This window comes from Rhinoraja longicauda, chromosome 15 (assembly GCF_053455715.1).
Source record: "Rhinoraja longicauda isolate Sanriku21f chromosome 15, sRhiLon1.1, whole genome shotgun sequence".
NCBI lineage: Eukaryota > Metazoa > Chordata > Chondrichthyes > Rajiformes > Arhynchobatidae > Rhinoraja > Rhinoraja longicauda.
In genome coordinates this window covers 21,776,795-21,848,883 of record NC_135967.1, presented here as the reverse complement: position 1 = coordinate 21,848,883, position 72,089 = coordinate 21,776,795, and positions in this window count along the sequence as shown.

Genomic DNA, 72,089 nt, shown 5'->3' with positions numbered 1-72,089 from the left:
ATCATTGTGGGTATATACCCACACCAACAGCAGTTCAAGAAGGCAGCTCACTATCCCCTTCATTGGGACAAATAAGGATGTGCAATTAAATGATAGCTCAGCCTCTGAACCCCACATGCTTTGAATGAACTACCGGGTGGCGCCAGCCATGGCTGCCTCACCAACAGTCTGTCTGTCCCTTCCTTTTTTGTATTAATAGTATGTGTTAAATGTATGTTTTTAGTGTTCTTTAGCTTGCATTAGGTGAGGGGATGGGGGAAGGGGGGTTGGGGGAAACTTTTTCTAATCTCTTAACTCGACGTAGATGCGATTTTCTTTCCATATTGTGTTTCCGACCGCACTGCGGCCTAACATCGAGGAGTTGGCAGCCTTTGCTGGAGACCGACTTTTGAAAGTTCCACCGTGGGGAGCCTACGGGACTTTAACATCGCGGAGCCTGCGATCCCTTTGCAAGGGATCGACCTCAGAGCTCCAACCGTGGGTGCTTGCGGACTTAACAGAGAGCGACTTCGGGAACTCCAAGCCACGGGAGCTTTGGCCGCCTCGACACAGGAGTTTCGATCGCCCCAACGCAGGAGCTTCGATCGCCCCAATGCGGGGTCTCCGACAGCCAGCTGTGAGAGCTTCGATCTCCCGACCGCGGGGGAATAAAAAGGAAGTAGATTGGACTTTTTTGCCTTCCATCACAGTGAGGAATGTGGAGAATCTGCTGTGGTGGATGTTTATGTTAACTTTTATTTAGTTGTGTGTCTTGTTGCTTTTTTTTTCATATGGCTGTATGGTGATTCGCATATCACTGTACCTTAATTGGTACATGTGACAATAAAAGACCTTTGAAACCATTGAAAACTTTTTTTTTAAACTGCTGAGTTGTAATATTACTGTTTTGTTTTTTTCTATTTTCTCTTTTCATTCCAGCATCTGAATTTTTTTATTTTCTTCTTTTAAACATCTTCACTGCATCTATGCACCTATCTCCCCTGAACCCCTCACCACAGTGTAGATGTAAGAACATTGTAAGTACAATCAAATAATCGTTCATCACCTCCACTCCAGAACCAAGTTCACTTCTACTTTATTCATTGAGCTGCAGAAGTCAGATGATTGTTGTGTAGTTGCAAATTTGGAACACCGCCACTGTTGACTCGCGCTGAAGTAAATCAGAGAATGGGCCTTATATAATGCATTATTAAGAAGGGGTCCTTTACCAACCTGTCCCGACTGCACAACACCATCTGCCAATTATAATGATGCATGATGAGATTTTGGAAAACATGAATCACTTCCCACAGTGAGCTACCTCTTAGAAAAAGCTGTAATTTGTGACAAAATACACTGTGATTGCCAGATATCAGCAAAGCCTTTGGCCAACTGAGGACAAAGGATTTCAACCACAAATTTGGCATAAACATCATGATTACTGATCACAGCAAAGCTGGCCACCTATTTATTTTTGAGACCTGGAGTACTTTCAAACACGGAAGAGATGCTGTGTCCACTAAAACCTCCAAATTATATTCAGCCATCTCTGATGGGTGAGTCACATTGTTCACATGCATGAGTCCAGATGGCCAAAGCAGTCTCAGTAGGCTCTGTCGTTGCAAGAGAGTTCCAGATCAGAGAAAAAAGTCTTCAAGGACAGCCTGAAGAAAGGTCTCGACCCAAAACGTCACCTATTCCTTTTCTCCAGAGATGCTGCCTGATCCGCTGAGTTACTCCAGAATTTTGTGTCTATCAAGGACATCAAAGCCTTATTGAGAAAATGAAAGTTTTATTGGCTCAGGCAAGTCCAGATAGGGAAGGAGATTTCAGGAAAGCGCTGCTGACCACACATCTCTTTGACAGAAGCATCTGGAGAACAAGGAAAAAATTGGGAGGAAAGTAGAACCTCACATATGACATACTTGCTGACACTAACAAACACATCCTACCTTACCCAGGGCAGGGTCTTTGAATACAACTTTCTCAACTACTTCAGAACCCAGAGACGTGGAGTGGAAGAAAGTCATCCTTCGCCCCATAGGACTGCGCAATAAGTGAATACTCTGGCATTTAACTAAAAGCTCCAATGGATACAGTGAAGATACTGCATGACTACTGATGTCACATTTTTAATGCTGTTAAGAATGGACCAATTATCTGTGGGCATAATTTCAATGAAAAATTATCACAAGGTTTACTTTTTTAATGCATAATTTGTACACAAAAACACTCACCAAGAGGCCTAATTTCTAGCTAATTAAAAACTCTTTACTCGTATCCAGCTGTGTAACCTCAAGGCCGAAACATTTATTTATTTACTTATTTGAAGTTTCAGTTCTGTCAGTTGGTAGCTCCAATCAACTCCAATTAAATGTTCCACAGGCAGAAGGGAATGGGATAGCAGCTTCATCAGAAAGACAAAAGCAATGGCCACACTCAATGTATTTCCCCAACCTCTTCAAACGTTCAACCAATGCACAAGAGCAGGGCAGATTTATGGAGCAGCAGGTAGCTTATGTATAAATCAAAAGCAGTTCATGACAAAAGTTTCTGAAAAGATAGTAACTTTGATCTAACATCCATTTTCACCCTTTTCTGAAAAAGATAGAATAAGTTGTGAGTTCAACATGCAAAAACTTTTCAAAATCTTGGCCAGTTTTAGGGGTTTTTCAAAGAGCGTTTCACATTTATAATCTCAGATGCTGGCGTGGTAGCTCCTCAGTTGACTACAACAGTGCCATCCCCATCCATCAGACTCATTAATGAGTCATTGTATAAATATGGGGTGTATCTGCATTGATATAGACCCTTTAACAAGGACCCACAACATGTGGCGCATGATCAAAAATAAATCAGAAGTGCAAAAGGGGGCACAAGCTGGAAAGGGTACAGAGAAGATTTACAAGGATGTTGCCAGGACTCGAGGGCCTGGGCTATAGGGAGAGGTTGAGCAGGTTAGTACATTATTCCTTAGAAGATAGGAGGATGAGGGGTGATCTTATAGAGGTGGAGATGATGATGAGGGGAGTTGGTAGGTTTGATACATATATTTTACCCAGAGTAGGGGAATCAATAACCAGTGGACATAGGTTTAAGGTGAGGGGAAAGATTCAATAGGAACCGAAGAGCAACATTTTCACACAGTCTGGTGTGTATATGGAACATGCTGTCAGTTGACGCAGTTACTATCACAATATTTAAAAGACATTTGGAAAGGTATGTGGATAGGCAAGGTTTAGAAGGACCAAACCCAACCAGGTAGGACTAGTGTAGATGGGGCATTTTGATCGATGTGGGCAAGCTGGGCCGAAGGGCATGTTTCTATTCTACAGTATATAACCCGATGACTCTAAAAAGGTTGCTCAAAGATATTGATTCAGTGGAAAGATAAACAGGTTTATTAAGGGAATCCCACAACTGTTTTTTGGACAAATAAAAGACGTGCAAAGAGGCAAAATATCAGAACAAAATCAACAATTTTGGAGAATGGAAGGGAGGAAGGTGTAAAAATGGCCAGGGTTGAGGACATGGAGAGATTTAAAATATCCAGAAATAATCAAGGCTGGAGCTATAAAGGTATAGATAGATGATGGCTTCCATCAGTAGATAAGATGAGGGAAATAGGGTAACCAACCGTATGCAGGTGGACAAGGGGACAATTTTGTTCATTAATTAGTTAGTGAGACCAAATATGACAAGAGAGTTATGAACTGTTTGGTCCGACCTCTGCTCATGCCAGGGTGGTGAATTGAGATATTGGTTATTGTGCACTGCAGAGTTTGTGGTGTGGACAGAAGTCTCTTGTCGACCTTAGTCACTTGAAACTTTTGTTGGAAAAAAGTATTTAAGTAAGAATCTGTACTGGAAAGTATAATAATACCAATAGATTCTGTCAACCATTAGAGGCAAATAAAGTTCATATTCATATATTCATATCGATAAAGTTCATGCTGAAAGTTTCATGATCTGTTCAAGCTTGTGAACTTACAGAATTTCTGGATTATCAAATACTACAAAGTGAACCAAAACAACCTAAAAATGTTTTTATTTAAGCATATCTTTAACTTGTATATTGAATGGCTATAATGCAAATTATATTTTATTTCATCCACTTGCAGTATTTCCAATTATACTTGAAGGTTGTTTCCTATAACTCTTATAATTCTTCATCATAATTCAGAAATGATTCAGTGATAATCTGACAAACTAAAATTCACATACTCCTGGCAAAGATAGGCATGTAAATTAGAATGGTCATTCCCATATTTGAATTCTTATCCCCCAATGAATTTGTAAGGCAATACCATTTTTCAGTGAATCAAATACTAAATCTGTATATTCTCACATCCTGAATTTGAATGAGATCAATTATAAAAGCAACTCTCCAATTTCAAAAGATCATTAGTTACTAATAAAAAGGCTTTAGAGATAAATATCAACAATTTGAATTCATTCCACCTTAAAATAAATTGGACAAAGCTTTACATGTTTAGGACTAATGTGGCAAAAAATTGGCAATCAAAAATAAATGGACCAATAAAACGGCACAGATTCATTGTAATTTTATATTTTGTCATCTAAAAAATGTATAGCTCTGCCTCGCATATCAATGAATATGACTGAAACAAAATGATTATAACAAGCATTTTTTTAGATATTTTGTAATTCAGGACAACAAAAATTATTTTGGGGCAACATAAGCACCAAAAGAGCTGAGAAGGTGACAAGGGTGGGTCTCGACCCGAAACGTCACCCATTCCTTCTCTCCCGAGATGCTACCTGACCTGCTGAGTTACTCCAGCATTTTGTGAATAAATTGAGAAGGTGACAATGTGACTTGGCTTTGTAAGTACCCAGCAGACGTTAACTGATTTATGGACCTTTTGCTGATAATGATGGTTCTTGAGTAACTGAATAGGAAGTGAAGGACTTAGCAAGTTAAGTCAACATTTGAAATATTTTCAAAAAATTACAATACAATAATTGATAGGGAGGGAGTGAAGCCATTTCTGAAAATTAAAGATCATAAATAACATTCTGTCTACTTGGATATTGCAGTTAACACATATTGTATTCATCGCTTGTGAAGAACATTGGCACATTAATCCACCTCCTTTGTTCACTTGTAGACAGTATAATATAAAAATTGCAAGAGCCAATTTTTCATACACAAACTCCTACAAACAGTGTGATCATGACCAATGTTGACGAAGTGATAAAGTTTGGTGAGGACAGCAAGATAACTTTAGTGCTCTTTGTAAATAACACCTTGAGATCTTTTACCTGATCCTAATACCTCTATTTGTCATATTTGCTTTTAACATGTGTCTCTCCATGCTGACGCCTTTGAGATGATTTACTTCTCCATGAATTGTGGCGTTGCCTCAATCATTGTTGACAGTTCTTGTCACGTCATACCAGTTTCCTCCATCTCTGCTCTCACCCTCTTCCCCTCTCCAGCTCCTCATCATTTTGATGGACTGTTTCTCTCAGGACTCTCAGTCATTCTATCAAATGTACTGCATGTGGTATACACAATATGATATGCACTGTAAAGCAAAAACTGTGAAGATTAGGCGGCACTTTGTGAAACTCCTGTGTTCGGTCTGCAATGGCATTCCTTGGCTCCCAGTAACCTGCCACTTTAATTCTTCCACTCTGACCTGTCTGTCTGTGAAACAATGCCGACCATCTACACTAGTCCCACCCGCCTGGGTTTGGACCATATCTCTCTAAACCTATCATGTATCTGTCCAAATATTTTTTAAACATTGTGATAGTACCTGCCTCAACTACCTCCTCCAGCAACCCGTTCCATGTGCCTAACACCCGCTGGGTAAAAAAGTTGCCCCTAAGGTTTCTATTAAATCATTAAATTGGATGATTTAAAGCGATTTTGGCTGTGATACAATTTTAACCATGCATTAGGGTCAAGGAAAAAGCATTTGCGTTGCGGCCCTGTTTCCACCAATCTTTCCAACACTACGCACAAGAAACACAAGAAGCACAAGAAGCCGTAAGACACCATTGTATGCAGATGCCGAGAAGTGTGTTCAGCTCTGGCTGAACAATTTCTAATCTTGTGATGTGGACTAGATTGGAAGAAGCTTCATTCAGTTGTGAGACAAGATGACGCAGCAGAACATTGGCATCACACTGTCTGGCTCTAATTCATATTACATCACACATTTTCATGGATTCCTTAAGTTTTATCTATTCAGTGAAAAGCAGAGAAATAGAAACAAATTTTAAACTCAGACTATGATCTGTCTGGACAAGTATCACAGCCAGCCCTCTACTTTCATTATCTTGCTCAGTTGTTAATGACTTTTACAGCCTTAGGCTCATCTCGGTCTGGTTCCACACTGATAAGTAGAACAACTATGGGACAAGTCACATTAATTAACTGGCAATGCCACTCTGACCCATGAAGATGGAATGACAAGGGTTTTTATTGTTAACCTTAAAAATTATTAAGGATTGAAATTTGAAATTAGCATTTGGCAAAATGCACCATGGCTATGTTTGTTCTGGTCTGTGGCAGCTCAGCAAACCTGGAGAGGGAAAGAATCAGCAGACTGTGCTGGGACTCATTAGTTACTGTCAGACACATTCCTCCTCATTCCTGCCTTGTCCTTAGCTACATCACCCCCAGACATTTTTGTTATAATTTTGACTATTTGTGTATGCAGTGCCTATTGAAATATTTTGCCCTGTTAAGTATGCAGTATAAACTAGGGCAGTACAGTGACGCAGTGGTAGAATTGCTACCTTACAGTGCCGAACCTGGGTTCGATCCTCACTACAATTGCTGTCTGTACGGAGTTTATATGTTCTCCCTGTGACCGCGTGGTGCTTCTAGGTGCTTCGATTTCCCCCTACATTCCAAAGATGTACAGCTTTGTAGGTTAATTCACTTCTATAAATTACCCCTAGTGTGTAGAATATGAAACTAGGATAACTCGTGTAAGGATGAGCGTTGGTCAGCACGGATTTGGTGGGCTGAAGGGCCTGTTTCCATGCAGTATCACTAGAGCCAGGATGTTTAGGCACTAAAAATCTCTGAAATAGGCAGGCAAATAGGCATAATAAAATTACAACAAAGGCACGATTGTCAATTTATTGTCAAAAAAAGGCATGTATTTCCACCACCAAAATATGATTAAAAATGATAATATAAAGGTATCCTACATTAAATGACCAAAGTTGTCTGGTTGCACATAATTACTAGCCTTTTGTTCAAATTATCTGGTGTTAAACTATGCCGTCTGTCAGACAGAATATGCTTCAGTTGTGAAAAACGTCTTTCTACCCAGCTGAAGTCACCGGTGCATACCCAAAACAAGCTGCAGACTCTATATCAATGTTGATATCTTGTGCATAACAACTACCTTTGAGAACTTTAGCTATGATTTGTATTTCTTCAAGATCTTTGTAACCTAAAATCACTCTCTCACATTTTCCTTCTATATCTTTATCTACATCGCCAGGAATTTTACGAATATCATCAGTTATTTTGTTGAAAACCTGCAAGTTATTCACTAATGTTTCGCCACGTTGCTCAGGAGAAGTGATAGCTTGTGGGAAGCTTGCAAATTTGGAAGCAATCGCGGTGGAGGGACTTTTTCTACATGATTTCACTGACGATCCTGACTGCAGCAGATTCTTCTTCTTCAAAACAGTTGACCATTTATTTTATCTTTTCAAAATTTGCAGCATAGTAAAGGTCAGCAGAGAGCCATATACTCCACTTAGTCAAAGTGGGCTGAGGAGGTAGCGGAATCTTGGGTGCCATTTCCTTGAACAACTGCACACGTGCCGGTGCTTTGACGAAGCTTTCCTTGACATTGGAAACTAGGCGATCGACATTTGGAAACAAGCTACGTATGTGCTCGGCAATTCTATGGAGTCCGTGAGCTAAGCATGTCAAATGTATCATTTTGGGGAATAAAACTTTAAGAGCATGAGCAGTTTTTTTCATGTACGGAGCTGCATCAGTCACAAATAGAAGAACATTCCCGTGTTTTATACCTTCTGGCCAACGTACATCAAGTGAAGATGGAAACAACTGAGCAATAGTTGAGCTGTTTGACTTCTCCAATACTTCCGATGTCGACAAATACTCCTTTGATGGTTAACCTGCCCCCAGTGTAACGATGACCACATCGGCAACATATCTCCCCACAGCATCAGTTGTCTCATCTATTGAGATCCATATTTTGTTGCATACAACTTCATCTCTAATTTTCTGCACAACAATGTTGAAGTTGCTGTCAACATAATTTTTCCATAATGATGACTCGCTCGGTATATGTCTCTCTGTGTATTTCTCTAAAAAACCTCTGAGTCATTTGTTTTCCTATTTCCACAGTGGAATTCCAGCATCAATGAATGCCTTGCACAGATCACTTGAAAACTCAGATTTCCAACTGGAGCCAGCAGTAAATCTAGTGAGGAGACAAGCTGGAGTATTTCCCGCCTTCAGTTTCTCTGCCACTGACTTGTGTTTAGCTGTCTGTACGTGCTGGGAGGCGAAATATTTCTTCTCATAATTCACTGCTTTCTCACAAGCTTTGCAAAACAGCACACAGTTGTCTGTAGAGAATATATCACTCCTGTACACTCTCACCAAATCGTTCAGTTTTTTACAAGGCGTTGACTTGACTTTAGGCATTTTGACGCTTGCAGGGATAGATCCTACAGGAGCGGGGATGCAGACCTCTACAGGAAGGCCAAGTACAAGCTGAGAAGAGGAATCATAGCTGTCAAGGAAAAGTACTCTGAGAAGTTGAGGAGCAAGTTCTCAGCTAATGAATCTTTGGTGTAATGAATTTTTTCAGTGTGGAATGGCTTACAAGAAATCATAAGCTAGAAGAGGAAAACCCCCTGCTCCTTGGACAATCGTCAGCTGACCAACAACCTGACTGAGTTCTACTGCAGGTTCGATAAACAGAAACTTAACCCTGATACACCCCCTCCCCAACCAACATTTCACACCTACTCACAGCCTGACTCCAGTTTGAAAAGACTGGACCCTTCCCCACCCACCTCTCTCCAATCACCACTTAACAGCCACTTACAGCCTGACTGCTAAAGACTGGGGCCTTGTCCATTACCCACAAATGAACGACCAATGGTGGCACCCCGGGCTTCACCCCGGTGGTGGAAATTTTCTTGTAAGTTACGTTAACAAGGCAAAGAAAGGCTGATCCGATCGTGAAAAAGGCATCATCTTGCTGAAATCATCAAAAAAGGCATGAAAAGGCCCTGATGGCACTTATGGCAAAATCCTGGCTCTAAGTATCACTAAACAAAAACTAAACTAACTAATTAGAATTTAGTTATTGTTAATTCAACTGTGTGGGTATTTTGCACAAATTGCTTGAATCAGGCCAACAGTAAATAAAGAACTGAACAGAAAATATTTAGCACTTTAGACACATCTATGGGGAAAGAAGCAGAATTTGGTTTCAGATTGATTACCTTTCATTTTCCACACATATTCTGTGATCTTACCTCTTTAAAAAAATCTGATTTCCGGCATCTGTGGTATTTTGCTTTTCAAATTGTGATAATGCTGTATCTGTCACTCTGGTCAGATGCTTGAATCCTGGTGCAATTCAAAAGTAGAGTTCATTCTTGCTGGGGTTCCCGGCTTTGCACTGGGAAGTCAAATTCCTCAACCAGGTCAGGTCTGGTGTCAGAATGGAGGATGTGATCAATCAAAGGATAGAAGCAATGCCCTGCAGCTGTTGTGATAGTTTGTTGATCACACCTCCTTAAAGTTTCACTCAGGATGTGACAGTATCTGTGGATTCCATGCACAAAACTGACACCAGAAGGGAGATAATTGAACATAACTAGTTCTTCTAGAATGACTTTCAATTGTTTTAATTTCAATGATGTTCTCAGACTGCATATTAGGGTCTCGACCCGAAACGTCACCCATTCCTTCTCTCCTGAGATGCTGCCTGACCTGCTGAGTTACTCCAGCATTTTGTTAATAAAGGGGCTGTTATATATTGTTTTTCTTAAATGTTTTAAATTATATGTTTCAATTAACTTTTTTATTTTTATTGTTCTAAATAATAAGGTGATATACAAACAGACATAGGTTTCAGATTGATAATCTTTTCTTTTCCACGCACACTGCATGATCTATTTGTGCCCTGGGGGATGAACCTTGGTGTTTGCTACCTCAAGTCCAGTCAGTATCCGCACGTTGTCACCACCTCCAGGGTGCCGAGTGCAACATGAAAAACTGCACACTTACAGCAGGGTAGTTGCAGTCTTGTGAGAAAGCAGGCCAGGATATTGCACAGTGAGCTGTGTCCAACGTGGCTTGACCTATTATCTCTTCATCTGCTCTCACAATAGCGATGAAGTTAAAAGTACTCTCTATTGTTATTGAAAGATGATGAGGATGAGGGGTGAACTTATAGAGGTGTACAAAATCATGAGAGGACTAGATCAGGTAGACACACAGAGCCACTTGCCCATAGTAGGGGAATCAAGAACTAGAGGACGTAGGGTTAAGGTGAGGGGGGAAGGATTTAATAGGAACCTGAGGGGTAACTTGTTACACAAAGGGTGGTGGGTGTGTGGAATAGCTGCTGCAGGAGATAGTTGAGGCAGGTACTATTACAACATTTAAGAAACATTTAAATTGGTATATGGATAGGATAGGTTTAGAGGGATATGGGCCAAACACAGGCAGGTGGAACTGGTGTAGATGGGACATGTTGATCGGCTTGGGCAAGTTGAGCCAAAAGAGCCTGTTTCCATGCTGAAAGACTTTATGACCATGACTCTATGATACGAAACATGGCTTCTTTATTAAAAGTAGAAGGTGCTGGAAATAACGCAACAAGCATCTGAGGAATGAAAAGCAGAGTAAATATATCAAGGCTAAAAACCATGAGAAGGACTGGCAAAGAGAGAAAACAAATAGTTTTAAGAAGCATAAGTAGGGTCGTCACTGGTTGTTATTTTTGGAGAAAGCCAAAATGGATCATCCACTTTGCACTTCCGGCAGAGCATGTTACTGAATGTTTCAGGCTTAATTTTGACTCTGATAATACTGAGGATGGAGCAGTTCTCGGATCCTCCGCTTAGCTGCTTGATTGTCACACTCAGATGCAACAGGATTGCGGAACATTGATCCAATCCTTTTGTTCAGTGATTTGTTTCATCTGCTTTTATTATTTTACATGGATATGGACCCGAGTTATAATCATGTCTTTTGCTGATGTATTCTACTTAGTGCAGTTATTGTTGAAATAAACATTGGTGGAAATTTACAGAGCAGTTGGTATCGAAGGAAAGAGAGAGCGAGAGAGATAGATAGATAAGAGAGAGAGAGAGAGAGAGAGAGAGAGAGAGAGAGAGAGAGAGAGAGAGAGAGAGAGAGAGAGAGAGAGAGAGAGAGAGAGGACGAGACAAGTGAAATGCAACTGATGGAAAGTGTTACCATAGCACTAACCTAATTTCCCACTTGGATGTTTACTGCTGGTCATATATGTTTAGAAATTCTGCAAAGGTAGCTTTTCCTTTCAACTCCACTTATCTCTGCTAAGATGTTTTAACCTCTCTCTCTCCAGTTTGTGCTCCATACTTCTCTGGATCTGATGAACTTACATTTTCATTAAATAACTCATTATTTAGCCTGCTGTCTTTATTTTTTTACAATAAACTTAATGCAGGTATGACCACAGCAGCTGAAATATAAGGCAACAGCGCCTCCTTATTGTTTTACCAGGAGTTAACAATCTGCAGATTGCTTGAGCAAGAGGCCATAGAAGGAGATGGATCCTGAAGACGAGAAAACAAAGAGAAAGATTTTCAATAGCATCTAGAATTAAATTGACAATAATTGTTCCAACATTAACGAACAGCATTTTGTAAAATAAGTTGTGTGTTTGATTGCTTTGTTTGCATTTCTCTGCCTGTACATTCCAGTCTCAGAGTGAACACATGAATAATTTTGATTGAAATAGTGTTATCTCTAACAAAAGGGATTTTGTATCAAAAGATTATTGTTCTTCCTGTCAGTAGTACTTGTGTACTCAGGGAATTTAATGCTCGGTTGCCGCATCAAATCCATCCCCAGCACAGAAAGAATATTAGCACGCAGTGACAGAAGGCTAAATTGGACTAGGTAATTCCGTGCTAATTGGCTTCCAATTCTGAACTGAGCAGACATTTTCTGTGTGACTGGCACTACTTGGCAAATCAGGAGGTGTCCAGGCACTTGCATCATGCAAGCAAGTCGGTAGTATACACAGTCAATGACATGAAGCCTGAGGCATCAATGAATTAGACTACAACGGTGCAGCTTTTGCCATGTGTTAAGAATGGATGATAAACCTGCCATTTAGCAAGAGATTTTCCTCTTCTCTCCACCTGTGTCATTTAATGGGGTCCTTAAAGGCACCTTTTATCTGATGATTGAGTGTGTGCACAGGGCACTTCATAGAACTGTATTGAGTAAATCATTGAAGGAGGAAGAATGTCGATGACTTCACCCAGGGAGCAGTGGCTGAGTCTCGCCTCACCCCCCTGTGATTGGTGGTTATTCACTGGCCTTTCCAATACGATAAGTGGATAGGGAAATCACGGTGCTCTGGGGAGAGGAGGCACGGTAATGGATTTCTGTATTAGCATAGAAGCAATACTTTAAAAATAATGAATTGGCTGTAAAATATCATGAAATATTATTTTCAACATGGCGCCTGGGCCAATTCAACATGATGAGCTCACATAGTGCCAAGAGCAAACAGGAGGAGTGCTTCACCTTGGCAAATAACTCACATTCTTGTCTCATGAGTGCAAAGCACTTCTCATCTCTAATTATGGAGTCCAAGCACATGCAGTTAACATCCAATACCCTTACCACCACTGAATCTTTAACTTTCTGTTTTCTGGAGTTGTATGGACATGAAATTGACGGCACTGTACATGATTCCCATGACTGCAGGGCAGTTCAAGGTTTGATGTTCTGCAACATGTGTCTCAACGCATGACAACAAAGAGCATTTCTACCATCTACTAGATGGAAAACATTGGAAATATCAGCATGTGTAGGAAGGAACTGCAGATGCTGGTTTACACTGAAGATAGACGCACAATGCTGGAATAACTCAGCAGGCCAGGCAGCACGTTTAGATGGAAGGAATGGGTTACATTTCGGGTCAAAACCTTTCTTCAGACTAAGAGTCAGGGGAAAGAGAGACACAGAGATATACAAGGGTAAGGTGTGAAAACAAGACATGAAAGGGGCTGAAGTTCAAGGAAAATGTATCGTGTAGAAAGGAACTGCAGATGCTGGTATAAACCAAAGATAGACACAAAAAGCTGGAGTAACTCTGCGGGACAGGCAGCATCTCTAGAGAGAAGGAATGGGTGACATTTTGGGTCGAGACCCTTCTTCAAACCAGAGATGCTGCCTGTCCCGCTGAGTTACGCCAGCTTTTTGGGTCTATCTTCGGTTTATACCAACATCTGCAGTTCCTTCCAATATCTTAAGATCACAGAGGGTGATTGACACTGTTCGTTCCATTGCAGGTAATGACCCCCTCTCACCATTGAAGAAGGGAAGAGACAAAATGGTGGTAGTTGCAGATCCAGTGGTTGCAGAGAACATGCTGATAGACTCAAAAAGCTGGAGTAACTCAACAGGACAGGCAACATCTCTGGAGAGAAGGAATGGGTGACATTTTGGGTCGAGACCCTTCTTCATTTCTGTGGTGCTCGACAGAAATATTTGGGATAAGTAGAAACCCCAGAAGGAAAAAGGCATAACAGTTGGATGATATTAAGTAGTGATAGGCATAAAATGCATGATTACATCAGCTACAGCCTGTAAATCAGAGGTGAATGTGAGATGAGGGAGAAGTGGGACTTCAGAGAAAGGATTACATATGAACATATTATTAATTATCTCTGTGTTACTGCTGACTATAGACTTTGTAGCACTTACTTCAGATATTGGCAAGCACTAGTTCTGCTATCTTGAGCTGAGCTGATGAGCATGTGCTTCATCCCTCATCCCCTTTCCAACCTAATCACTTCCTGTGAGGTTCATGGGACAGTGACCAGTGTAGGTTTATTTGGGATTTAATGATACTTTCACTAATCTTGACCACATGTAAGAGACCGTTAAACTTAATTTAGGACGTCTTTGATGCCTCACTCTTGACATTGATAACTGCAACCTGATCAGCGACCCAGATCGTCTTCTCCTCTTCCAGTTCACTAAGACATCCAAAACCACAGCAGGAAATTACTTGTTGCCTCTTGCACCTGTTCCATAAAGGGAGTTCAACAATCTCCTCAAATTTTCAGATCGATTTCCACCGTCAGATGAAGACAATCAGCACCTTCCCTTTGACAGGTCCAACAGTGGTTTCAACTGATATTATTCAATCAAAAAAGGGAAAATTAATCAGTTTTGAGTCAGCGATTCCTGTAAATCCCTTCAGCGATGGGGAGCTCAGTACCTGTGATGGACTGGGCAGTGTTCACCACTTTTTGCAATCTTCTTCATTCCTGGGCATTCGAACCAGGCCGTGAAGTCAATATGTCTTCTACTGTATACCTGTTGAAGTTCAAGATAGTGTTTGTCGACGTACCAAATCTCCTCAATCTTCTAAGGAAGTAGAGACATTCATGGGCTTTCTTTGTAAATTCATCTATTTTCTCAGTCCAGGAAAGATCTTCAGAGATATGCATTTTTGAAAGCACGTACCTCCAGATTCAGGGACACATTCTTCCCAGCTGTTATCAAAGAACTGAACCATCCCCTGCCTAGCAAGTGTCCGAATCTACAATCAAATCAATGGAAACATTTGAATTATTTTCAATCAGACTTTATCTTGCACTAATAATATACCTTTTATCCTGTAACAAATAAGCTACACAACCAGTGCTTGCTAGATGCTACAATAAAGATAATGAGGAGAATACATGAATTTTATGTTTGACCTGCGCCAGGTTAAACATGCATGCACTAACCAGCATCATAATCCCAGTGCATGTTTTTTTTTTTCATTTCTATCCAATTTCTTTCCTTTGTTGCTTGGAAAGCACCCTAATGAGTTATTGCCATCTGCTATTCCTTATTCTCAGCCAAATGAACAAAAATCTTCATAAATAGGTTCTTAGCTGTTGGGCCCTGTGGTGTTTTGTGCCTTGGAGATAAAGAATGTAATGATTCATATGCATGTTTCAAAACACTGATACCTTCCTTTTATTTCCCTTTTATCCACCACCTAGTGGCTATACAGTGGTCAACTAACCTCTCCACCTGCAGAGTTTAGGGATGTGGGTGCAAATCAGAGCACCCGAAGGAAACTCATGCGGTCACAGGGAGAATGTGAACATTCTCAATATAATTAAAAAGTACACAAATACTGCAACCTTTATTCTGGATAAGGACCAAGAGCTGATTTAGGGAAACAGACTGTATAGTTCTTTATCAGCAGGTACAGGCAAGAGACAATTGGGCTCCATTTTCCTCTCTCCTGCACTGAAAAACACAGTGACACAGCTGATACTGGTTTTTGATTCATGTGGGTCCCCAGGCCTTGGGTGCAACCTGTGTGGAGTTTGCACATTCCTCCTGTGACTATGTGTTTTTATTTCCAGGGGCTCCTGTTTCATAAGGTCATGTCATAAGGAATAGGAGTAGAATTAGGCCATTCGGCCCATCAAGTCTATTCCGCCATTCAAGCATGGCTGATCTATCTCTCCCTCCTAACCCCATTCTCCTGCCTTCTCCCCATAACCTCTGACACCTGTACTAATCAAGTGTAAATACTATAGATGTATCTGGAGGGAATTAATGATAACATGGGGATATTGAGATTGATGTAGGATTTAATGCCTAAAGGTAGTGAATGACTGGTGCAGATTTGATGGGTTAAAGGGCCTTCTCCCCATTGTATTTTCTCTCTGGCTTGAGAACCACATTTCAGCAATGAAGTGGAACAATCAGCCGCTGATGTATAGCACATATAGCAATATCAGCTGAGGATATATTTCAAGGCAGATCTCCTTTCCCAGTAAATATTTTTCTCAAATTTGATTGGGGGGGGGGGGGGGGGGGGAAAGAGACATCTTTCTGCAGTTTGTAAATTTATCTGTCAGCAGTTCACAATAAACATGTAATAAAATTGGTGTGAAATAAATTTGAAACAGATTGTCTCAAAATGCTTCTCACTCACAGAATTCTAAAACACTTCCAGATGGGATAGAAAAACATATATTAGGAATATTTGAAATACAGCTGAATGTTATATTGGAATAATTGAACTATTTGAAGGATTAACTTTAATGAGCCAACATATTAACCTGCAGATGCCAATGAGTGCAGCTCACTGTAACTCAAGCATATCTCTTTGTCTCAGTCATGAAATAAAAATATCTTTTGCTCCTTACTTGGATGGAGCTAAAACTATTTTTAACCTAAGAATCACTGGAAATGTTAAGATATAATAAAATGTATTTGAATATCTATTTTTTGAGGATAATAATTTTTGCCATTTAACATGACTGCTGCGGTATTAGGTCCAAACCTAAATCATTAATTAATTGGGGTGAATCTTCCAGGCTGTGATTCACATTTCTGAAGGGAATCATCCAGATTCAGCTATCTAACAGAATCCATTCATGGGCTTGCCTGGACCTGAAGACAAAGGCTCACTTGGAGATGGATCTAGTGATGGATTCCATTTTAGCTGCAATCCCCCAGCATTACACTGGCTAATTGTTTCTCTGATCCTACACTGACTAGATCAATCAAAAGATCAGTTTTACAATTTATTTTAAGGAGGATTTTCAGTCTACTGAGTGGTAAGCAAAGACTAAGATACATTTAAAAATATTTCACCTCAAATGTTTTCGAAAGTATTTCCAGTATATAATTTTTTTAATTTTTTAAAAATTGTTTAATACTGTTATTTTAATAATGTTGTTAACCCTACCCTCTCTCCCCTACCTGACTCCACCCACCAATCCATCCCTCCTCAACTGAATCCCTTTATCGCACGCTAGCTCATGCCCTAACCTCACTCATCCCCTCCACTTTATACTGGTTTTCTTTATCCCATTCTTCCTGTCCAGAGAAAGGGTCTCAACTCAAGATAGAGTCATAGAGTCATAAAGTGATACAGGGTGGAAACAGGCCCTTCAACCCAACTTGCCCACACCGGCCAACATGTTCCAGCTACTCTAGTCCCACCTGCCTGCGTTTGGTCCATATCTCTCCAACTCTGTCCTATCCATGTACCTGTCTAACTGTTTTTTTAAATGGTGGGATAATCCTAGCTTCAACTACCTCCACTTGTTCCATACACCTACCCACCCGTTGTGTGAAAAGTTTCCCCTCAGATTCCTATTAAATCTTTTCCTCTTCACCTTAAACCTATGTCCTCTGGTCCTTGATTCACCTCCTCTGGGCAAGAGACTGTGCATCTAACCGATCTATTCCTCTTATGATTTTATACTCGGTGAGATGGTGACTGTCCATTTCCCTCCACAGATGCTGAGTTCCTCCTGCAAATTTATTTTGCTCAATTGTGCCCCCTCTGGCTGCTTTTTTTGGGGGAAGAGAGTTCCAGATTACCAATTGCTTTCCATTTCGAATATCTTTCATTATAAAGTTATATTTCTGTGAAATCAAGTCAATGTAGTTTTTTTTGTAATTTTAAAAACCTATTTTTATTATAACACTGGACCAGATAATAAATATTTTATTTGAGCTAATATTCCACAGAGGTCTGGTTCATCCAGAAAGAAATCCAAAAATATCCAAATATTACCTTATTTATTTCCCATTATCTGAAATAAAGAATTGCCTGAATGTTGTGCAATGCTTCCAATTTCCTGTTGATTGTCAACATGTTCTCTTTAAGAATTCATACATTTATTCCAATTGAACATTTGTAGCCTTTCTTCCATTCATTCTTATGCAAATAATGCAAATAATGCTGACTTTCAATATTGTTTAATCATAAACTGCCACAGGTTCGTATATATTATGCTATGATGTACATACCCATACACACTTTCATACAGAGGTTATGTTCAGCTTCTGACTGGATGTTACTACAATCAAAAGACCAAAGGGTTACGAATGAGTGTGGATGGAGATACAAAACACACTGGGGTACTATTCATTTGCCTGGTACACAATTCTACAAATGGGAATGCATACAAGGTTAGCTAGTAATTATTAAAGATAACTAATGTCAGACTACTCTTCCCCCATTTCATAGAGTCATAAAGCATGGAAACTGGCCCTTCGGCCCAACACATCCATGTCGACCAAGATCCCCATCGAAGCTAGTCCCATTTGCACATATCTAGACCATCTCCCTGTATACTTTTCCTATCCATGTACCTGTTCAAATGTCTTTTAAATGTTATTGTGTTAACTACTTCAGATGGTAGATTGTTCCATATACCCACTGTCCTCTGTGCAAAAATATTACTTCTCACGTTACTATTACATCTTTCCCCGTTGACCTTAAACCTATGCCCTCCAGTTCTTGATCCCCATACCCTGGGAAAAAGACTCTGTGCATTTACTCTATCTATTCCCTTCTTGAATATACGCATCTTTATATGATCATCCCGCAGCCTCTTATGCTCCAATAATAAAGTACTAATCTGCCCAACCTCCCCTTTCAGCCCAGGCTCTCGGGTCCTTCAAATATCCTCTTAAATATTCCGCATTCTTTCCAGCTTCATCCCATCTATCCTCCAGTAGGGTGACCAAAACTGAACACACAACTCCAATCTAATGTCACCAAGCATTTGTACAACTGTAACATAACATCCAAACTTCTACATTCAATTCATTGACTGATGAAAGCCTGCAGACCAAAAAAAACTACTCCACCACCCTATTTACCTGTGACACCACTTTCAGGATACTATGTACTTGCATTCTTAGATCTCTACGGCACTCCCTCCTACCTTCGTTTGACTTTCCGAAATGCAATACCTCTCATTTACATGAATTAAACTCCATTTGCCATTCCAGGCCCTACTCGCCCAGCTAATTGAGATCTCACTGTAATTCTTGATAACCATCTTCATTGTCTATGATCCCACCTATTTTGTTGTCTGCCACCTTACAAATCATACCTTGTGTTGACCTAGAAGGTAAATAGCAATAGACACAATACCGATCCCGGGACACACCACATCACAGGACTCCAATCTGAAAATCAATCCTCCATCACCACCCTTTGTTTCCTACCATTAAGCCAATTCTGTATCCAGTTAGATCCGTTTCTTGGATCCCATGTGATCTGATGTTCCAGAGTAGCCTATCTTCTAGAATCTTATCAAAGGCCTCGCCAATGTCCATATTAAACAGCATTTCAGGCCCTGCCGACATCAATCATCTTTGTTACTCTTTCAAAAATTGAATCAAATTCATGACACATGATCTCCCATGCACACAAAAATTGCTGACTATCCCTAATCAATCCCTGTCCCTTGTCCCTCAGAATCGTCTCCAGTAACTTTCCTATCACAAGTGTATGGGTTATTCGTCTATACTCACAGATTTTTCTTTGCAGCCCTTCTTAAATAAAGACACCTGATCTAGCCCTGTAGATGTACCTACCTTCATATGATTTAGAACATCCAACACCTTCTCAAATGTATTATGGACTATCCAGAAGATATTGCCATCAACTTTCTCAAGTTCTCTTGTCGTTGTCTTTCCCCACAATATAAACAAAGGAAAATATTTATTCAGGTCTTTGCCCAACTCGTGTGGCTCCACAAATAGATGACAATTTTGGAGTCCGAGAGGCCCTATTCTCCCCCTAGTTACCCTTTTATCCCTTAATATACTTATAAAATCTCTTTGGGTTTGCTTTAATCTTATCTGATAGTGCTCTTTGCGTCCTGTTTTTGTCCTCCTGATTTCCTTCTTAAGTATGCTCCTCAATCCCTTTACTTGTCCAGGGACACATTTGATCCCAGCAGCCCATACTTAACCCATGCTTCCTTCTTTATCATCTTATATCAAAATGCACATTGCAACATATTTATGTCAGTCAATATTAAGAACTTATTTTTAACAAAGGAATATGCTTTATTGTGACAGTTATTAATTCTGCTCCTGATTCAAGAGAAAAAATGATGTAAATAGACCAAGTTTTTCACTGGTTACTCAGAATATTGCACTTCCTTCAACATGTAGAAAACATGTTTGAACAGGAGCATGAATATTTCACAATGAAGGACAATAACTGCATCACCTGAAATCAGCTTTATAATGGCTTGTGCACATTTCAGTTTTTAAAAATCGCAGAGAAATCACTGTCATTTCATTGCATTTTGTGCACAGTTCAAATGAAGTGTGCTTTAATTGTAATTGTAATTGTAATTAATTTATTAGCCGAGTATGTAAACATACAAGGAATTTGATTGTGGTTTAAAGCCGACTTGGGAGCCTAATAACAGTTCAATAATCTTTGTTATCCTCTAAATGATAATGATGGAAAGAAATGTGGAATTAATGTGACATAAACTATGAACAAACTATTCTCTCATGTTTGGGGCTCTTTGAAGAGGGTTTCCCCATTGAAGGAGATGTTGGAAAAAAATAGGAAATTGAAGTCAAAGACACAAATAAATAATTAAATAGCTGAACTGTTTAAATGCAAATTAAGTTTTATTCAGCAGATCATATTTAGCATTTGAGAGTAAGACAATACTGAAAAAGTTGAAGTAGCACTACAGTAATAACAGAAATGCTGAGGATTAATCAGCAATGAAAAGGTGACATTGGAACAATTACCAGATATCACAGTAGGCAGCAGGAGAATAATTCAGCCTGGGAGTGTGGAGGCCACAATGTACAAAAGGTTGTGATAGGCCTGGAGACAAACTTGGCTTTCTACATTCAGAAGAATTGTTGGGCAAATGTCACAGCTATCTGGACTACACTTCTTCCCACCCTGTCTCCTGCAAAAAGTCCATCCCCTACTCCCAATTCCTCCGTCTACGCCGCATCTGTACCCGGGATGAGGTGTTTCACACTAGGGCATCAGAGATGTCCTCATTCTTCAGGAAACGGGCTTCCCCTCTTCCATTATAGATGAGACTCTGACTAGGGTCTCTTCTACATCCCGCAGCTCCGCTCTTGCTCCCCCTCCCCCCATTCGTAACAAGGACAGATTCCCCCTCGTTCTCACCTTTCACCCCACCAGCCAGTGTATCTAACAAATCATCCGCCAACATTTCCGTCACCTACAACGGGACCCCACCACTGGCCACATCTTCCCATCCCCTCCCCTTTCTGCGTTCCGCAGAGACCGTTCCTTCCGTAACTCCCTGGTCCACTCGTCCCTTCCTACCCAAACCACCCCATCCCCGGGCACTTTCCCTTGCAACCGCAAGAGATGCAACACCTGTCCCTTTACCTTCCCCCTCAACTACATCCAAGGACCCAAACAGTCTTTCCAGGTGAGACAGAGGTTCACCTGCACCTCCTCCAACCTCATCTATTGCATCCGCTGCTCTAGATGTCAACTTCTTACATCGGCGAAACCAAACGCAGGCTCAGCGATCGCTTCGCTCAACACCTTCGCTCAGTCCGCCTTAACCAACCTGATCTCCCGGTGGCTGAGCACTTCAATTCCCCCTCCCACTCCCAGTCTGACCTTTCTGTCATGGGCCTCCTCCAGTGCCATAGTGAGGCCCACCGGAAATTGGAGGAACAGCACCTCATATTTCGCCTGGGCAGCTTGCAGCCCAGCGGTACGAACATTGATTTCTCCAACTTTAGATAGTTCCTCTGTCCCTCTCTTCCCCTCCCCTTCCCAGATCTCCCACTGTCTTCCTGCCTCCACCTATATCCTTCCTTTGTCCCGCCCCCTTGACATCAGTCTGAAGAAGGGTCTCGACCCGAAACGTCACCCATTCCTTCTCTCCTGAGATGCTGCCTGACCTGCTGAGTTACTCCAGCATTTTGTGAATAAATACCTTTGACTTGTACCAGTACCTGCAGTTATTTTCTTATACTCTCTGCTATAATGTTCAGTGATGGTTACAATGCTTAAATACTAATACTGTCATTGCATCCTGGAATACAGAAGATAGAACTGGGTAATCCATCATTTCACTCATTTCCCCAGACTTTGACAGCCACTGGCAGAACAAAGGCAGTAATAAGACTGTTATATTTTTGGGTTGTGAGGAATAGGGTATCACTGATTATACACCGATCAGCCAAAACATTAAGACCTGATGAGCCAAAACATTATGACCACCTGCTTAATATGCTGTTGGTCCTGTGTGCGGCCCTATACTCACCAGGGTGCGATGCACTGTGTATTGTGACACATTCCTCCCTTGACCACCATTAAAATTTTCTGTGACTTGTACCACGGTAGACCTTCTGTTGGTTCGGACCAGACGGGATAGCCTTAGTTGCCCTCGCGCATCGATGAGTCTTGGACGTCCAACACCCTGACGCCGGTTTGGGATTTGTCCCTCCTCAAACCACTGTCCGTAGGTACTCACCACTGCTGACCGGGAGCACCCCACAAGCCTTGCCGTTTCAGAGATGCTCTGACCCAGTCGTCTGGCCATATCAATCTGGCCCTTGTGAAAGTCGCTCAGGTCTTTACTCCTGCCCATTTCTCCTGCATCCAACACATCAACTTCAATAACTGGCTGTTCACTTGCTGCCTAATATATCACACCCCTTGACAGGTGCCATTGTAACAAGATAATCAATGTTATTCACTTCACCTATCAGTTGTCATAATGTTTTGGCTGATCGGTGTAGATTTGTGCTCATTTAAGTAGCCAGAATTAAGGTGTCCCTTATAATAGGCAATTACCATAAAAAGTCATCAAGGTTATTAGCTCTATCCGTCTATTAATGGGATGAATGTACTCACGGTTCCAAAGGGATATATGACAGTTTATTTTCCTAAAAAATGTGATTGAATTCTTTGAAGGAACTCGGTTCATTTAATCTATGGAAAAGATTGCTATGCCTAACCATGATTTTCAAACGCAATTCCTATTCCTGACCAGAATAAAAGAATTGAACCAGGACAGTAGCTGAAGAGTTGTTACGGACATCAAATCATTTGGTAAAAAATATTGTCACCAGCAGATGTTTAGCTTGAGAATGTATGTGGAGGAACTTCAATCAACTTCATGTACATGATTGTTTCTTGTTTATCATTTCAATTAATGGCTCTGATCACTTCCCATTCAATATTGAAAACATTACTCCAGCATTTTGTGTCTATCTTCATATATATCTTATACTGTAGAATCTACTCCAGTAACTTTCCTACCCACTTAAGCTTATTGGTCTATAGTTCCCAGGTTTTTCTTTGCAGCCCTTCTTAAATAGTGGAACAATGTTAGCCACCCTCCTGTCCGACACCTCATCCGTATCTAAATTCATATTTCTCAGCCAGGCCTTCTGCAATTTTGTTTCTCCTGCAGTCCACAGTATCCTTGGATGTACCTGATCAGGCTTGGGAGATGTATCTACTTTATACATTATATCCATCAACTCCTTGACTGTAATATGGACTGTCCACAAAACACGTCCATTAACTTTCTCAAGTTCCTTAGCCTGCATGTCTTTCTCCCTGGTAAAAATAGAGGAGAAACCTTCATTGAGGACCATGTCCATCTCCTGTGGCTCTACACATAGATGACCATTAGTTTCTGAGGGGTCCTGTCCTCTATCAAGTTATCACCTTTCTCTTAATATATAAAATCTCTTTGGATTCTCCCAATGTATTGGAATATATGTGGGGAATGGCCTTGAGCCTTGTTCACATAAAATTCAACTAATGTTAAAATGTCAATGTAGGTCCACGATACCTGCTAGGCACAGAAGAAGACCAAGGAGAGAAAATGTATCTAGTTGGAAGTCATGTTTTTATTCCAAATGGTATTACTGAAGGTTAAGATTTTACGTTATTTATATATATATATATAAAACATTAGCTTTAATCTTTACAGCTCAGCTCTAATCATGTCTGCGGGCAATCAAAGAACATCATAAACATCGGGTATAACTGCAGGAGATGATACAGATAACAAAGGTAGGGTCATTTTCTAAGCAACTGATCAGAAATAGTATCGGGCCCACAACTGAGTAGAAACGTGCCACATTCAATTAAGTGTCCAGCTATGAGGGAAGGAAAAAGCAGGCCGCTCTGCAGCATTTATCCAGTTAACATGGATAATAATGAGCTGGAGATTAACTGGGATTTACCAAAACCCCTGGTGTTAACGGAGAAAATAATCACACATGGGTCTCAACAACTGGAAAGTGGTGATAAGTAAATCGATAATTTTATCTGATATTGATTCCATCATGAACGTTTCTTTGCCATCCCAACATGTTTCTTTTTGTGACATGTTGAGAAAACATCTTCCTCCTCCAAGTAGAAAATCCATTTGCAAGCTAGCAAGCTGCAAACTGCAGGAAGTTGCTTTTTTTAAATCCATCCTTGTGAAAAAAGTATTTTGAACAATAAAATAAAAACATTCATAACAATAAAATTAAGAGATATTCATAACATATATGGTATGTTTGTGACAGATGAACTGGAAAAAAATTGGCTCCCTCTTTCATTACAGATGCATGGATGATACTTTTTAATCACATGTGACATGCCACAGTGAGATACTTTGTTTTGCATACCCAAGGTAAGAAAAGAGTCACTATGTAGACGGTGCCGACAAAGTTACAAAGTATTTACAAAGGTCCCCCTCGGTGGCCCCCCCACACCATGTCCCCCTTTGTTCTTGGTGCACCCTCCCCAGGCCATGTCCCCCTTTGTTCTTGGTGCCCCCCCCCCCCACACCATGTCCCCCTTTGTTCTTGGTGCACCCCCCCCCCGGCCATGTCCCCCTTTGTTCTTGGTGCCCCCCCCCGGCCATGTCCCCCTTTGTTCTTGGTGCCCCCCACCCAGGCCATGCCCCCCTTTGTTCTCAGCGGCATGTCCTCGACTGCCGACGCCCATGACCTGGCGATAATGTAATATTGTCTCACTGACATCCATCACCACTCAATGTATACCAATCCTTTTTCCAGATTTATTATCAAGATAATAAGGCTAAGTTCATTAAGGGTCAAGCAGATAATGTGAAACTGGATATGCACCAATCAACCAAAACATTATGACCTGATGAACCAAAACGTTATGACCACCTGCCTAGTATGCTGTTGGTCCTCCGTGTGCAGCCCTATATGCAGCAGGGTGCGATGCACTGTGCATTGTGACACATTAACCCGTGACCACCATTAAAATTTTCTGTGACTTGTGCCACAGTAGACCTTCTCTCAGTTCGGACCAGACGGGGTAGTCTTCGTTGCCCTCACGCATTGATGAGCCTTGGGCGCCCAACACCCCGTCACCGGTTTGTGGTTTGTCCCTCCACTGTTGGTAGGTACTCATATTTGTCAGCATATCCGTCCAAAAGTCTTTTAAATACCACTATCATATATACCTCCACTACTACCACTGGCATGTGTTCCAGGCACACACCAGCCTCAGGGCAACAAAAATGTGCCCTGCACATTGATATTATTAAAATTCTCATCTTGTATGTATGTTCCCACAATAAAGCCGAAACGGCACACGATAACGCAACAATTTTAGGGGCACCATACTCACCATTCACCTGCTGTGTGCAGTATCAAGTTTTGTTCAAATTGTTGCGCTATTTTAAATGTAATTAATTTCATAAACTTTATACTGTGAATGGGCCCAGCCACCGCGCCTGCGCAGTTGGGACCCGTTGATCTAATACTTACGTGTTCATCTTGCATCACAACAGTAATATGGCCACCAGATCCGTGCGTGTGCAGTTGGGGAAGGGTTGCCGGGGAGGACCAGCACCCATCCCGGCGTACCCCATGCCTGACCTTCCTCCTGTGGTGCAGCGCAGCGTCAGAGAGAAGGTCAAAGAAGATGGCCACCGGATCCGCACGTGCGCAGTTGGAGGAGGGTTGCCGGGCTTGGCGGCGGTGCGCCTGTGCAGCAGCGCCTGGAGAACCGGCGCCCATCTCAGCATGCCCCGTGCCTGACCTTTCTCCCGTGCTGCAGCACGGCGGCAGAGAGGAGGTCAAAGGAGATGGCCATCGGCAGGACGAACATGGGGCAGTACCTTGCGGCCGCTCTCCTGCTGCTGGCCACCGCGTTGGCCGCCCGGGGCCGGGGTGAGTGGCTCCATTTTCCCTTTCCTCTCCCCCCTCGCCCGCCCCCAGCACCGGGGAGACTCCCCAGCCACCACAGACTCGGATATACCCTGGGATCTTGCTGTGTGCTTTTGGAATGGGGGAGGTGAGGGTGCTTGACCAATGCAGGAGAGGTTTGGAGACAATTATGGTTGTGGTTCAAATGCAAGGGTTATTTGAGTGTGATCTGAGTGGGACCTTGCTGTGCATTGCAGGGGAGGGTGATGTGGAGGGTCTGACTGATTCTGGAGTTCAACAGAGAAACTGACAAGTTACTATAGAACCTTTGGTAACAACGGGACCCAACGGGTCCACTGGTCGTCTAGTCTCCTTTAAAATTAGCCCCTTTCACCTTAAACGGTGATGAAACAAAATACAGAGCGGAGGTGCAGAACCTGGCGGACTGGTGCTCTGATAACAACCTGTCCCTAAATACCACCAAGACCAAGGAGCTGATCATCAACTTCCGTAGGTCACATAACGGGGAATACGCCCCGATCTCTTTCAACGGGGACAGTGTGGAGAGAGTGTCCAGCTTCAAGTTTCTGGGCACTCACATTTCGGAGGACCTAACATGGTCCAATAACACTGCTGCGTTGGTCAAGAAGGCACAGCAACGACTGTTCTACCTAAGAACACTGAAAAAGTCTGGTCTACCCCAACAGCTGCTGACGACATTCTACCGCTGCACCATAGAGAGCATCCTAACGCATGGCATCCCTGTGTGGTACCTCAGCTGCACAGAGGCAGAAAGGAAAGCTCTTCAGCGGGTAGTCCATAGAGCTCAGATGACCATCGGAACACAGCTACCAGACTTGGAGGGCATCTACAACACACGATGCCTCAGAAAAGCCACCAGCATCCACAAATACTCTTCACACCCCTGCAACAGTCTGTTCGAACTCCTTCCGTCGGGCAGATGATACAAGGCCTTCTACGCCCGCACCTCCAGACTCAGGAACAGCTTCATCCCCAGGGCCATAGCTGCTATGAACCGGTCCTGCTGAGCCGGATGGTCACATCGCACAGTGATCCGGCACAGATCTACTTGCACTTTATTCTGTCTTAAAACTGTTACAATTTGTTTCGTTGGGTTGCTGTTGTTTAAATTAACTAAATTATTGCATCGTAAGGGAGGCGCATTCCCAATCTCGTTGTACCCCTGTACAATGACAATAAAGATATATTGTATTGTATTGTATTGTATTGTAAAACTGTGCTTCTAGTATTTGATTTTTCTATCCTGTGAAAAAAAGGTTCCAACTGTTTACCCTATCTATGCCTCATAGTTTTATATACTTCTATCAGGTCTCCCCTCAACTGCCAGCATGCCAGGGAAAACAATCCAAATGTATTCAACCTATCCCTGTAAGTAATACCCCCTTATCCAGGCATCATTCTGTTAAACTTCCTCTACACCCTTTCCAAAGCCTTCTCATCCTTCCTGCAATGAGGCAATCAGACAGCATGCAATTTTCCAAATGTGGCCTACCCAAAGTACTATAAAACTACACCATGACCTCCTGACTCTTATACTCAACTAGACCAAGGTGTGTTGGGCCCAAACCTCTCCTGCATTGGTGCAGCACCCCTCTCCCTCCCCCACCCCCTTCCTTCCCCCTCCCCCCTTCCTTCCCCCTCCCCTCTTCCCCTCCCCCACTCCATCCCCCTCAACCCCTCTTATCCTCCCCCTCCGCCTCCCCCCTCACCTCTCCCCTCCCCTCCCTCCACCCCCATCCCCTCCCCCTCCCCCTCCCCTCCACCCCCACTCCACCCCCCTCAACCCCCCCTTACCCTCCCTCCTTCCTACTCCCTCCCTCCCTCAGAGATAGATTTAAACTTTAAAATGTCAATAACTTTAAAAATATAACACCGATTGCAATGAAACCTCTTCCGTTAGCACCAAAGGGACAACGGTGAGTAAGGTGGGCCTAAAATTGTTGGCCATCATGTACCGTTTTGGCTGTAGTTCAGGAACAAATAAACAAACAAGAGTTTTAGTATATAGATGTCCAAACCTTGCCTTCTTTACCACTCTATCCACTTGTATTGTCAGTTTCGGGGTTATAGACTTGAACAACACAATTCCTCTGCACATCAATGTTGTTAAGGGTTTGCAATTGCCAGTCATTGTATATTTTCTGCTTACGGTTGACCTCCCAAATTGTAACACCTCACACTTGTTTGGATCAAACTCCATCTGCCCTTTCTCCACCCATTTCTGCAGCTTTTAGACTGTCCTGTAACTTTTTACATTGTTTCAATAACAACACTTCAAAAAATATCTCATTAGTTACAAAACATTTAGGGTCATTCTAAAAGTGTAAGGCCATTATCAGATTCTTCGAGAAAATTGTAAAAGTTTCATAGAGCTTAGTTTAGTTTAGTTTAGAGATACAGCGTGGAAGCAGGCCCTTCGGTGCACTGGGTCCGCGCTGACCAGCGATAGACAATAGACAATAGACAATAGGTGCAGGAGGAGGCCATTCGGCCCTTCGAGCCAGCACCACCATTCAATGTGATCATGGCTGATCATTCTCAATCAGTACCCTGTTCCTGCCTTCTCCCCATATCCCCTGACTCCGCTATCCTTAAGAGCTCTATCTAGCTCTCTCTTTAATGCATTCAGAGAATTGGCCTCCACTGCCTTCTGAGGCAGAGAATTCCACAGATTCACAACTCTCTGACTGAAAAAGTTTTTCCTCATCTCAGTACATAAAACCATAAATGGAACATCCAAATGGAAGGTGCACAAAATCAGTAATGCAATTCCAGTATATTATGAGGACATGATGACCTAAAAAGCAGTTTTAAAGAGCTACTGACTCAAGCACTCAGAATAGATTTTTAGGTTAACATCTATACACTAACAGTCTTGTTTGTTCGCTTGTTCCTGAACTACAGCCGAAACGGTACACAATATCATGCCAATTTTAGACCCACCTTACTCACCGTCACTCCGTGGTCCTCTGGCAGAAGTTTCATTGAAATCGGTGTTATATTTTTAAAGTTATTCACATTTTAAAGTTTAAAAAACCACGCATGCTTCGTTGATCTGGTACTTACGTAAGATGGCCACCGCATCCACATGTGCGCAGAACAACCGCGTCCGCTCCTGCGCAGTTGGGGCCCGTTGAGCAGGGCTCGGCCGCATGTCTCTTGGGGGCGGGAGAGCCAGGCCTGGAGCCGGGGGAAGCAGCCGGAGCCTGGACATGACCGGGTAACCCCTGCATTTTAACACCATCCTACACACTAGGGACAATTTTTACATTTACCAAGCCAATTTACCTACATACCTATACGTCTTTGGAGTGTGGGAGGAAACCGAAGATCTCGGAGAAAACCCACACGGCCATGGGGAGAACGTACAAACTCCGTACAGACAGCACCCATAGTCAAGATAGAACCGGGTCTCTGGCGCTGCAAGTGCAGTAAGGCAGCAACTCTACCACTGCGCCACCGTGCCGCCCTAAAGAGCTATGTTTTTTTAAAAGCTATGTTTTAAAATCAGACATGCTTACAGTCCTTGCAGCTTAAATGGTTATAAATAAAAAGCTTTTCTGCCAATGTTGGCTTTGGGCCAGCCATAGTGTTATCATCTCTAAGGCAAATGATTGGTATTTTAAGTCTCAATTCAGAACACAAAACTGATCTGAGTGGCTGAGTGTCTGAGAACTACTGCTGGAGGTTTGGTCTTTCAGATACAGCGCTAAATTAAGATTCTTTATGGTATCTGAGGGGACCATTAAAGAAGCTATTTAAAAAAGACCAGGGAAGTTCCCCAGGGATTCTGCATAACCTTTCCCTGACATAAGATAAAATCCAGTGTAATTGATTAATTTGTGATTGTGGGACAATGGTGTCATACATTCGTGCTCTGATTTCTCATATTAGAAAGGCACTATTGTTGTCTGTGAAATACTTTGGGATCTGGTGGTACAATAAATGGTGCAGTACAATTGCTAGTGACTTTTTTCATTTTCATTCAATTGTTTTGGAAGTTTTAAAATGAGAAATACATAAAACCATAAAGGGAACATCCAAGTGGAAGGTGCACAAAATCAGTAATGCAATTCCATTATATTATGAGGACATGATGACCTAAAAAGCAGTTTTAAAGAGCTACTTACTGGATAAGCTCAAGCACTCAGAATAGATTTTTAGGTTAACATCTAAATACTAACACTCCTGTTTGTTCGCTTGTTCCTGAACTACAGCCGAAACGGTACACGATAGCATGCCAATTTTAGACCCACCTTACTCACTGTCATTCCATGGTCCTCTGGCAGAAGTTTCATTGAAATCGGTGTTATATATTTAAAGTTATTCACATTTTAAAGTTTAAAAAACCACGCATGCTCAGTTGGGGCTTCGTTGATATGGTACATACGTAAGACGGCCACCGCATCCACGCGTGCGCAGAACAACCACGTCTGTGCCTGTGCAGTTGGGGCCCGTTGAGCAGAGCTCGGCCGCCTGTCTCTTGGGGGCGGGAGAGCCAGGCCTGGACATGAGAGGCAGAGGGTGCTGCACCAATGCCGGAGACGCAACCCTTGGGGGGTGAGGGGGAAAGGGGGAGAAGGGGGAGGGAGGGAGGGAGGAACGAAGAGAGGGGGCGAGGGGAGGAGGGAGTGGGGGGGGAGAGGGGAGGAGAGGGTGCTGCACCAATGCAGGAGAGGGTGCTGCACCAATGCAGGAGTGGTTTGGGCCCAACGGGTCCACTTGGTCTAGTTTAAACAAAAGATCAGAGATGTCTGGATTTCCCAAAGACTGACTTGTTGATCTGGTTACTTCCCATATCTCAAAAAGGTGCAGATTGGTAGGTTAATTGGCCAATATAAATTATTTCAAGTGTGCAGGTGAGTGGTAGAATCTGGGAGAATAATGTATATTAGAGTGAATCGGTGCTGGATGGTTGATGTGCAATCACTGGGCCTAAGGGCCTGTTTCCGTGCTGTATGACTGTGACTGCAAGAGCATACCAAACATGCACAGTTGGGTAGCCTCATTTTTGAAGTGCGTGCTGCCCTTGTTTTCCCTAAGTATCAACTACATTCTGTCTTGTGTTGTTTTTAATTTGAGTTTGATGTTGGCCAGGGATTTCAGTTAACACAATAAAACATTTTCACCATTTCCATCAAGTTTTCATAGGAAGGTGCGAATAAACAAACTGGATTTTACAAATTGTGTCAATATTTGACACATAATAAACATAAAATGTGAGTGCATACAACAAAATCTAGTCAATTAATTTTTGGAATGCACTTCAATTAAAAGAGGCATTTGTAGCAGTCGGAATAAGGGAAATGGTGTTGATGAACACACTTTACTTGACTGCATCTGTTATTAATGTTCAGTGCTTGAGCAATCAAAGTAGTTCCTAAGTGTGGGAAAAAAGCTGATTTTATTTTAATTATTTTACCCCTACCTTCTTTTTCTTATTGATCCACTGTATGCAGAGTGCATTCAATTGTTCCTTCATTATCTTTTTTTAAATCAGACACTGCATCACAGACTTCAAATCCTGCATGAAATTACCTAAAACACCATGTAGTCTTCGAATGCTGAAATATTCCATTTGAAGTTTATCTCCCAAGTTACATAATTAACAGAGAATACTGGGCTCTGAATAGTTTAGATGTATACTCAGAGCATCCCTCCAATATTCAATCCCCAGCTAAATCAATTCATCTCACTTCAACAACATTGCATAACACGTAGACTGATGCATTCAATTTTTTTTAATTGGCATCAGGGTACAGACTACTCAATACCTGAAGAAGGGTCTCAACCCGAAACATCACCCGATCCTTCTCTCCGGAGATGCTGCCTGTCCCGCTTTTTGTGTCTTTCTTCAGTTTAAACCAGCATCTGCAGTTCCTTCTTACACAAATTGTTTAAATACCTTTCGTGTTTAAATCATGTATTCAGCATTGTAAACAAAAGCAAAGATATTGATCTCATGTGTCCTTGAATCTAGCTTCTTTAATTCTCAAAAGTTAGTCACAGTGCTAACCCATTTTCTTTCCCTATTAGTTTGATGCACATTGTTATAAAACTGACAGGGCAAAAAGAAACAGAAATGAGTAGATATTCCCCTTTGGCACAAAGGATATGTACGAATGGAATATTTAAACTCTTGTTATGATTTACAATGAAAAAGTGTCAGGAAAGCTACTTTTGTTTGATCAAGCAGATTAATATTTAATCAATGGATTTATAATCTACAGTTTTACAGATCTTGCCAATGTGGGTTTCATCTGGTGTGCCCCATGTTCCCTCCCATATTCCAAAGATGTGCTGGTGGATATGTGATTACCTACTCTTTGTTTAAATTAATACTGACTAGCTAATTAATTTATTGCATCGTATGGGAGGCGCATTCCCAATCTCATTGTACCCCTGTACAATGATAATAAAGATATATTGTATTGTATTGTATTGTATTACTCTGAGGGCTTGTAGGTGGGAGGTAAATCAGGGTGGAAATAATTGGCGTGGACAATAGGGAAACAATTTAGGGAAATGGACTTGCTTTGCACATAGTGTCAGTATATATGGTCAATAAACTCCTTTTATGTTATTAAAATTGCAAGAACAGAGGAAAATATGAGAAATCTAAATCTGAGTTTACTGAAAAAAAGCTTGGGTATAAAATTTTGCCCTTCAGGGAGAAGCTATAAGTGACTTTGTCTCCCTGGTCTTATTGTAGTGCCATTTTTGATCATTGAGTCACTACCTGCCAGTTCTTTCTCTAAGATATGTACATGAAGTGGCAATATCTGACAACCAATATCCCTCGTAATATGAATGATGAATTGAATAATGGATGGTGTTCATCTTTACTCTCAGCTTGCTGAGCTGCTATCTACCTAAGTTGGATATTTTGGCTGCCTGTAAGAGGAAAGTCATGAGGCTGGTGTTATGATAACACGTAAATGTTGAGTGAGAGATGCATGATTAAATCACCCACATATGGAAATCAAGAATGATTGTGAGATAAGGGAATAATGAGATAGGTGTGAGAAGATAGTATTGGTATGAATTAGTATTGGTATTTGTTTATTATTGTCACATGTACCAAGAAACAGCAAAAAAGAATATTGTTTTGTGCGCTACCCAGGTAAATCATACTGTACAATTAACCATGCACAAGTACAACAGGTAGTGTGAACTAGATTTAATCAGTCATTGTCTCTTTAGTACCATGAATTTTCATTTTGTGAACAAGTTCAATGTGTGATCTTTTACCAAATATAATTCAGGACATACACTAGGCAACACCGTTAAAAAATCGGTCATATAATTGTATTTAATTGTATTTATGTATTTATTTGTTTTTGCATTTATTGCATATATGTTTGTACGCACCGTCAGGATTGGCTATTTTTTAATTTCGTTGTACTCGTTGCAATGACAATAAATGAATATTATTATTATTATTATTATTATTATTATTATAAGAGTTAATGACAAACAGCATAATTCTCGGAGCCTCCTAAGTAGGTCACACTGTGAAATATCAAACCACATTGATTAATTTGGCTAGTTTGTGTATAAGGTTGCCCACTAGTGGGACCATTTTTTTAACTCTTGCAAAAGAAGGCTAAAACATGATTTCTGCTGGCCCTAATTTGGGCACTTTGTCTTTTGACTGGTTTGGTAAATTTTATGTAAAACAAAGAAATTTAGTGGATGTTCTACCTGAGTATTTTTAGTCGACCAAAAGAGACGAGCTTTCCATCCATTTCATGTCACCTTCATGGAAGCATGTCTCTTCTGCAGCCAAACCATCTCCCTTTTGAAGGCTTCACATTATTGAAATAGATTTTGTCTACCAGTTGTGAATCCTCATTCACCTGCACCTGGGTCCTGGTCTGAACCTTATAGCTGTTGCGTGCCATTCCAATCAGAACCACCTAAAATCACACCTTGAAACTTCTGCACGTGTTGTTAAAATCAGAAAGCTGGACTTTCTACCAGCTTTCAAACTTAGCTTCTATTAATTCACTCAACCCCACATTATTTTCTAATAGAAGTTTAAAAAAATATTTTGCTGATATTTACTGTGTTTAGTTATTTATGTACTTATAACTAAAAAAATCTTATTTGAAACTTTAATCATTTTTAAGTGTTTTGGTTACTTACCACAACATTAGTTTAGTTTAGTTTATTATTGTAACATGTACCAAGGTTCAATGAAAAGCTTTTTTTGTTGTTGTGTACTGTCAGTGAAAAGATTTGACATGATTACCATCAAGCCACTCACGGTGTACAGATACAGGATAAAGGGAATTATGTTTAGCGTAAAAAAAGTCCAGTAACGTCCGATTAAAGATAGTCTGAGAGTCACCAAAACATTTCCAAATGTTATTAAGATCATTTAAATAAAACAGTTACATTTCTCCCATCTGGAAAATGTCCTGCTCTGTTTACAACTTGTTAAAGGCTATGGAAATTCATTGTCGGTAGACAAGACTGTGCCACCCTAGATCCAGTCAGCACTTTGACCATTTTTCTAGCCTCTACAATGTAGAGCAAGCTGAGCCCTCTGCATCTAGTGCAAATAACTGTAAGAATGTAGGGGTGGGAGAAAGAAGGGAATTACGGAGACACAAGACTATGCATCTTAGTCTCAGGCAGGAGGATTAGTACTTTTAATTTATCCCACTTCCTATTATTTATTTGTCATGCTTGACTTAACTTTGTGAAGCCTGGTGATATTTTGTTTATTATTTCTCTCAGGCTCCCAAACTGAAACAAGCTGCCATTTGCAATAAGTTTCGTATTTAATTACATATAATGCCAGATAGGTCATAAATTTATGTATTTTAATAAAGAATGCAATACTTATGCCACTGTAATATGTGCTATGTTGCATGTACATAATTTTTAAAGCACATTTTTCATTTGTGACCTGTGTAAGCTTCTGAGTGGTGTGTAGAAAGACTGTTTCTGATTACCAGGCAACAGTGAGAGCCTGAGCTTTGATCTTGAAGACATTTCTTGAACCTTTATGCCTGTCAGTTCATTTTAATGATGTACCAATTGTATCTGTTTATGTACATCACTGAATGGTATAATTAAAATTCAGCTTGAATTGATATGAACAAGTACACTTCTGAACCAGAGTTATGGTCATCTGTAAATATTTTAGCACTCTTTCACTTACCAATCTGGGTTAAAATCTGCAGGGTGTGTATGCTGTTAGTTGTATGGTACAGACTCACTTCAATCTGAACCCAATTGTCATCATGCTGAGAGAACACCATTCCTGATAACACTGATTTAAAAAATATATATTATCAGTGGAACTCAAGCAAATATTCTTAATCCAATATTAAAATGTTGCACAGAGGCAGGATTTTTTTTAGCTTTTAGCTATCAGGGTGAAAAGGAATTTGACAATCATTAAATTGTTATTTGTTTATTACAGTGACCATTTGGCATCAATATGAAAAGACTTGATAACTGACCTCCTCTACAGCGAACCAAGGTTTCTGCAGAAATTGCACAATTTCTGAGGGTTAAAGCAATTGTTCCATATTCCTCCATTTTCTTCAATAAGTTCAAAGGACAATAACATGACTAACTCTTTCAATCCTTAAACAGATTGCGTCTGTTCACAGGAAAGAATAAATATACCATTTCAACACAGATTCTTGATGAATCTGTGACTCAGAGCTTTCCTGATAAAGCCAATGAAAATGTGTCATGAAATCATGAAATGAGGGGGTCTCTATTCGCAAAATTATCCCTGCGCCATATTAATTTAGCTCCAGTCAAGATACTGCAGCACTCGGATACTTAGTTATAAACACTAATATTATAAATTGCAAAATAGAATGAAAGTGAATAGTAACTTTCTCAGAGGCCCAAATATTTTGAACACTGCTGAATTTCTGACATTCATTATGAAAACAGAGCCACACTGCCAATGTTGTCACCATATGGGATTCTATTGCACTTTTCCTAATGATATTTTTGCACGTTGGATGGCATACCACCTGCACTATCCTCACTGCTTTGTAATCTGTTGTTCTCAGAAGCTAAGCAAGTGAGTGCTAATACTGGCACAAGAAAATGACACATCAATAATGGCAGTGTTACTTTGACCAAAAGTACAAACAGCAAACAAAACATGCCACAATATGAATACTGATCAGAAAACTGGCACTGGGTCAGTTTGGACATAGGGTACTACATTGTACTATTGCAGAGGCATGGGGTATTAAGGGCAGCACAGTAGTGCAGCTGGTACAGCTGCTACCTAACAGCGCCAGAGACCCAGGATCGATCCTGACCTTGGGTAATGTCTGAGCAGAGTTTGCACGTTCTCACTGGACAGCATGAGTTTCCTTCGGATGCTCCAGTTTCCTCCCACATCCCAAAGACATGCTGGTTTGTAGGTTAATTTGTCTTTGTAAATTGCCTCTCGGGTGTAGGAACTGGAAGAGAAAGTCGGATAACATAGAACTAGTGTGAATGAGTGATGGTCACCATGGACTCGATGGGCCGTGCTGTATCTCTAAACTAATGACTGATAACAGGCTTCATGCTATTTGATGAGATGACAAAATGGTGAACTGGTTTACACAAGATTGTTGATTTTCACGAGATGCAGGAGAAAAAATGTACCATGATGATGTCATAGACTACAAATTATCAAAATAAATTAATTGTAAATAATGAATATTTTGTGCTAACTTATTGAATGTTGTGTTGACAATGGATGAAAACTATCAGCAGAAAACCATCTAAAGAATATGACTAATTAGTAAAAGAATAACAAAATAAAAGAAATCAACAGAATCTTTAAAAGATGTTGACTACCATCTCCTCAAATGTCCACATATTTGCATTCTGGAACAATAAAACAAAATCTGTATCTTGCCACCAAGTGACTAATGTAATTACAAGCATCCTCCTACAAAATAGGATGGATTCATTCTGTTTGAGATAAATCCAGCCCAAGTATTGTTACACAGACATCGCGGTCGATACAGGAAGTATTCAGAGAAGGTATGAGCTAGAGCAGATGGTTAGAGTAGGCGCTGCAATGATAAACAGTACAATATGTGCATGTTTTCAGCAGAAGTGTATTCTATGTCCTTCATTCACTAAAACAGCAACATACCATATGTTCCTGTCAATTTATATAGGATGAAATCTATCACTAATGTTGGCTTGATTTCAACAATATACAGAAAAATAAAACATTATGCATGAGTTGTTCAATACATAAATCATTTTAACCAGAAAAAAAATGTTTTTGCAGCTTCTCTCAAAATTAGAGAAATCATTATTTATGAATAAAACATTAAAATTTTCTGCCTTCATTTTCCAGTGAATGTCATTTCATAGAAAACAGTAAACCATTTACAATGCAGTAAAATAACATATTTCAGAAGATGATGTCTCTGCGGATAGCTCAAAGAAATACTACTGGCTAAAAGATCAATTCAGTCTGATAATCAACTCAGCATCATACCAATTAAGAGATGTTTTTATTGTTTGCTTAGGGAAAAAGTAACTAATGATGTTTAATTCATGAAAAAGTAAGAAATATTAGAGTAACTTCAGTTTGATGGCCTACTTTCAGTATGGAGTAAATCAGACACTAAACCACCTCTAACCATTTCATGTCATCCCACACTCCCATCATATGGCTGCTCTATCATTAAAACATTTTCTCTAAAGTTAAATGGATATGGAAGCTCCTATTACATCTGACACAATCACATTGCTATTGTCAAGATCAGAGTAATTTGAAAATCTATTCATCATCTTTGATTAAAAAACATATTTGAGTGGTACATTATGAAATTGAAAGATATTAACATTTGATGATGGAAGGGAAATTATCTAATAAATGTATAATTTATCAACAGAAGTAATACTGTGTTTTTCTCTTCCAGGGGGAGATCAGATCAGAAAGGTTTGCTGAAGCTGGGATGCATCCTTCAACATTGCCTTAGTTTTTAATAGTGATGTTTCCTTCCTTGTTTCAAAGATAACAACTCGATAAGAAATCTAAAAACATGGGAATTTTGTTGTCATTGCTTGTTTCTGTCATTGCTCATCTGGAATGAAAGAATAGTGCATTAGCAACCATATCCATTGATCCACAGTAGTGTGAAATGCACTTGATAAAGAGTCTCAAATCACAGTGAAAATAAATCCAATTTAGAAATGCTCAACAAGAGATTATCTAATTCATTCAATTAAATAGTCTTTAACTCCGCAATTCCTGCAAGAACACATAAGGCCAAAAAAAGTCTGTGGACAGATTTAAAATAATTTTGTAAGATTATGCCACCAAAATATAGCACTTAATCTCAGAAAAAGGAATCAAATAAATAAAAGGCAGGTACACATATTTGCTTGGGAATTTTCAGAATACAAAATGAACATCCTTATAAAGGATGTAAAGTGGTCCTTATAAAAGTGTTATAAAGGGTAGTTTGAATTCCAAGGTTTCTCCTCTATTTTTAATAGGTCTTTTTTTGGTTGGATCCATTATCCCACTGTATTTTACTTTTAATGCATTTTGTGACTGATAATGTTAGACTAAAATTAAGGCATTACATTTACAAAGTTGTGGTGGCTGCATAAATCAGTATTGTTGAAATATTTTAGCAAACACTTTTATATTATTACTTATATTTTTAAATAATTATTTTCCGCCACATGGAACTGTTGGCATTCATCTTCATGACTGTGAGAATGTTTGTGTGTTGCTGATAGGACGAAGGCATTCCCAGCATTTGTTCTGCGAACTTTGTTGACTGCATGCATGCCAAGTTAGAACCAGTACAGGGTGAACTCATTGTTCATGTATGGAGAAGAGCAGCGGTAAAGAAGAAGGGTAGATATCAGTCGTTTTGCAATTTTTTGATTTATTTGATACAATATAATCACATTTAATTTAATAGATTAAAAAAAAATTATAATGTAGCTTTTGTTTTAAAGATTATCTTAATTTTTTTGTACGTTTTGGATGTTTGTGAAGTCAGGTATCTTTGTCCACTGAGACATCCAGTAAAATTATGACATGGCTTCAGCATCTCTTGAATTATTTGCATGTAAAGCTTCCTATTTGCGATTAGCGGACACGTTGCAGCCCATAGCTTTGCAGAAGAGATCCTTACACAGGAATTTGTTCAAGTTAAAATTGTGCAAGTCATTGGCAAGTGTGGGTAATGAGTCAGAGCATGGAAGACTTATACCATGATTTTGTGCATTGTTTGTTTTGTGCTTCTACACTTCAATCTGGTGCAGAAATCCTCCAATATTTTCGCCACCTCCAACGAGATCCCACTATTGGCCACATCTTCCCATCTCCACCCCTTTCTGCTTTCCGCAGGGACGTTCCCTCCGAAACTCCCTGGTCAACTCGTCCCTTCCCATCCAAACCAGCCCCTCCCCAGGTACTTCCCCTGCAACTGCAGGAGATGCAACACCTGTCTCTTTACCTGCCCCCTCGACTCCATCCAAGGACCCAAACATTCTTTCCAGGTGAGGCAGCACCTCCTCCAACCTCACCTACTGTTCCGGTTATCAACGTCTCTACATCGGCAAGACCAAATGCAGGCTCGGCGAGCGTTTCGTTGAACACATTCGCTCAGGCCGTCTTAACCTATTTGATCTCCCGGTGGATCAGCAGTTCAACTCCCCCTTCCCTTCCCCAATTTGACCTTTCTGTCCTGGGCTCCTCCATTTTCAGAGTGAGGCCCAGCACAAATTGGAGGAACAGCACCTCATATTTTGCTTGGGCAGTTTACACCCCAGCGGTATGAACATTGACTTTTTTTTTTGATTTAGAGATACAGCGCAGAAACAGGCCCTTCGGCCCACCAGGTCTGCGCCGCCCAGCGATCCCCGCATACTAACACTATCCTACAACGACTAGGGACAATTAAAAAAAAATTTTTTTTAACATTTGCCCAGCCAATTAACCTACATACCTGTACGTCTTTGGAGTGTGGGAGGAAACTGAAGATCTCGGAGAAAACCCACGCAGGTCACGGGGAGAACGTACAAACTCCATACAGATGGCGCCCGTAGTCAGGATCGAACCTGAGTCTCCGGCGCTACATTCGCTGTAAGGCAGCAACTCTACCGCTGCACCACCGTGCCGCACACTAACTTCAGGTAGTCCCTGTTTCCCTCTCTATCCCCTCCCCTTCCCAGTTCTCACACTCGTCTTCCTGTCTCTTAACACATCTTATCTTTGTCCCTCCCTCTCCCCTGACATCAGTCTGAAGAAGGGTCTCGACCCGAAATGTCACCCATTCCTTCTCTCCCGAGATGCTGCCTGACTCGTTGAGTTACTCCAGAATTTTGTGTCTATCTTTGGCAGAAACGCTAAGGACTGATCTGATCATTTTAATGAGACTGCATGTCACTCAACTATGACAAACAGAGGGGTAGTCTGTACCTGATTCTAGCAAGTCCTTGCTGCCACACGAGTTCAACATTTTAAGTGAGAGTTTACATAGGAGCCACATAATACCTGTGATAACCTTTACATCACCAGTCCTGCTTAACATTTAGTATTTACTATTTAGAGATATATTCTTTGGCCCACCAAGTCCACGCCAACCATGCTAGTTTACAGTATGTTATCCCACTTTTGCATCCATCCATTATACATTCGGGGCAATTTACAGCAGCCAATTAACTTACAAACTCAAATATCTTTGGGATGTGGGAGGAAACAAGAGCAGTTAGGAAGTGCAAGCTCTGCATGGACAGCACCCGAGGTCAGGATCGAACCCGGGTCTCTGGCTATGTGAGGCAGTAGCTCTACCAGCTATGCCTCATTCAACAGCATTTCCCCATTTACTCTGAAAGAAATATCCTGAGGAACAATGTTCATCTGCAAAGAACCTGCCCTTAGCACTAAATTACTGCTGGTATAACCGTGTGTCAAAGATTGTGAATGTTGGAAGGAAGGTGACAACTCCTGAATTCACAAACTTATCCTTTCAACTAAGAGTGTGAAGACTACAGTTGCAGTTCCTTGCAGCTTCATCTAAAATATTGAAGAACACTTTTCACTTACTTCCCTGAGTGTATTCCTGAACAATGAATAATTCTGCTTGACTCTAATGTGCAACTCTCAAAATATTGAACATTCATCTTAGCCAAATGTACTTCTAGTCCCATGATCTACCCTGACCTATTCCCACACGTCAACAATCATGCAGTGTGTTTCTTTACAACACATAGAAGCTTTCTCCTCATCACACGGAAACCACTGATACCGAGAAAGGCAAAGGAAGCTATTACTTGGATACTTTATAAAGAACAAGTTGTACTCTATCACACCACATTCTCAATTGGATTGTTCATTTACTGCCTTCTGACTGCATTTCCAGACGTTCTTTATTACAAGACTGCAATGGGTCAGTAATGGTGTTCTGCGTCATACAATTGGGAATGTGCAACCAGTGACATCCAACATGCACAAGTGATAATGATAAAAGTAAAACTTAAACATTCATCATCATGACAAAACTTCTGTTTCTCTGTTACTGGTCATTTCATAGGCCCTTCTGTTAAAATCTGAAAACTAGAAATAAAAACAATGAAGCAACATCTTTAAGCATTCACTCAAAAGCAAGATACAATCATTCATTATTCATGCCAAGTCACATTGTCTTATTTTTTCAATTAGAAAGAAGACATGTCTAATCACTTCTTGTACCGGAAGAATGACACACATCCCTTCAAATATAAATGAAATTGTGCTTTTCTTAAAATAAAACAAAATACCTGTGTCAGAATCATTGCAGACGTTTAACTAACTTCATTAAAGTAACACTGAAGCTGCAAAACCAGCTTTATCATATCATCATATCATATATATACAGCCGGAAACAGGCCTTTTCGGCCCTCCAAGTCCGTGCCGCCCAGTGATCCCCGTACATTAACACTATCCTACACCCACTAGGGACAATTTTTACATTTACCCAGCCAATTAACCTACATACCTGTACGTCTTTGGAGTGTGGGAGGAAACCGAAGATCTTGGAGAAAATCCACGCAGGTCACGGGGAGAACGTACAAACTCCTTACAGTGCAGCACCCGTAGTCAGGATCGAACCTGAGTCTCCGGCGCTGCATTCGCTGTAAAGCAGCAACTCTACCGCTGCGCTACCGTGCCGCCCTTATAAACAATAATGATTATTGTTTAGAACAATGGGTGTAATTTCAAAATAAATATTTGATACACCATGGTCATATGAATGGTCATTGCATGACAGCTGCCATGTTGATAAAGAACAGTTTTGAGTGAATGGAACTAACACCTGGAGACAGTACCATCGTGTTCTCCTTCCACCTGTTTTTGCCTGCAATCATACAAGATGGTAGATATTGCTCATTAAGATCGGAGGACACTGCTAATGGCCTTGAAGATTGATTGTAAGCAGCTCTGTTGGATTGCACCCTTACCATTGACGGTAATAACCTGGAGCAGTTAGTTGATGGGCTTTAATTGGAGTGCACATCAATGGCACTTGCCCTTCATGTAAGGCAGAATGTCAGTTATTACTAGTCAGTTTTCATTGGGTTAGTTCAGTCAGTTTCAGTTTAGTTTATTGTCATGTGTACTGAGGTACAGTGAAAAGCTTTGGTACGTGCTAACCAGTCAGCAGAAAGACAACACATGGTATGGAGTGACGCAACATCACTAATGCTTCATGTGCACAGATAAGTAATAAATTGTGAAGGAAAGATCTGCAAATGCTGGTTTAAATTGAAACAAAAATGATGGACAGGCAGCATCTCTGGAGAGAAGGAATGGGTGACCTTTCAGATCGAGACCCTTCTTCAGACTTCAGACAAATAAATTGTGAGCTATGCCTCCAGAGTGTATAAGTGTACATGAGAAGTGCACACAAAAGGATTAGAGACCAGAATAAAATCCTAATTTCAGATATACTACTCCCCGAAGAATACTGAAACTTATTTCTCCAAAGACGGCTGTAAGTAATTACTACAACTAACTCTCCTTCAAAAAAAGTCATCAACCATAATGCAAATGAGGAACCACTCTACGATCAAATATCAGGTTCCTGATGTAAATAGAAGCAAATTACATCATTCTTACCCATAAGGTATCATTTTTACCCATAAAACCAACATCCTACATTGGAATCAACATGATATTCCATCTGGGTACACACTCCAGATGTTAATTGTAACACACAACTGCCCATTACGAATGAAAACAGCAGCACAATAAAGCCTAATTTGGTAACTTCAGTATTATTTACCAATGTTACTTACAAATCTGCAATGAATTTGGTTGTTTATAATTCATTTAAGAATGACAGTAATAAATGTGTGTTTGAAGGGATTTGTGTGACATTGGTCTTGTATATACAGTAAGTAGTGCTTTAATATATTGTTAGTTAAATAGTAGTAGGTAAGACAATGTGAATTGGTATATGGATGACTGGCCATTGCATGGAAATCTTGAAAACAATTCCCAATTATTTTAGATCTCGTTCTCTTTTAAAATTATGAACAATTGCCAACTTCCTGTGATATTTTCCTTCAGATCAGCATTACAGCGGTATGGTTGTTCTTCATTAGAATTTGGAGCTAATAAGCATGTAACTTTCAGAAATAACTTTGCGAGCACTCAAAGAGTATAATTCATTCTGCATCATTGGTACTGATGTATTGAAGCTTGTTACAATTATGTTGCACAGGACATGACCAGATTCTGATAGTACTATCATATTTGGTTCAGTCTCCAAAGCCTGCAATATGTAAATGCTTTCCTGTAAGATGAAGTGGCACTTACAGCATTTTCAACAATATAAACTTATTGAAATTGTCCTTAAACGGCGTTTAAGTATTGCTGTTACTGTAAGTCTCAAATCTATGAGCTCTGCCATTGAGTTTGTTGAAAAAAGTAATCCTGGACTTCTCAGTGAATTGAATTTAATAAAGACAATGAAAGAAAGATTAATTGCAGAAATAGCTGAAAATCTTGGGAAAGGATACTTGCTAGATGAGAGCAAAAGCTGAGGATCCTCCAACTCTACATTATAGTTCCCATAACTACCTAATTTTGCAACTGACCAGCGCAATAAGACATCTGTCCTTAGGGCTCTGTCTGCCTCTGAGGTCAGGTGAGCAGGTAATTGGTTGGAAAGCTATTGACCACTGGAATCTAGACATTTATCCTGCTGAGTCCAAACAGTGCAGGTCTGACACTAATTCACCATCACATTTATTGTGGCAGTTTAATTTGCATCATATACATGATTGCATGCATTATAGCCCTTATCGAAGCATGGGTGAAAAACCTAAACTTCAAAGGTCAAGAGAGAGTAACTGTCCTCGATGCTAAAGCAATTGGTCAAATATGGCATCAAAGAGCTGTGGCTAAACTGAAGTCAATAGACATTTTAGACATCATTGGGGCTATTTCAAGAAATGAAAACACGAGGAGAGGGTATCAACAGCTGGGGTATCAGGACACTGCAAAGAACAATGGAGTCAGCATGATGTTCTTCTTGTGATTAACTGATTAAATGTGTAAATTATTTCCTATCCTGAGTAAGATAATAGCACATGGGAAAACACATGTTATAACTTGACACAATGTGATGGTTATAAACAAAATTATAATTAACATTTAAAAATATTTTTGCACTTTGTCTCATCATAGTCACCCCTGATAGACATATAATTCAGCTAAGGCTGCTAATTCAGCTAATACCCTCACTTCCCATCACATAACTGTGGAAGGACAACACTCTCTGGCTGGATGCTGTTTGGCGGGATCATCCAGTATTTTCCACATCGTTTCTGGCTCATTTTTCTGACTATGTCTGTACAAGAATGCAAAGCTTTCTGGAGCTATTTCAATCTGTAAGGAATCCAGAGAGTGTAGTGGCAGGTGCTGAATGAATTTCAGTTGATGCCATTTTTAGATATGTTTTTAAAGCACTGGGGAATTGAGATATCTGGGGAACCAGCAGAGAAGAGTAGTTTAGGCCAGTGGAGATCAATCATGAACATACTGAGTCGCAGGGCAGGCTTGTGTGACCAGGTGGCCTATTCTGCTCCTTCCTTGTGTTCACTTGGTGTTATAACCAGCTGCTTCCAGGCATGGATGTATCATTAAGCATCCCCTTTCGAAAATATAACCGAGAGAATAATGAAGAAGCAAGGCGAAAAATAAATCTATAAGGAAGGGATAGATGTTCTCAAGAGAGGGGCAACTATATGATCATCAGTGAGCAAAAAAAGCAAGGAACGTCTGCACCAATGTTCTTATCACCATTTACATCGCTGTTGTAACCACAACTATAATATTATGGCAGGGCAAGGTTTGCACTTACAGTGTTGTACAAAATGAGTATCGCAAATGGCTCATTCCTGACTGCAGTTGTTTAAATTTGCAAATTCCCACAGTTCACCATTCACTATTACATTCAGTGCATTCAGAAAGTATTCAGACCCCTTCCTCCTTTCCACATATTCGTAAGTCACAGCCTGATTTTAAAATGGATTACATTCATTTTTTTAATCATCAATCTACACACAATAGTCATGGCTGTCCCTCGAGGTCGAGGATGATGGTCTATGTTCCTTCACAGAATGAAGACGCCTGTGTGTTTGTTTGTGCGTGTACTTGATGCCTGTGCGTGTACTCCAAGAAGCACATGGTCCTACACAAATAATCAACTAATTTCAATGACAAGGGAACCAAGATGATTGGAGCTGATAGATCGGTTGCAGCCTTCATCCACCTTCACAGCCGTTGAGTTCAAGATAACTTTGTCTGCCTGGTCCGCCGATGAGGTCTTGTAGGTTCAATCATTCTTAGTCTGGACCCTCATCCTCGACCTTACCGCCATGGGTGGCCCTACCAGAAGCTAGTGCTTCTGATGGCATCGCTCTCGGAATCATTGGGGCACGCAAGCTTCTTCACCACAACAAGGTGAACGATCCAAAGGGGACGCACAATGCCCCAGAATGAAGAAGTGAAAACAGGTGTTTAGAAATTTTTGCAAAGTAATTCAAATGAAATAACTGAAATATCACATTTACATAAGTATTCAGACCCTTTGCTATGACACTCAAAATTGAGCTTATGTTCATCCTGTTTCCATTGATTATCCTTGAGATGTTTCTACAACTTGATTGGTGTCCACCAGTGGTAAATTAAATTGATTGGACATGATTTGGAAAAGCACATACCTGTCTATGTAAGGTCCCACAGTTGACAGTGCATGTCAGAGCAAAAACCAACCCATGAAGACGAAGGAATTCTCCGTATACCTCCGAGACAGGATTGTGTCGAGACACAGATCTGGGGAAGGGTATTAAACAATTTCTGCAGCATTGCAGGTCCTGAGGAGCACAATGGCCTCCGTCATTCTTAAATGGAAGAACCTTGGAACCACCAGGACTCTTCATAGAGCTGGCCACCCGGCTAAACTGAGCAACCGGGCGAGAAGGGCCTTGGTCAGGGAGGTGACCAAGAACTCGATGGTCACTCTGACAGAGCTCCAGAGTTCCTCTGTGAAGATGCGAGAACCTTCCAGAAGGACAACTATATCTGCAGCACTCCACCAATCAGGCCTTTATGGTAGAGTGACCAGACGGAAGCTACTCCTCAATAAAAGGCACATGACAGCCCACTTGGAGTTTGCTAAAAGGCACCTAAAGGACTCTCAGACCATGAGAAACAAGATTCTCTGGTCTGATGAAACCAAGATTGAACTCTTTGGCCTGAATGCCAAGCGGCACCACTCATCACCTGGCCAATACCATAAACTATGGTGATGCGTGCTGGTGGCAGCATCATGCTGTGAGAATGTTTCTCAGTGGCAGGAACTGGGAGACTAGTCAGGATTGAGGGAAAGATAAACGGAGCAAAGTACAGAGAGATCCTTAATGAAAACCCGCTCCAGAGCATTCTGGACCTCAGACTGGGGCAGAGGTTCACCTTTCAACAGGACAATGACCCTAAGCACACAGCCAAGACAACACAGGAGTGGCTTCATGACAAGTCTGTGAATGTCCTTGAGTGGCCCAGCCAGAGCCCGGACTTGAACCGATCGAACATCTCTGGAGGGACCTGAAAATAGCTGTACATCGACACTCCCCATCCAACCTGACAGAGCTTGAGAAGATCTGCAGAGAAGAATGGGAGAAATTGCCCAAATACAGGTGTGCCAAGCTTGTCGCATCATACCCAAGAAGGCTTGAGGCTGTAATCGCTGCCAAAGGTGCCTCAACAAAGTACTGAGTAAAGAGTCTGAATACTTATGTAAATGTGACATTTCAGTTATTTCTTTTTAATTACTTTGCAAAAATTTCTAAACACCTGTTTTCACTTTTTTATTATGGGGTATTGTGTGTAGATTGATGATTAAAATAAAAGAATTTAATCCATTTTAAAATAAGGTTGTAACGTAACAAAATGTGGAAAAGTGAAGGGGGTCTGAATACTTTCTGAATGCATTGTATACTGGCGTTTACATTCTCAGTCCCATTGAAGAGTCCTGACCTGAAACATTGACTATTCTTTGCCTCCACAGATTCTGTCTTGCCCATGGAGTTCCTCCGGCAGTTTGTTTTTTGTTTAAGATCCCAGCATCTTCAGCCTCTTCCATCTCCTTATCATTATCCCTTGTTTCTAATCCTGCCTTACCTGCAGGAGAATTGTAATGTCTTTGTTTACCATCAAACTGAAGAACTGAGAGCTCTGGGGATTTATTATCATGCTTTGGAGCTTTCTGATGACAAGATCATGAAAATGTAACGCTAGTTATTTTCCAGTTTAAACAATGTGTTATTAATGCTGATAATTTCCTGTGCTTATTTCTGATTTGTTAATGTGGCATTCCATGTACTTTTATTCGACAGACAAACAGAATGTTTCTATTTCAAACAATTCTGCAGACTAAAGAAAATGGCTTCTTTGCTTTCTCTTCACACAAAAATCGCAGACAAATTTGCCAAAGGCAAAGTAGTGTGGATGCTGGAAATTTGAAAATGCTGGCAATGATTAGGTTAGACAGCTTCTGTGGAGAGGAAAACAGAGTTAACAATTCAAGTTGATAACCCTTCCCTATTGATGGAAAGGTCATCAAATTGTAATGCTAATGCAATTTTTGTTTCTCTCCAAAGATATTGCATGCTCTGTTGAAGGATAAAACACTTCTAAATTTACCTTCTTGTTATACCTTTAAGTTCCTTCAAGAAATTGCCTTTGTACTCAATTAGAAGCTTCCCTCTTGAGGTACAAACAGGTACCTCCCAGAATTGTTAATTTACATCTTCCCTTCACTAATTATTTATTAAGAAGCAATAAATGGGAGTAGACCTCTCATTATTCTCCCTCGAAAAATTATGTCCACTCTGATCTTTACATCCAATATTTCAATCTTCATACTTTACATAATTCCTCTACAAAGAACTCATCAGCTGACTCACAGGGAGTCCACTTAATATCAGCAAAAATAGGAGAACGGCTGAAGGAACTCAAACTCTGGCAGCATCTGGGGAAGGAAATAGAGAGTCGATGTTTCAGGTCGAGACCCTTCATCTCAACTGAAAAGTAGAGGGGAAGCAGCCAGTATGAAGAGGTGAGGATCTCGTTGTACCCCTGGGTACAATGACAATAAAGATATATTGTATTGTATTGTCTTGTATTGTGAGGAGGGGTAGTTTTAGTGTGTTTTAGTGCCATTTTAGATCTGCTTTTAGGACAACAAAGGCCTTACAGATACGTTGAAAGTGAGGGCAGGGAAGCATGCTGAATGTATTTAAATGCATGTCCTATAACGCATATTATATGCTGAACACCAGCCTAATATTCAATTACAGAAGTACTGCTCAGTGCCCCAGCTGCACAGAAAATCTGACAAAAAGTCTCAGAACTACTGAAGCAGCAATTAAATGTGCACTCACCTGCAGTTTGGGCTCTCTGGCATTATTTGGGTTGGCAGGTTTAGAAGTTTAGTTTAGTTTAATATATTATTCTCACGTGCATGGACGTAGAGCGAAAAGCTTTAGTTCGCATGCTATCCAGACAAAGAAAACACTATACATGAATATGATCAAGCTGTCCACAGCGCGCAGATAAAGGATTCAAGATAAAATTGCCTACCTTGAGACTGATTCTTTCGATCCTTCATTGCCCTTGGTAAATTGTATCTATTAATCTTAGGCATTAATGTGCCAGTTTCATTTGAACAAAGGAACACTTGTTGGAAGATGAGTGAGAGTCTTCGGATCAGCTAAAGTGGCAACTGGGCTTATTAGAAGATAGCAGATGCTTGTGGGAGGACGTAAAGGTTACACAGGATGCATGGGCCAATATTCACTTGGATCTATTTATGCAGCTGTGTATTAGAAGGCTGCATGTATCCAAGAAACTACTGCAATCTACTGCAACAGGAGCTCCTGGGCCAGGGATCATGCCATGATGTTTGTCTCCTTTCAGTTTACTACAGGGGACAGCATCCTGCAGCACAAACCAGTATTAAGTATTATACTCCCAACTGATTTCAGTCCTCGGGCAAGAGAATTACAGAATTTGTAATAGAATCTGGCTTCCTCTTCGTTCAACACATTCCTTGCCATCAGGGCATAGATTTATCTTCCACTCTATTAATGTTCTATCCTTCTCCAATCACAAACTGCCTAGGGAGCAGTCACAATAAATTTATCCTGTGCCATGAACTACTCTCCTCTCCATGGAAAGCATCAGCTCCATCCCTCCCAGGAATGTAGCAGGGTAATTGCTGTGAGAAAAGGTCAGACAATTAGACACAGGCTGAGATCCCTGCATTGTGGACAGTGTATTAGGAGGAGGCTCAGCAGCGGGATGAGGAAGAATTGGAAGATGAGAAAGCTATAGAGAAAGTGAAGAAATGCCAGAAACAAGTTAATTACTTATTGATTCCATTAACCCATTCCAGTGTAAAGCAAGGTTGTTGTCATATCTCTGCACTACAGAAGTGCTCAATTGATCCAAAGACAAATTCAAATCCCTCAAAGTGAATTTTAAGTTTAGTTCATTAATAAATGCTATAATTTTTTTTAAAAAATACAGTAATTGAGAGAAATACACAGCAGCCTAGGCATGAGCTGTGGAGACAGAAATAGTTTACAAATCAAATTATTGATTATGTAGTACCAGTTTTGACAAAAGTAGATGACCCTGCATAATAAACTGGTTCACTTGATGCTGCCTGACCTTTTGAGCATACCAGCATTTTCTCTTTGTATTTGGATATTCAGTATCTCCTGCATTTTAGGATGTGGTGTGCACAGATAGTCACATCCCCCACTTAAATTCCCATTTGAATTTGGGTTGAACATGCAGAAGTCAGTATTGACAAGTAAATCTGGAATCTTGATAACAGGCAGAACTGCATTGAATACCCGAGAATCGATCACTCAAAACCTTCTGATTTATTGCACAAGAAGACTGTGAGCTATTAAAGTCCAATGTGAAATAAATCAGTGCTGCCAGTGATAATTGGTAGTCACAGGTTTGCTGACTGGGTAAAGCATTGCTCTTTGACATATGTGTTGGAAGGAACTGCAGATGCTGGTTTAAACTGAAGATAGACACAAAAAGCTGGAGTAACTCAGTGGGTGAAACAGTCTGAAGAAGAGTCTAGACACCTTCTAAAAGTCACCTATACCTTTTCTCCAGAGATGCTATCTGTCCCTCTGACATATGACACACATTGATTTAAAATACTGATGGGAAAGTATTAAAATTTGGTACTACAAACCAAAACCTTAATTCTATGTGTGGTAGGTAGATAATGCTCCCACACTGTTCGAAGATCTTTGAGCGAGAACTGTGATTAAGTTGAGTTGGGGACTTACTACGTTATTTTTGTTTAACAGGCTTGTCTACTTAAAGTGATTCCACTCTCTAAAATAACTCAAACCCTCTAAACTCAGAATGTAAACATTTTAATTTATGAGGAATTACAGCAAAAGTGCCTTCTGAATTCAGTTGAGTTATAATAGCAGCAACTTTCCGCTGTGCTCACTGCAACATGTCAATCAGGACATTAGTAAACTCCAGCAGTAAAGGAAATGTTTATTGGGTAGGAAAGAACTGCAGATGCTGGTTTAAATCGAAGATAGACCCAAAACGCTGGAGTAACTCAGTGGGACTGGCAGGATCTCTGGAGAGAAGGAATGGGTGATGTTTCGAGTCACCCGAAACATTGCCCATTTCTTCTCTCCAGGGATGCTACCTGTTCTGCTGAGTTACTCCAGCATTTTGTGTCTATCCAGGAAATGTTTTTTTTAAAGATGAGGTCAGCAAACCACCAGCTTCTGAAATCTGAGGACATAAAACAATGCAGAAATAAGACCAGACTGGTTAACCCACTGGTTCCATCCTTCTCTCCCCCACCCCTTCACGCTCTGTCTTCTATGTTTCAGTTGGAATTCCAGTTCACTTGGAGGCTGAGATTTCCCTCATCATGCTAGCAGTGTCTAATTAAGAAGTTCAATGATTTTCCTTTCCTTTAGTGTACTTAAACAGCCACACATTATTAAAATTAAACAATAGACCACTTAGACTGTATGTATTTACAAAAGTGATTTATTTTTAATGCTTGAGAAACAGTAGCATTTCAAAAGTCATCTTTAGGTCAATCAAACACTACCCACATAGTGTGGATAGAAAATATAGCCTGGAATTCAACATGTGCAGCCAAAGCTAGGAGATAGTGCCAGACCTAATGGTAGATATAAAGGTAAAAAGGTAAAAGTGGCTGTAAATAAACAATCGCTGGCATTCTTTGCAACCACCAGGTCTATAGTAAGCTACAAATTCAATCCAAATAAATGATAGATAGCAGGATATGATAGTGAGTTTTGTAAAGTAATTAAGCCAGTTTGATTTATCTATCTTTTGCAATTGCAACAGAAAATAGAGATGAATGTTGGAAACTAATATAGCAGGAGGAGAATATAGACTGTTCTATTCAGAGTGGCTTGAAGATTGCTCATTCTCGCAATTAATATGCCATTGTTCCCTTGCAAAAATCCTATTGGCAAGGCAATTACAATCCTCAAATGCCACAGCACCCAAAATACACAGCCCAAGACGTCTGCTCACTACATTCCTCCTTTCTTCTTTTTACAGAAAAATAAAAGTTACGTCAAATACGTTAAGAATGCTGGTAACACTCAGGAAAAAAAATGCTTCATACTTTTCAGATAAGATAATGGACATTATCTCCCAAGAGACTGCTTCATGTCATGTTTGAAATGTAGGTTAGATAAAAGGAAAATGCCCATGACATTTTAGATGACTGATTATTATTCTGGCGTTGTAAATATAAAATAATAACTCATGCATGGGGCAAATGGTGCAAATTATTGTTTTCAAAACATGCTTAATTACAATGCAGGCATTTAGAATGCACTTTTTGATTTTAATTAATATAAAGCCAAAATCTAAGGAATGACATGTTACAGTTTGTTTGATTTATGAATGCACATTGCTGAGAATATCCAAAGATACTGAGATATTTTTGAAGACCAAAGACAAGGAGAAGAGAGTGGGACACAGCAGCAACTGAACTCGTGATGCTGTTGCATAACTTCTTCACAGGTATGAGGTGAGATTGGAAGAAAATATTTTTAAGCAACATGTGGTTAGGATTTTGAATCCCTTGCATGAACGTGCTTGCGATAGACTTAACATTGGAGCAGAGATGGAAACTGTATGGATATGGGGAAAATTCAGGTAAAAGAAGCCAAAACTAATGGCCCCTTCCTGAATTAATTGGAGCAGCTGGAAGTCTTCTCTACATTGAAGTATAGGTTAGAGTTTATGGTTGGGATTGAATGGCATATCCACTCATGATCATAATAAAATGTGGTTTCCTGCATGAATGTTCTCAGTTGTACTCAGCACAGCTGGAAGCTGTGCCAGGGGGCAGTTACTTACATGATTTGTCAAGTGTAAGTAAAGACACTATTAATTTCCTTCAAATAACTCAGTATATTAAGCACATATAATTACTTTTCTGTTGTGCTGTCATAAAATACTTTAAATATTGGCCATGGACACATATTATTAAGAGATATACTTTGGCACCTCCATATAATTCTGCCACCTCAAGAACGATTCCTTTGCCTATGCTTTGGATGGTTCACTTATCTGTTTCCACCCAACCCTCCCTCTCCTCAGGCACTTCTTCCTACAACTGCAGGGCATGTGACACATGTAACACATACACCCCTCTCTTGCCTTCATCCAGGGATCCCAACAGCCCATCCAGAGTGAGACAGAATTCCACATGCATCTTTTCACACCTCGTTTATTGCATTTGGTGCTTCTGATGTGCCTAGACTAGACAACTGCTTTACCCAACCCTTGCACTCTGTCCACCAAGGCCTATTGGATCTCCTGGTTGCTAGCCATTTTAACTCCCCTTCTGATTCCCATACCAACCTTTCTGTCCTTGGCCTTCTCCATTGCCAGAGTGAGACTACAGGCAAACTAGAAGAACAGCAGCTCATATTCCACTTGTGTAGCTTGGGTGACCCAATGCTATAAACAATGAATTCCAAAATTTCAAGTAATGCACCCCTACGCCATCTCTCTCTCCCATTCCATTCCCACCCCACTGTGCATACATTTTTCAGAGCATCTCCCACGACACCAATCACCCTGCTCCTCTCCCCCTCCAACATATGCTCATCTCCTGAGACCCATATTTTTCTACTATCCCTCCTCTATACCTCCCCCCCACTTCCCCTTCTGCCCATATCCTTCCATCTGGCTCTACTTTTCACTCCTTCTCTTCTTTCCTTATCTAACACCTTTTTGCTTTCTTTTCACCCCAAACCTTCTGCCATCCCCACCATGCCTAGCTTTGTCCCACCCCCACCCCTACCTCTCTCCATATTCCAATCAATCTGAAGAAGGATCCCAACCCAAAACATCATCTGTCATTCCCTCCACAGATGCTGCTTGACCCATTAAGTCCCCCTAGCTCTATATTTTTTGCTCAGGATTCCAGCATTTGCAGTTTATGCTCATGTATTCAGTTCATGTTCATGTTATGCTCATGTTATCTCCATGTATTCAGTCCAGACTAATTCTCCTGTATTATATTGCTACGTACATGCTGAGTGGTGAAATTTGCTGCCCTAAAACTGTCATGAGCAGTGACTGAGGAAGCTAACCTAGATCACCTCAGTGCCTCCCTATTGCTTCCCATTCTAGATAAAACATTGGTAGAATAAAGTATTGCATTAAAATGAACTCATCATGATAGCTGCCTGGAAGAAAGTCCTCTTCAATCCCGTGATCATGGCTGCAGAGAAACTAAACATTAAGAGAAAGGAATACATTATGATATATCTTTTGTAAAATAGAGCACATTAGATCATTTTGGGTGCAACCTGTAAACATCTTGAATGTAAATCTTAACACTGTAAACTTGCAAAGTCTTATCATGTTGTGTGTGAAGTCTATTTTGTTTGAACCAACGATAGCAGTCACTTGCTTTATACATCTGTTTTTTTGAGGCTTGATTAATGTAGCGCATGTTACTTGTGCTGTCTGTCTCAAGGGTTGTGGTGTTTACAAGAACTGGCAGCATTGTGCCCGAGGAAGAGTTTGGCTGCAGGTCAATCTGAAGCATACAACAGAATTTATTTCCTGTACAAACACTCCTCCCTGACACATAGCCACATGTGTCTCACTCTTCAGGTACGGCTGGGAAGCTACAGTAGTTACGTGATGTGTCTTGCATGCATTGATTGGTCCTATTTTCTAATTCAAAGGCAACAAAATGGATTGTTGTGAATACCTATGCAACAAAAATTGATTTAAGTTGACCAAAATAGTACACTGAATGTTATCTCCAAAATAAAACCAGTATATTCAAGTAATGAAGAGGTATAGATAAATAACAAATGGATTCCAAAAGGTTTAGAAATTATCCATTTTAATAAAAGTTTTTCATCTTAATAACTTTAGATGATCATTTTATATGAGAGGCTTAATGAATATCCAGATGAAAGATAAGAAGGCTGGATGGTAGATGTTAATGTTATTGTGTCTTTAATTTACCAGTGATCATTTAGGCAGGAAATGCAAATACACCAAATCCAGGCCAAATTTGCATATATTCCCAAATTACAGTTTTCCACTCAGATTTTCAATTACTTTCACTTAATGAATAATTACATTTCAAATAAAGCCAAGGAAAAGAAAATCCAGAGATTCAAGAGAGTGCAAATGCAAAAAAAAGCACATTGCGGGAGGAACCCAACGGGTCAAGCAGCATCTGTGGAGGCACAGGAATGGTCAATGCTTCAGTTTGAAGCATTTTATCATGACTGCGGATGTAGATATAAAATAGAGAATATAAAGGGGTGAGAGGGAGAACTAAGACAAGATGATAGGTGAAACCAGGTGGGGGCTTATGAACAGATGAAGCTAGGAGGGGGAGGGGAGGGGGTGGCAGGAGTTCAGAGACAGATACTGGTGAATGATAGTGGAAGCAGGTACAGGAAAAGACAGGGTACATGGAGCCAGGTAGGTTGCAGAGAGGGGGATGGAAGAGGCAGAGGTAAAGCTGCAGTTTCCTCAATCTATGCTGCAATCTCCAAAGCGATACTTGTCCTTAAATCTAACTTCTTCTGAATTTTAATCCCAGCACATTTCATCATTCCAACCACCATCATGATATCACTTTTAACAAGTGCAAAGAGAGCAAAGCAAGTATTTGTAAGTGGTGGGGGCAAATGATGTCCAGTAGATTTTAACATGGACCAGGAAGAGTGAGCATGCTCTTCCCAGCCACAATTCCGACATGTTGTTTTTCAGAAGCTTCATATTTTTGGTAGCTATCGGGCTGCCACCTGCAGACATTGTTTTCATATTGTACCTGACCTGATTTTACAAAGGTGTTTTCAAAAGACAATTTAACTCTTACTTCTGTATCCAAATATAATGTGTTTGTTCGAAACATGAACGCCAACACACCCTTCCATTGCTTGTACCATGCCAGCTATGACATTGAATAGTCTGATGTTCTTTCCATTGTAAAATGAAGTTGGTCCTTAGGATTTGTCACAATGAATACATAGAAACATAGAAAATAGGTGCAGGTGTAGGTCATTTGGCCCTTCGAGCGAGCACCCCCATTTAATATGATCATGGCTGATCATCCAAAATCAGTACCCCATTCTGGGCGTTTTCCCCATATCCCTTGATTCCCTTAGCTCTAAGAGTCAAATCTAACTCTCTCTTGAAAACTTCAATACCTGAATTGAATGTTTGATGATAACGTTATTCTTAATATTGAAAGTAACCAATAAGAGAGAACCTTCTCCTAGTGTAATCCAAATGATGGCAGTTAGTTCAAAATCCCCATTGCAAATTAAACATCCACAAACTTTCAATATCCTTGACAATAAAGGACACTGAGGAATCAATCAGCAATGCTTATTTTTAACATAGACTTTTTAAATTTAGTACCAATGAATTATTTGGCAAATGGCAACCATAGACAAAAACTTCTCATGTTCACCTCATATACTGCCCTCCCAATTCTGATAATTGCAATATGTAGCACTGTTCACAAATCTTTAATAAAGAAAACATCAAACTGCTGGTTTAATTGCAGTATCCTTGAGTTATAAATATTTCTTCAGAAGTCTGATCTTTAAGATGTTAGGTTTTAATTAACAGATGATAATTCCAATAAAGCTTTAAATATGCAAAGCATTACATGCTTCATTAAATAATGATCTGATATATAGATTTGTACATCCAGCCACAAAACACTCAGTCTGCAAAATGGACCTGTGGGCACCATTATTTTTTGTTTAACTTTGTGCCACTTTGCAAAGCAAGTGTGGAACACTTAGCACTACTCACACTACTTGGCAAATTGAATAGCACAGTCACACATTGCTGGTGCATGGCAGAAAAATATAGACTTATTCTTGGTGATATCAACGTTCACATGACAGATATGGTGTCAGCAGTAGTAAATGGACCCTGCTGATCTTGCTAGCACCAGTTGTTAATCACATCAGCAAAACCGATCATTATTTATAAGAAGTCCTCCCCATCAAACTGCATCGTGAAACAGGCCCCTGATGATTTGCTGCTTTGAGCTGGGGACGAATAATTGGAGAGAACTCAGTGAGGTGATAAAATCCTCAAAGACCTGCAGCAATTGCTGTGTCTGCAGTTGAGATTATATTCGCCAAGTATCCCTTTCATCACCTCCATTTCCAGATAGAAATTGGTTGCTTTCGTGGTCATTCCACGGACCTTTGGCAAGATAGAAAGTAAAAGGTTTGGAGCACCAGGAAATCAGAGAGAAGAGTTAGGAAGATGGCTGATATCCTGCAAGAGTCCAGGATGCTCAGGCTTTATTTACTGCTTTCTGGAATATTTGCTTCCCCAAGAAGTTGGCAATCAAGACCAGCTTAAACTGCAGCCACCGAAAAGGTTACAGTGGACCACAATTCCTTTGATCTAGGCTTGTGAACATGCCGTGACATAACACATAATCATGTTGCACAATGCCGCATTATGCTGGGGAATTATCTTGATTCAAGAGGTGAACTCGTCTATTACTCCTCAGGTAAGAGCTGCAAGCAGCATTCACTGGGTATTGCTAAAAATGGGAGTGGACAGCCATGTTACCATAATTATAGGAGTCACTTGATTTTATTGGTGGTGCAGTGGTAGAGTTGCTGCCTTACAGCGAATGCAGCGCTGGAGACTCAGGTTCGATCCTGACTACGGGCGCCGTCTGTACGGAGTTTGTACGTTCTCCCCGTGACCTGCGTGGATTTTCTCCGAGATCTTCGGTTTCCTCCCACACTCCAAAGACGTACAGGTATGTAGGTTAATTGACTGGGTAAATGTAAAAATTGTCGCTAGTGTGTGTAGGATAGTGTTAATGTGCAGGGATCGCTGGGCGGCGCGGACTCGGTGGGCCGAAGGGCCTGTTTCCACGCTGTATCTCTAAATCTTTTTTTTTTTAATGTATTACATTTAAAGTAGGATGTTGTGTAAAAGGCTTGGAAGGTATTGGTCTTTCCTTATTTTCCCCACAGGTGCAGGGAGTGACTGAATGCATCCTTTACCCCTACTTCAAAACATACTGGACTTGGAAAAACCTTTCACCCTTTAATGCTTAATTCATCTGAAACCACAACCAGAAAATGTTATTTTCTCTTCCAGTTGCTATACCAGGCCAATAGTTGAATATTTGGGCACACGGGCTATTTGTTTGTGAGGAATCTGCATATGAAAAACACACTTATGGTGAGAAGTGTGAGCCACCCTAGGTCAAATCGATCATGAACATCAAAAAGATGTAAAATTGGAAAATGCTGGAAACCCTAGAAGATCAAGCATCATCATTGCAAAGAGAAACAGAGTTAACATGTCAGGTCACAAATGAACTTCCCGCACCCTTGCGATTAATGACACATTACGCAGAGGAAGAAGCATAATAATTCACAAACTGCCACACTCTTCTTCTTGCGTATGGCTGGCACAGCCTAAAGTTGTAGGTCAAGGATAGACATCCAGGCCAGGGCAGCATCAGTTGCTGGGTGGGTGGCCTTGATGCCACCAGGGAAAAGCCTCAGTGAGCAGTCATTCACCATGTGTGGGATGGTCTGGTCTGGATATCCGCAGTCGCAAGCCAATTTACATACAGACCTGTACGTCTTTGGTGGGAGGAAACCGAAGATCTCGGTGAAACCCCACGAGGTCACGGGGAGAACGTACAAACTCCATACAGACAACACCTGTAGTCGGGATCTCCGGTGCTGCAAGCGCTGTAAGGCAACAAGTCTATCACTGCGCCACCGTGCCACTCTCACGACTGAAATGTTAACTCTCTTTCTCTTTCGTGCTCAGCACATTTTAACTGTGGTGTTTTATTAATAGTCATTGCATTTAAATAGTCTATGTTTTTAGTTACTAAAATTGTTTGTGTTTTACTAATAGTTTTTATAGTTATTTAGAACTTTGTGATCTGTTTTTAAATGTCTATGTCAATTCAAAATGTCACATCATTAGAATTCATTATATAAATCTCAATTTTATGCTGTGATCCTCCAACGAAGATACGAAATAGGAACCTTATTCATACGTTGCCATTCAATGATATTCCTGATGTGAAGGGATTGATCTAATAAGAGAGGTTAAATAGCTTTAGAAGTATAAGGAAGTACGAGATTGCAGATGCTGGAATCGTGAAGTAAAACAAAGTGCACGAAGAATTCAATTTGCTTCACGAGTGATAGGAGCAGAATTAGGCCGTTCGGCCCATCAAGTCTACACCGCCATTCAATCATGTCTGATCTAACTCTCCCCCCTCAACCCCATTCTCCTGCTTTCCCCTCGTAACTGCGGCCCCCCTTACTAATCAAGAATCTATCTATCTCTGCCTTAGAAATATACATTGACTTGGCCTCTCCACAGCTTATTTAAAAGGCATTCATTTTTATAGATGTGAGTGGTACACAGGTGCATTTAACATCCTCATCACTGTTTATCAACAAGCGGATGCTTCTTGCACGAATACATCACTTTTTGTCCAACCTTTGTAAATAAATTCATGCTGCAAGAACGGTTAATTAAGGTGCACACAAAATGCTGGAGTAACTCAACGGGACAGGCAGCATCTCTGGAGAGAAGGAATGGGTGACGTTTCGGGTCGAGACTCTTCTTCAGTCTGAAGAAGGGTCTCGACCCGAAATGAGAAGGAATGGGCAACGTTTCGGGTGGAATCCTTCTTCAGTCTGAAGAAGGGTCTCAACCCAAAACATCACCCATTCCTTCTCTCCAGAGATGCTGCCTGTCCCGCTGAGTTACTCCAGCATTTTGTGTCTATCTTCGATTTAAACCAGTATCTGCAGTTCCTTCCAACACATAATTAATGTTGCACGTGACTTATTGAAAAATCTTTATTTATTAGGAAATCACTGACTGCAAAACTTCAAAATTGCTCAACACTGATAAATAATTAGTAAGCAAGCTGTATTTCAATTGTTTGTCTTGAAATGCTTACATAGTTTTTGATTTAAGCTTTCAGCAAATTAATTTTACTTTCATGTTTTATAGTGTTGCAAAGTCATTATTCTACAATTTTATATCTTTTCCTGTGCCGAGATCTGCAATATTATTTCTATTAGCATTAACTGACTTTTTGAGGCAAATATGAGAATAGTTTCATAGTAGCCACATCGAAGACAATGTATGATGTTACTAAATATCTTGTATATTGACCTCCAACATTATTTAACTAGAAGTTATATTGTTGCTCAGGGTCACTCACATTAACTCTGGAAAAAGCATTGGATATATTCACACTGTTGTGGATCAAATGTTACACAGAATCCAAAATTACAGACAGAAAAACATATTTATTTGATTGATATGATCATACAATGGAGAGTCTCTGATAAGTCTCTCAAATCAGTACGATGTCATGATTTTTACTTAATCAACCTCACCACCAATTTTCATCCTGCACTCAAATTTACTTGGACCATCTCCGTCACTTCCCTCCCCTTTCTTGATCTCACAGTCTCCATCACAGGAAATAGACTTTTGACTGATATCTATGACAAACCCACTGACTCCCACAACTATCTCGACCACACTTCTGCCCACCTTGCTTCCTGCAAAGATTCTATCCTCTACTCCCAAGATGAGGTGTTCCATACTAGAACATTCGAATTGTTCTCATTCTTTAGGGAAGGGGAGTTCCCCTCTCCCATCATAGACGAGACTCACTCGTGTCTCCTCGGTACCCTCAGCTCCGCCCTTGCTCCCACTCCCCCCAGTCACAACAGAAACAGAGTCCCCCTAGTCCTTACCTTCCACTCCATCAGCTGTCGCATACAACACATAATCCTCCAATATATCCGCCACCTCCAACGGGATCCCACCACTAGTCACATTTTCCCTTCTACACCCCTTTCCGCCTTCCGCAGAGACCGTTCCCTCCGCAACTCCGTTAACTCATCCCTTCCCACCCAAACGACCCCCTCCCCAGGTACCTCCCCTGCAATCGCAGAAGATACAACACCTGTCGCTATAGCACCTCCCTCGACTCTGTCCAGGAACCCCTTGGACAGTCTAACCTGACAGTCCTTTCAGGTTAGGCAGAAGTTCACTTGCACCTCCTCCAGCCTCATCTACTGTATCCGTTGTTCAAGATGTGGACTCTTATACATTGGTGAGACCAAATCCAGACTGGGCGATTGTTTCATTGAACACCTTCGCTCAGCCCGCACAAACCAACCTGATCTCCCAGTTGCTGGGCACTTTAATTCTCCGTCCCATTCCGACACAGACCTTTCTGTCCTTGGTCTCCTCCATTGTCAGATTGAGGCCAAATGCAAATTGGAGGAACAGCATCTCATATTTCGCTTGAGCAGCTTACAGCCCAGTGGTATGAATATTGATTTCTCTCACTTCAGGTAGCCCCAGCATTCCATCTCTCTCTATCCCTCCCCCACCCAAGTCACATTAACTTCTCATTTTCACTCCAAAAAATGGCCTGTTTCCTTTATCATCGTTACTTTTTTGCATATCTTTCATTCATTGTTCTTTATCTCTCCACATCGTCTATCTCTAATTTCCCTTATTCCTAACAAGTCTGAAGGGTCTTGACCTGAAACATCACCCATTCTTTCTCTCCAGGGATGCTGCCTGTCCCGCTGACTTACTCCAGCTTTTTGTGTCTGTCCTGATTTTTATAAATTTTGAGACAAAGCCTATTTTTGACAGTTAACTGAAGGTAATGTAACTACATGCTGATGGGTAGGGGACCATTTGTCCTGCACCACCAAGACAGGTTTTTTAAAATCTTTCATGCTGGCCTCTCCATGAGGGATCAGTGCTGCTTCTCCCCATTTCCTTATCTCCCAATTCCTGCACTAGCAAAACAACTATCATTCTTGCACTGAATGTCCTTTTCCTCAAATGATCATGGTATAGTTTGAGTAGACACATTGAGCTAATGACTTTCCTATTTCTGGTTTTCTATAGCTTACTTTGGTCAAGCAACCCAGCAAGTTGGATAGGCTAGTACTTTGGCAGTGCAGAATATACTTTCTGTAATTTCTGTAATTAATTGGTTTAAATAACTGTACCTCAGACAGTTAGTAACTTCACACATTCAGGTCATCCTACAGAAAATTGATTGCCATGATATAACGATGAATGAGGATGCGGTTTCTAGTTTATATGCTTCTAAAATCCTGTATCGTATATCCCTTCAAACCTATATCTAAGATTCATATCAAATATATAACATTTAATTATTGTATAATATCTAATATCATATCTAATATTAGCAAGCAGTAATCTGATTGTTTTTGACAAGGTGGCAATCAGAGTCATTCAATATATCTTTTTCAAAACACCAGACCAATTCAATTGTTATTATGGAGCAGACAAAATCACAATTCAGCAGCTATCATTAACCACATGGTAAAATTTTGTCGAAGGATCTCATCTTTTCGAAGAACCTCATGGTCTTCTTAACAAATTGATCTCTTCACAAAATCAACAATTAGCTCTTTGGTCTTACTGACTTTGAGAGCAAGGTTGTTGTTCAAACAGGTACACAATGATATAATTTATCTAATCTTTAAAATATATAAGCTATAATTGGGATTGGCCTCCGCCATTAACCAGCCTATGAGGAGAATTTTTTGTCTCTCAATTAGACTACAATAGCCGACTGCATGTCAAGAGTCACGTCAACAGTCAAGAGTATTTAATTGTCAAATGTACCGAAAAATGAAAATATGAAAAGCTTACTTGCAGCACCATAACATGTCCGTAAATTTGGTACACACGATAAATAATAAACAACAACAAAAAATCATTAAATTAAAAAAAACTAATATTATTGCAAAAAAAGCCTGAGGTCCTTAGCTAAACAAAGACAGTTTATAGCTCCTGGATTAGTTTGCGGTTATAGTGTTCAAGAGTCTGATGGTTGTTATTCTTCAACCTGGATATCATGGTTTTCAGACTCCTATATCTTTTGCCTGATGGCAGTGAAATGAAGAGCATGGCCGGGATGGTGTGGAATTTTCAGAGAGTATTCATCAACATACCAAATCCCCTCAAACATCCAAGGAAGTAGAGATACTGATGGGGTTCCTTTATGATTGTGCTGGGCACACAACAGATCCTCAGAGATATGTACACCCAGGAACTTGACCATTGACACTCTCCACGGCTGACCCGTCAATGAAGGCAGGGTTGTGGATCCTTGGCCTTCCTCTTCTAAAGTCAACAATTAGCTCCTTGGTCTTACTGACTTTGAGAGCAAGGTTGTTGTTCCAACAGATTCACACTGATATAATTTATCACATCTTAACATCTGTTATTTATCTGAGGTCAGTACATTAACGAACAAAAGCATATTGTGTGTTTTATTCCATTTTAAGTGCTACTTGCAAAAGCAAGTAAAATTAACTACAGATGGCAATAGAACAATATTTATTGGGCAACTTTCAAATGATGGGAGTATCTGATACAACAATATATCATAAGTTGATACATGATACATTCAATAGTCAATATATGATACATTCAGTTCTTAAAGGCACCAAAGTTATGAATCATAATAGAGTCATTGAGTTGTACAGCCCAACACATCAATGAAAAACCTTTAGCTTATCTGCCCTAATCCTATTTGCCAGTATTTGGTCTTAATGTTGGTCTGCATTTTGCTTTAAGCAGAACTGTAATGGAAATTACCATAATTTCAGCTGTTCCCAATGCCATGGACCATCCATTTTGCAACATTCATTATTGCCAGGTTTCAATTCAAAGTAATCCCTGTTGGCCAGTGACAGCTATATAATTTTCAAGAACACTCACTGAGAGCAATTCAGAAAGTAAAGAGCATTATTTTAATTAATATTTTATGCACTTTGTACAATGCCGAGTAAAGAAAAGATTAAGATAGGAATTTAAAAAGTAATCATAACTTTAAAGAAGGAAAAACTATTGTTTTAAAGTCCACAATATGTTTAAAGATATCTGTGGACATGATAAGAAATTAGTGCATTGGGTTCTTAGGGTTTATCAAGTATTAATTAAAACGTCATTAAATGTAAAGAAGTCTACCATTTTGAAACCTATTTTATAGTGAAAATATTTCACAACTCCTCAAACTTTCATCAATACATTGACTTCCATTATATTGATTGCACTAGAGAAAATAAACAAAAAATGCCCAGCCCGAGACGGTGCAGGAAGACACAGTTAGCAGCTAGGCAATGAAAGAGATTGCTAACAGTTTTGTAGTGATAACAACTACGTCCAGGTAAATGCAAAACAAAAGAATACACAGAAGAAATCTTGTTTGCTCAAAAATAAACTTGAATAGCATTAACAGTAAAAGCTGAATTATTAAAATTAAAGTGCATTGGTCACTCATACAGCCTGTCATGTCAGTGCAGAATCAATTTGAATTATCTCACATCAACTATTCCACTGCCAACTTTAGTTTACTTAGATTATTTCTTGCACCATTATTTCTTAATAGGAAACAAGGAAACTTTGACGGGCCATGCCTTTGAAGTTTCTTACTTGCAATAACTGATTACGACCAAAGCAAAAATGCAATCAGATGAGTGAAATCTTTTGGCAATTGTTGAACTGCCAACCTTCTGATCACCCACTTCCTTGCAAAGCTGAATCTCTAGTTTTACATCAGCAGGTAGCTTCATGTTCCAGTGATGCAGGCTCCACTGAGAGTTTTAGTGACCTTGTCCTGCTGAAGAAAAATCATAGGATGGAATAGGGTAACTAACTCAATCTGGGACTTCAGGGATCAATAAGGGTGGAATTCTTCTGCAAACAAGGACAACAAAGGTGGAACAATGGAAGTACAAAGTCTGGGAAGTGGGGAGTCTGAAATTACTATCCCGAATCTCTTGAGCGAGATTGTTATCCAGGGTCAGGCACCCAATGAAAATATGTTGGAATGTAAACACAGCATGAGGAGTCTGCCAGTAAGGTCAATATCAATAGTCAATAGTCGTTTATTTGTCACATACACATAAATGTGTAGTGAAATGAAACATTACCCGCAGTTGAAACACAAAGACCAATAAGAATAATCAATAAAAATGCAATAACACATACAAGCATACACTAACACCAAACAAAAGAAACATCCATCACAGTGAGTCTCCTCCAGTCCCTTCTCACTGTGATGGAAGGCCAAAATGTATTTTCTCTTCCCTGCCGTCTTCTCCCGAGGTCAGGCTGTTGAACTTGCCACGTCGGGGCTCCCGACATTGGAGCGCCGCGCCGGACGGTGAAAGGTCCACAGCCTATTCCAGGCCCGCGGCGGGCCGACTCAAGCCCCGTGATTCGGGGCGGGCGAACACGCTGCCTCTGCCGCTGCAGGAGCTCCCGATGTCGGCCCCCACCCAGGGGCCTGTGGGCTTCTGACGTCCACGCGGCCCGCGCCGGAGCCTCCGGAGACGAGTCGCAGCCGCTCCCGCAGCATCCGCAGGCAGCCAGCGCCGCAGGTGGTGAGTCCGGGCCGTGGGCTCTGCGAACCAGAGCCCCAGGTGGTCCTAGGTGCATGGCCGGTGGTAGGCCGCAACGGGAACGGAGACACGACACAGAAACGAAGGTCGTGTCTCCGTTCGGGAGAGAGAATTTTTTACAGTTCCCGTTCCCTCTCCCCCCCCCCCTCCTCCTCCCCCCCCCCCCCCCCCCTCCTCCTCCTCCCCCCCCCCCCCCCCCCACCCCCCACCCACATAACATACAAACACTACACCATATTAAAACTACAATTCATACAAAAACAACAAAAAACACAAAAGACAGACGGACTGCAGGCAAGCCGCAGCAATATGTCCTTCAGGAAAGAAGAGATTCCTTCTATCATCAAAATTGGTGACGTTTCAGGTCAGTAAAGATTCCAGAATCTGACACAGGGTTGTCTTAGACTTTAGGGTTTAGAGATTCAGTGCGGAAACTGGCTCTCCGGCCCATTAAGTTCGCACCGACCAGCCCATACATTAACCTACACACGCTGGGGACAATTTACAATCTTTACCAAAGCCAATTAGCCTAAAAACCTGTTTTTGAAGTGTTGGGAAGAAACCGGAGCACCCGTAGAAAACCCACGAGGTCAGAGGGAGAACATCCAAAGTCTCTACAAATACTCTTCTCCCCCATAGTCATGATCGACCTGGATCTCTGGTGCAATAAGGCAGCAACTCTACCATTGTGCCACTGTGCCACCCCATTCCAATCTTCTGTATTCAGTTGGCAATTTATGAGATCTACCGACGTTTGTTCAATGAGAGAAACAAGGAACTGCAGATGCTGGTTCACAAAAAAAGACACAAAGTGCTGGTGTACCTCAGTGCCTCAGGAGAACATGGATAGGTGACGTTTTGGGTCAGGACCCTTCTTCAGACTGATTATAGGGAGGCGGTGGTGGCGAAACAAGCTAGATTAGAGGGACAGGATAAATCCTGGCAAGTAATAGGTTGATACAGGTGAGGGAAGTTTTTAATAGGCAGATGGTTGTTCAAAGACAAGAGTTGAAAAGACAGACGTTTTGAGGTAGAATGTTTGAAGAGTTGCAAATTGTGAAGCTAGAATGTAGGTGGAAGGGTGGGGGATAGAGGAATAAGTACATCCAGGTGGGGTAATGGTGCTCAATGGAGCTTGTTGCAGCCATAACATAGCAGAAAGCATCAGGAAGATGATCCATTATACCTCTCCTGCAACTTTATCTCACAAAATTAAACTCCCAAACTGAACCCAACTAAGCTGTGGTTATTTTTTCCAAATCCTAGTTCAAACATGCCAGCAATGCTTCATTTAATTCCCTGGAAGTAAAATAAACAATAGCTCTTTCTTGTGTAAAAACTAACAGATTTGTGAAGCAATTCGATCCACTTTGACCACTCGTAATGGGATAATTAAAATCAATTAGTATAGTTTAGTAAAAATGTGCCCATATCTGGTTATTTGCATATTCAGCCCATCTCTTGTTGATGTGAGTTGTATGTCAAGTACTGCACCAGTTCCTGATCTGTATGAGTCTCATCTACTCACAGCCTCCTGGGCCAAGTTTAGATTTTAATGTCGCAATTATGTCTTTCACAAGTGCTTCATTTCTACCACATTTCCTTTGCTGAAAATGTTATAACCAAATATTAAATCCCCTGAGCTGGGTAGCCCACAAGAGGAAGTGAGGTGGAATATACACACAGAAAGAATAGCAGGACTGTAAGGTTAATTTCTCCTTCAAAAAAGGAAAGGGCAAGGGCTCGGCAGGGCTGTGCATCTCTGTCATTAGTAGCATAACCAGAGCCCAGTGCCAACCTCTATTCTGAACACTCTCTGCATTCAGAAACACATCATTCAATTCTAAGTTTTTGAAATCATATCATATCTTCATATCATATATATACAGCCAGAAACAGGCGATCCCGTACATTAACACTATCCTACACCCACTAGGGACAATTTTTACATTTGCCCAGCCAATTAATCTACATACCTGTACGTCTTTGGAGTGTGGGAGGAAACCGAAGATCTCGGAGAAAACCCACGCAGGTCACGGGGAGAACGTACAAACTCCTTACAGTGCAGCACCCGTAGTCAGGATCGAACCTGAGTCTCCGGCGCTGCATTCGCTGTAAAGCAGCAACTCTACCGTTGATCTTATTTCTTTCCACTTTTATTCCCAAAGTATGGCGCCATCTAATTGGAGAAAGTTCCTTTACACTCTGGAGGAAAAAGAGAGAAAAGAGGGAAAGGTGAGAGATAGCAAGCGTAGTTTAAATTGCAGGTGGGTAGTGCCATGGAGATGACAGAAATAATCTGCTTGATAGAATGGGGGCTAAGCGTGCTCAATTGATACAGTGTTTTCACAGCTGTCTGGTTAATAGATGAGTGAGGACAGTAATGGAGAAAATATTTTTAAAAGATCAGACTTTAACTGTAGAATTATAGATCTCATCAGTCAAACTTGGCCTTGGGATCTTGCTCTGCATGCTTTTTTTGTGCAAAGTATAGAAAAGTCCTTGGTCAGCCCTACTCATGCCCTTATCTTTTCCAATAATTAACCACTCTATTGGTGCTGCGTTCTGCACCCGTACATGGGTCAAATAAATGATTAGATTTCCTACCAATTTCCACCGTGCTCTCACTTTCGCTTCGTTCCCATTTGACTCGTAGTTTAGTTTAGCTTACTTTAGCGATACAGAGCGGAAACAGGCCCTTCGGCCCACCAGGTCCGTGCCGACCAGCGATCCCCGCATATTAACACTACCCTACACACACTAGGGACAATTGTTACATTTACCAAGCCAATTGACCTACATGTCTGTACGTCTTTGGAGTGTGGGAGGAAACTGAGGAACTCGGAGAAAACCCACGCAGGTCACGGGGAGAACATACATACAGACTCTTCTTCCATACCTTGATTTCTCTTTCTCTATCTCAGGGGACACATTTGCTACCAGTATCCATTAGAAGCCCACAAACTCCCATAGACTTATCCACCATGTCTCTTCCCACTCTGGTCACTGCAAAAATTAATTTCCGTTCACCCAGTTTTTCTTGTTCTGTCATAACTTTTCTGAAGATGAGGCTTTCCACATCAGCACATTGATGATGTTGTCGTTCTACCCTCTACCATAGTTGACAGGGCTATTAACCGCATTTCTTCAAACTGTGCTGTTTTAAATTCCATCAAATTGAAGCACAAAGTATTTACTTTAAGTGGATGGCAAAGAATAAAGTGGTATACAATAATTAAAACCCTGGGTCTCATTGGAAAAGGCGACTGGGCCAAATACACTTATTTTTTTCTTGGGTGTAAGACTGCAAAGCAACCCTTGTTTTGCTACATATCTTCCTTGTCTCAGCAAATGCAAAGGTGTGAAATACATTGATGCAGACAAAAATAAATCCTCATAAAATATAAATGAGTTTTAAAACTCTGTTCATCCTACTTGGTTTTGTCAATTTGTTACATGGCATATGCAAGTCATTAATTCACACAATGCCTTTCTTGTATGTATATATATCCTTCAAGAGTTCTTGCGCTACATATATTATACTGTGCCACTGTGCCATCAGCTGCTCTGCCAGGGAATGTGCAATCAAAATTCATGAATGGAAAATTGTTTTAACAAATGACTTAAAAACTTGATTCGAACTAATTTTGATATATTGCTAGAACAACACAATCTCCATCATCATAGTATTGATTCATTTTATTTCTATGGCATATGAGAAATAGATTATGCCAGTATCAGATATTAAACATGAAATTAAGTAAGCTATGCTCAAAATATGCTATGCTTGTACAGTGGAGATCTCAGATACACATCTCCACCCCCACCATTGTTCCTCTGAATCAGGATAAATAAAGGTTAAATATAGGAAAATATGTTTGATAGATACTTTATGACATATTCAAGTTATATACACACAAGAGACATGATTAAAGTTGCAGCTTGCAGCACTATAAAGAAGTCACAACAATTGTATGCAATAAAAAAGGCAAGAAAGATACTTAATAGTCAGATTACACCCTGCTATTAGAATACAGCCCCTTTACATCACTTTGGTTTGATAATTCCAGTTTTCACGATAAGTTTCATTTTTAAAGTGCCCAGTAGGGAAAACATTGTATGTCTTAGTCCTTCTACATAGTTTATAAACAACAAAAAAACAGCTTTTAGAAATAACTTGACAGCAGCAGTTCTTCTGTTTGGTGTTCAAATATATCAAGCTTGCAGCCAGGAGAAGATTTGTTGTGAATCACAACCAAATACAAACAGAATGTTTCTTTCTGGCCACAATTGTAGGATTCACAGCCAATCATTGTAAACAAGTTGTAATGACAGTAAATTGATGTCAGAAGCTACTGTGCTTCCAGTAGTCCCAATGAGATTGACAATGTGAATCCAACTATCCTACTAAAGGTATCCTACTAAAGGCACAGATCCCAAAATCATCAACATCGCCAATCGCACTAAGTTGAGTATGACTGTCCTGTTGGTGGATGCTTTCTGTGAGTATATCCCTCCAGGTGAATCACTGTGAAGGACACCTTTTAATGTGGGGAAACTGGTGCATGGACAGCTACCATACAGTCCCTGGCAGACAGATCCGGGTCCAACAGAATGGACTCCATGACAGTTGAGTGTCTCTCCCTGCTGCTGCTGTCTTCCACTGACTACACTGTTGTACTGCTCAACCTGCTGGCCAGCCACCACCCTGTCTCCACTGTCTCCACTGCTGCAATTCCACCATTGAAGTCTTATTACAGTCAGTGTATGCAACATCTGTCCCTATACCTCCTCTCTCAACTCTGTCTAGTGACCCTGACAGCCCTGTCAGATTATGCAGAGGTTCACTTGCACCTCCTCCAACCTGTATCCATTGTTCAAAGTGTGGACTCTTATATATCGTCGAGATCAAACATAGACTAGATGATTGTTTCGCTGAACACCTTCATTCACCTGGACATACCTGATTTCCAAACACTTTAATTCCCCTGTAATGGCAACTTCCAGACTTTTCCAATAAATTATTTTCTAATTGCCATTACTTCCCAGGTCTCTTCCCAGGTCTCTTCCCAGGTCTCTTCCCAGGTCTCTTCCCAGGTCTCTTCCCAGGTCTCTTCCCAGGTCTCTTCCCAGGTCTCTTCCCAGGTCTCTTCCCAGGTCTCTTCCCAGGTCTCTTCCCAGGTCTCTTCCCAGGTCTCTTCCCAGGTCTCTTCCCAGGTCTCTTCCCAGGTCTCTTCCCAGGTCTGTTCCCAGGTCTGTTCCCAGGCCTGGGAAAGACCTGGAGACCAAGGACAGAGCAGCCAACTATGACTTGTATGCGAAATAAGTACAGCCTGGTATGTTCATCTCCTTGTTTGTACAACTACTTCGATAAACAACGAATTCAACTGGAAAAAACGACTGGAAAATCTACTCTGTTGGGGTTTGCGTAAGAATATTCAAACTTCCTGTGTAGTAATGGCAATTAGAAAGTAATTTATTGGAAAAGTCTGGAAGTTGCCATTACATTTTAAGTAAGAACTGTATACTCTTCCTCCCTGTATCTGACCACTCCCCATCTGTTATGTCCAACTATATACACCACCCTGTTCATCTAACGACCGCCCCCAAGTGTCCAAAATAATACGGCAATAATATAGTATGTCAAAAGTAGCTAGCCTAAACATAAATGGCTCCTACATCCCCTTTGCATTCCCGCACTGACCTTTCTGTCTTAGGCCTCCTCCATTTGTCAGAGTGACGCCGAATGCAAATTGGAGGAACAGCATCTCATATTTTGTTTGGGCAGCTTACAATCCAGTGGTATGAATAATGATTTCTCTAACTTCAAGTAACCTTTGCATTCCCTCTCTCTCCATTCCTCCCCACCCAAGTCATACCAGCTTCAAAGTAGTCTTGTTGAGTCTCATTGTCTGTACCCATTCTCACCGAGGCCACAGCTAACAATGGCCTGTTTCCTTTATCATTGTTACTCTTTTTCATTCATTTGTTCTACATCTCTCTACATCACTTTCTATACCTCTCGTTTCCCTTTCCCCTGACTATCAGTCTGAAGAAGGGTCTCGACCCGAAATGTCACCTATTCTTTTTCTCCAGAAATGCTGTCTGACCTGCTGAGTTACTTCAGCTTTTTGTGTAAATATAATCTGCTTATGCAATTCAGTTCCACTCAACTCAATGTGCTAATTGAGGAGTGGACCACCCTAACTCCTTCCCTGCTCTCATCATGGTGGTGGGGTGG